Source organism: Lathyrus oleraceus, chromosome 7 (genome assembly GCF_024323335.1).
Source record: "Lathyrus oleraceus cultivar Zhongwan6 chromosome 7, CAAS_Psat_ZW6_1.0, whole genome shotgun sequence".
In the NCBI taxonomy this organism is placed as follows: domain Eukaryota; kingdom Viridiplantae; phylum Streptophyta; class Magnoliopsida; order Fabales; family Fabaceae; genus Lathyrus; species Lathyrus oleraceus.
This window is the reverse complement of record NC_066585.1, coordinates 378,108,528-378,180,616: the sequence shown is the minus strand read 5'-3', so window position 1 is coordinate 378,180,616 and position 72,089 is coordinate 378,108,528. Positions and strand designations below refer to the sequence as shown.

At 37.1% G+C, this 72,089-nt stretch overlaps 1 protein-coding gene, 1 long non-coding RNA gene and 1 other non-coding gene across 3 annotated transcripts; 1 reads left to right on the top strand and 2 right to left on the bottom strand.

Moving 5' to 3' along the window:
• Positions 1 to 2,986: 2,986 nt before the first annotated feature.
• LOC127106011 (uncharacterized) lies at positions 2,987 to 4,428 on the bottom strand. Its single transcript, XR_007795207.1, has 2 exons — positions 3,578 to 4,428; positions 2,987 to 3,430 (listed from the first exon to the last, which is right to left on the bottom strand). It is a non-coding gene; the product is annotated as an uncharacterized LOC127106011 (long non-coding RNA).
• A 44,498-nt stretch (positions 4,429 to 48,926) lies between these two features.
• LOC127109370 (small nucleolar RNA R71) lies at positions 48,927 to 49,033 on the bottom strand. The gene has a single exon (XR_007796676.1). It is a non-coding gene; the product is annotated as a small nucleolar RNA R71 (small nucleolar RNA).
• A 1,213-nt stretch (positions 49,034 to 50,246) lies between these two features.
• LOC127103918 (uncharacterized) lies at positions 50,247 to 50,783 on the top strand. The gene has a single exon (XM_051041152.1). The coding sequence runs from the start codon at positions 50,247 to 50,249 to the stop codon at positions 50,781 to 50,783; it is 537 nt and encodes a 178-aa protein (XP_050897109.1).
• Positions 50,784 to 72,089: the final 21,306 nt, after the last annotated feature.

Sequence of the window (72,089 nt, the reverse complement as noted above, 5' to 3'; positions counted from 1 at the left end):
TGCAAAAATAAACATGTATAACTTCATAAAAGTCTTTCTCGAAAGCGTAAAAGAATCCTCCGTTGAGACAATCTTCCTCCCTAGTTGTGAACAACCTCCTAAAACCCTCGAGTGGTATTCCCCGTATGTTTTTCGAAACTCTCCCTTGGGTTTCCTTTTGCAATTACCTTGGGAATCTTCAACCAGTCACTTACCTTTCGTAAGCAGTTCACGGCCTTTTGCCTAGGTGGTCCCCGTTTCTTTTTCAATACTCGTCCGTGTTGATCCCTAGGGAAGTCGCCACTCTTGACACTCGTTTGTGGTGATCCTTTCTTTTTCAATACACATCTGTATTGATCTTCAATACTCGTCCGTATTGAATTGCAACACTCGTCCGTGTTAACCCATTTTCTGCAATCTTCTCCAACACTCGTTCGCGTTTATCCTTTTTCCAAAACTCGTCCGTGTTGATACTCTGTTTCGATACTCGTCCGTATTAATCTTCAACACTCGTCTGTGTTAACCTTCTTTTTCAATCCCTGTCAGTATTGATCCTTAACACTCGTCTATTTAGATACTTCCTTTCGATACCCGTCCGTATTGATTTTCAACACTCGTCCGTGTTAATCATTTCTTTGTCAATACTCGTCTGTATTGATTTTCAACACTCGTTCGTGTTGTTACCTTTTGTCTCAATACTCATCCGTATTGATCTTCGACGCTCGTCTATGTTAATCATCTCTATTTTGATACTCGTCTGTATTGATCTCCAGCACTCGTCCGTGTTAATCATTTATTTTGCAATACTCGTCCGTATTGATCTTCAACACTCGTCCGTGTTGATACCTATTATTTCAATACTCATCCGTATTGATTTTCAACACTCGTCCGTGTTAATCATTTCTTTGTCAATACTCGTCCGTATTGATTTCCAACACTCGTCCGTGTTAATCATTTCTTTGTCAATACTCGTCCGTATTGATTTTCAACACTCGTCCGTGTTAATCATTTCTTTGTCAATACTCATCCGTATTGATTTTCAACACTCGTCTGTGTTAATCATTTATTTTGCAATACTCGTCTGTATTGATCTTCAACACTCGTCCGTGTTGGTACCTGTTATTTCAATACTCGTCCGTATTGATTTTCAACACTCGTCTGTGTTAATCATTTCTTTGTCAATACTCGTCCGTATTGATTTTCAACACTCTTCCGTGTTAATCATTTCTTTGGCAATACTCATCTGTATTGATTTCCAACACTCGTCCGTGTTAATCATTTCTTTGTCAATACTCGTCCGTATTGATTTCCAACACTCGTCCGTGTTAATCATTTCTTTCGATACTCGTCCGTATTGATCTCCAACACTCGTCCGTGTTGTTAACTTGTTTCACTACTCGTTCGTATTACTCTTCTACACTCGTCCGTGTTAACCTGTTTTGATACTCGTCTGTATTGGTCTTCAACATCCATCTGTGTCAATAATTTCATTTTTTGATACTCGTCTGTATTGACTTCCAACACTCGTTCGTGTTGTTACCTTTCTCGTTTCGATACTCGTCTATATTGACCCAACATTCGTCCATGTTGGTACCTTTCTTTCTCAATGTTCGTCAGTGTTAATCATTATCTTTCAATACTCGTCCGTATTGATCTTTGACACTCGTCCGTGTTGTTACCGTATTTTAATAGTCATCCGTATTGATCTTCGATACTCGTCTGTGTTGGTCCTTTTTCAATACTCGTTTGCATCGATCTTCATTACTCGTCCGTATTGGTCTCCCATACTCGACACTCGTCCGTGTTAATCATTTCATTTCGATACCCGTCCGTATTGATCTTTGACACTCGTTTGTTTTAATCGTTTCATTTTTATATGTTCGACTGTTTTGATCTGCAACACTCGTCAGTGTTGATCATCTCTGTTTCGATACTCGTCTATATTACTCGTCAACACTTGTCCGTGTTGCTTAACCCTTTTTGATACTCGATTATATTGGTATCCATCACTCGTCTATGTGGACCACACCATCCTTCTTAGCCTTTTGTTCGGAAGACCTTTTTCTAGTACAGGGGAGTCGTTGCTACTTGTTGTGCAATAAAAACGTATATCCCCAGCAAGACACCTCATTCGACTTTGCGAAATTCTGCGGGAATACCTCGATCACCTGTTACATGCCAAAACAGAAAATAAAACAAGAAAGAATAAGAGAAAAAGAAAAAGCTCAGAGAAAGACGAAAAATAATCAATCAATTTGCATAAGCATACCGCATACGACATGCATATATAACCACTCATATACCCATTTACCAAATAACGTTCCAATTCCCAGCAGTTGCCCTGCATAAAGACTAGCCTGTTCATCCCACATATCCCAGTGAATAAGACCTCCTTATGACCTATCTTCACATTGATTTCCATTTGTTCATGGTGGGAAATTTCCTGTTATTCTAGTATTTAATCCTCTCCTTCCTTGATTGCCTGAAAGCAGTTTCTATCCATACATTCAGGTCCGAGAAGATTAAAAAGGGGCAGTTGTCATACCCTGAAATTCGCCCCACCCTTCACGTAATCCTATAGGTCGCTGGCCTGACATTTGCATATCATCTTCATACATTTCATTTGAATAAACATGGTTCAATCCAGCTTATGAGTCGCGGCAGGTGAATCCATCAGTTCATGGCCTGTTATCATGACAGTCATCATTTTGTCGTCGTGCCAATAATTGTTTTGATTAATTCTAACGTCGTATTAATTTCAATTTCAAATTAACTTTTGAAGTTTAAGTTGATTTCGTGGTTAATATTGATCTTTGAAGTCAAATTGATTTTGGGAAATTGAATCATTTTTTTGCATGAAGCCCAATCCATTTTCAATAAACCAATTCCATATTTTACCCCATATCCAACCCAATTCAAATTCATTACCCATTTTACAACATTATCCATTTTACAACATAATCCATATCCAAATCCAAATGTCCAATTTCTAGATCCATATGTCCAATTACCACAAAGCCAGGCCATTATCCAAATTTATTAAGCCAATTAAAAGAAAGTGAATACATCAGGCAGAATGTGTTGTTGAAATTGGAAATGCAATTGGAAAAGAAGGCCACCAAGAAGTAAGGCATAAACGGCGAAAGTGCACAAGCGGCAATAAGCCATTCCAAAAAGTTCACATATCCAGAACCATTTCTCTTCAAAAAATTTCTCAACCTTAACCAAAGCTGCTGCACAAAACATACACTGCTACTAAAGCCTCAACCAAAACTAACTTCAACAAGCTGCAAACGACATCAACAATAGCTACCACCAAGCCAAAATGGAACGACAATCCTAAAGCGAAACTTAAAGCCACAAGCTGCATAGCGCATTGACAAAACGACATTGTAAACTAGCTTCACGAACAGCTGCAAAATGACACATCTCCAAACGCGAGCAAACCAAACTGAAAACAAACAAAATGCAGCTTCAAAACACAAGTGCCAAAACGCGAAACGCATAAGCGGCAATGAATTAAACAAAAACGGCATCAAAACGAAATTAAAACGACATTGAAAAATTCTGAAACACAAGCTTCGAATTATATAGGTACTCTGATTCACGGCGATTTTTGGCTCTCGAATCTTCTTCCCTCTCTCCAATTTCTAATAAACTCTTCCATTCTTTTTCTTTCTCCTTGAACTCCACCAAAGCTCAACCAAATTTCCATAACCGTTTCTACCGCACACAAACCGCAACGACCACCGCCCAACAAAGCCTCACCGGAATCCGCATCGAAGCACCGCACTGTGGCAATTCTTGTAGCTGCTGTGTGAATCGAACTGCCGAGAATTCACAAAGCCAAACCATAATCTCCACGGGATACACATCCACGAAGAGCAGTCGCGACGGAAGCAACATGCAACCAAACGGGAGAAGAAGAGCGGAGAATTGGAGTTTTGTGAGTTCCGAATCCTCCACGGAGTTTTGTGACGCCGGTAGGTTCCCTTATTCGCTTCACACCGATCGATTTTGCCTGTTGTAGTTTGAATCGGATTCCGATGTTGTGCCGTGAGTTTCCACCGTGCAATACGTTTCTGTTTCCGACTCGATTTGAATCGAGTTTTAGCTAGATGAATATGACTCGATACGAGTAAACGCCGGTGGTAATGTCGGCGAAGCCAGGTCCGGCGAGACCTTCCTCTTTCCTTACGACATCGTCGCCGCGATTCGTTGAAGGAGAAGAAGCTTGGTTAGCCGTTTCGAACCAATGTATTGGCCTTAGGGAACCAGGTTTGGGCCTTAGGCCCAATGACCTTCATCCACGATACTGCACCCTGCCTTGCCCATGCATCCCCCAACGAATGGGCCTGATTGTCCAGATCGGGGCCTGTTCTGCTTTGCCTTGATCCACTTTCACAAATTTGTTTCTTGAACTCTTATTTTCTACCATTAGCTTAGCTATTAGGATACTTGCATTCTGATTGTTTTTTAGGTAATCATTAGACTAATTAAAAATACTTAGGTAATTAGGATAATTGTTTAGGACTAATTTATTTTTATTTTAGATATTAATAGGAGTATTAATTTTAGATTTTAATTTGTAAATCCTTTAGAATATTAATGAGAAATATTAAATCCTTTAGAATTTTAGAAAGTTGAAACATGAGATTTTAGGTTCTTAATTAGGAATTATCAATTTTAATCATTAGAATTAATTAGATATTAAGAATATAGTTAGAATTTTTAGAAATATTAAGAAGTAAATAATTTGAGAAATTAGTTAGTTTTTGGAGAAATTAGAAAATAATTTTAGAATTCTATAGTTTAATTTGGAATATTAAATTTAGGTTGGTTTAGAACTTTAGAAACTAGAATGGATTAGATTTAATTGCTTTATTTAGAAATTTCATAAAATAGAAATTTAATTCAATGTTAACCATAATGGTGAATTGACGATTTTTCCCTTAGACTTCGAAGTAGGCTAATTTTGCATGCTCCCCTAGTTGTAGGATTTAGAGAATTTTTCAATTACTAGCTATTATCTTGCATGTGCCCTTAGTTTTAAGACTTGGTTAAATTTTAGAATTAATTTCTACTTGAATGATTTTATTTCCGCACTCCCTTGTACTTTACATGTACCCCATTCTCTTTCCGATGTACGCATTTACTTGCTTTTTTTTATTGCTTTATAGTTACTCCTTAGACATTAGGAACGTTCACCCATTCAAAATCGATAATCAAACCCTTGATCCAACGTCAAGCGGTCTCTTTCTCAAATCAAAAACAATAAACAAACCCTTGATCCAACGTCAAGCGGTCTCTTTTCTCAAGTCAAACTCAAAAACATAATAAATGGCGATTAGGATCGTACGTCACGAGCCTTAAGCGATAAAGAAGGGATGAGGATGGAGCTTTCATACACTCATTCTGAATGCTTCGAACACAAGACGTTTGGCTTGCTAGTTTGAGGCATTCACATTTATCCATAGTCTTTAGTGCAATCCGAAATCAATAACACTTTATCAAAAACATAAAAACAACTAAACGCATTCAAACCTTTTGTTTCAGCCTTAGGGAGACACCATAGAAAACCCTTCTTCAAGGTAATAAAATCAACAAAACAAACAAACAATTTAAAACCCACGAACTACGGACGCTCTGATTTCTCACTTCAACAAGTGGGCATACGTAGGAACAAGGATCCATTCCTTGGCGATCACACTAATTTAAAATCTATATCCACTCCGCAAACCTTTGGCAAGCAAACATTCGATAAACAACACACACTTAAGTGCAAACATCCTAGATGGTTCCCATGGAGTACCATGGATGTGAGGGATGCTAATACCTTCCCCTTGCATAACCGACTTCCGAACCTGTTCGTGGTTGCGATGACCACACTTTGGAGTTTTCTCGATATTTTCCCTTTCCTTTGGAATAAATAAAAACCGATGGAGACTCTGTATTTTTCGCGTAGCGTCACATCTACCCTGCATCAGAAACTGAAATTTATGAAGAATGGAAAGCTTGTCATTGTGGGTGGAGAGAAAGCGTTGTTGGTAAGCCATTTGTCATCTTTTTCATATGTTGAAGTTGAAGAGGAGGTTGGAACTCCGCTCCAAGCTCTACCTATTGCTGAAGTGAAGAAAATTGGGGCACCCATGTCTTCTTTCAAAGATGCACAAAAAATTATTGAAGATGGCAGTATTGATCAGTGGGGCCGTATGGTAGAGGTCACCGAGAACAAGAATAGAGCCGGTTTGAGATTCCAGTGAGGGATGTCTAATGTTAAAGCTGAAGATATGTAATCGAGTTTCTGTAGCGGAGGGTTTATCCATGGTAATGAACAACACTCAACTGCTGTGATCGAGGGTGATGAAGATGAGGACTACGCCAATTTTGTGACGCATGGAAAGGCTTGCAACAATTGGGTTGCTGTTGATGTTCCTATTATTGTCCATCACTCTAAGTAATTTGTCTTTTCATTATTTTGAGAAAATCCTTCTCCTATGCCTAAGGGAGAAGTGAACATTGTTGGACATTTTTAAATTTTATCACCAATAAAATGAAATTCTATTCATCCACATCTATGATTTTTTATTTTTTACTTTTTGCTTTTCTGAAAATGGTAATCACATAAAACATGATTAAATAAATAACAAATTGTCCATCTGCATAATATTTGGTCATAATTCACTTCTCTAAAATTAAAATATAAAATCATTATGCAAGTTGGTTTCTAAACCCATTAAATACAATGATCCTACTCCTTCTCCAAATTTTGAATTCCCTATGTTTGAGGCTAAGGAAGAAAGTGATGAAGAAGTGTCTGATGAATTGTCCCGTCTACTTGAGCACGAGGAAAAATCCATTCAGCCATTCGAAGAGAAGATTGAGTTAGTTAACTTGGGTTCCGAAGATAATGTGAAGGAAGTCAAGATTGGGTCTCAACTGTGTCCAGAGGTTAAGAAGGGGTTGATTGATCTTCTTCGAGAATATTTCGATGTGTTTGCTTGGTCCTATCAAGACATGCCTGGTTTGAATTCTGAGATTGTGGAGCATAGATTGCCATTGAAGACAGAATGCTCGCCAGTCAAGCAGAAGTTGAGAAGGACTCGTCCTGATATGGCAGTAAAAGATCAAAGAAGAAGTCAAAAAGCAGATCGATGCCGGTTTCCTTGTTACCGTTGAGTATCCGCAATGGGTGGCCAATATTATGCCTGTTCCGAAGAAGGATGGAAAAGTCCGCATGTGTGTCGATTATATATATTTAAACAAAACTAGTCTGAAAGATGATTTCCCTCTACCACACATTGACATGTTGGTAGACAATACAGCTAAACTCAAATTCTTTTCGTTTATGGACGGATTTTCTGGTTATAATCAGATCAAAATGGCACTCGAAGATATGGAGAAAACCACATTCATTACACCTTGGGGAACACTCTGTAATAGAGTGATGCCTTTCGGTTTAAAGAATGCTGGTGAAACATACCAGAGAGCTATGACTACTCTTTTTCATGACATGATGTATAAAGAGATCGAAGTCTATGTTGATTATATGATTGCTAAATCCAGGGATGAAGAAAAACATGTTAAGCATTTGTTGAAGCTATTCCAGTGTTTGAGGAAGTATAAACTCCGCTTGAATCCCAATAAATGTACTTTTGGTGTTCGTTCTGGTAAGTTGTTGGGCTTTATCGTCAGCGAGAAGGGTATTGAAGTTGATCCTGACAAGGTCAAAGCAATAAAAGAGATGCATGCGCCCAAAACTGAGAAGCAAGTCAGAGGTTTTCTCGGCCGCTTGAATTATATCTCAAGATTCATATCGCATATGACTGCCACATGTGCGCCTATATTCAAGCTTCTTCGGAAGGATCAGTCTTGTGATTGTACCGAAGATTTCCAGAAAGCTTTTGACAATATCAAAGAATATCTGCTTGAGCCTCCAATTTTGTCTTCGCCTGTTGAAGGAAGACCATTGATCATGTATTTGGTTGTGCTTGATGAAAGTATGGATTGCATTCTGGGTCAGCTAGATGAATCTGGAAAGAAAGAATATGCAATTTACTACCTCAGTAAGAAATTCACCGTCTGTGAGACTCGGTATTCTATGCTTGAAAATACTTGTTGCGCATTGGCTTGGGTTGCTAAGCGTCTGCATCAGTATATGTTGAATCATACTACTTGGTTGATATCCAAAATGGATCCAATTAAGTATATTTTCGAGAAGCCTGCTTTAACTGGGAGAATTGCCCGTTGGCAGATGTTGTTATCTGAGTATGATATTAAATACCGATCTCAAAAAGCTATCAAAGGTAGTGTTTTGGCCGACCATTTGGCTCACCAACGATTGAAGACTATCAGTCAGTACAATATGATTTTCCTAACAAAGAGATCTTGTACTTGAAAATGAAAGATTATGATGAACCATTGCTTGAAGAAGGGCCAGAACCTGGTTTCAGTTGGGGCATGGTATTTGATGGAGCCGTTAATCAGTATGGTAATGACATTGGGGCAGTGATTATTACTCCTCAAGGCACTCATTTTCTGTTTACAGCTAGATTAACTTTCAAGTGTACAAATAATATGGCTGAGTATGAAGCTTGCATTATGGGGCTTGAAAAGGCCATTGATATCAGAATCAAATATCTCAACGTCTATGGAGATTCGACTTTGGTTGTGAATCAAATCAAAGGTGAATGGGAGACGAATCAACCCGGTTTGATACCATATAGAGATTATGCGAGTAGGATTTCAACTTTCTTTACAAAGGTTGAATTTCATCATATCCCTCGAGATGAAAATCGGATGGCAGATGCTCTTGCAACGTTGGATTCAATGGTTATGGTAAAATTCTGGAATAAAGTTCCTAATTTGACTGTGATGCGTCTTGATAGGCCAGCTCATGTGTTTTTTGTTGAAGAGATCAAAGATGAGAAGCCATGGTATTTTGATATCAAATGTTTCCTCCAAAGTCATATTTACCCGTCTGGGGCATCTTTGAAAGATAAGAATACCTTGAGGAGATTAGCTGGAAACTTCTACCTGAATGGTGATGTGTTGTACAAGAGAAAATTTGATATGATTCTGCTCAGATGTGTGGATAGACACGAAGTAGACCTATTGATGATTGAAGTCCATGAAGGTTCCTTTGGTACTCATTCCAATGGACATGCTATGACTAAGAAGATGTTGAGAGCAGTTACTATTGGCTGACAATGGAATCTGACTATTGTAAGTTTGTGAAGAAATTCCATAAGTGTCAAATATATGCAGATAAGATTCATGTTCCTCCAACACTGTTGAGTGTCATTTCCTCTCCATGGCCATTCTCCATGTGGGGAATTGATATGATTGGCATGATTGAGCCTAAAGATTTGAATGGACATTATTTCATTCTGGTGGCTATTAACTACTTCACAAAGTGGGTTGAAGCGGCATCGTATGCGAATGTAACCAAGAAAGTCGTTGTGAGGTTTATCAAGAATCATATTATATGCTGATATGGTGTGCCAAGTAAGATCGTTACTGATAATGGATCAAACTTGAATAATAATATGGTGGAAGCTCTTTGCAAAGATTTTAAGATTGCACATCATAATTCTTCTCCCTACAGACCTAAGATGAATGGGGCTATTGAAGTTGCGAATAAGAACATCAAGAAGATCATTCAGAAAATGGTTGTGACGTACAAAGATTGATATGAGATGCTCCCATTTGCTTTGCATGGGTACCGTACATCCATCCGCACTTCAACAGGGGCAACCCCTTTCTCACTTGTTTATGGCATGGAAGTTCTGCTCCCAGTGGAGGTTGAGATCCCATCATTACGTGTCTTGATATAAGCCAAGTTGACAGAAGTTGAATGGTCTCAGACCAATTATGACCAGCTGAATTTAATTGAAGAGAAAATGTTGAATGCCATGTGTCATGGTCAGTTATACCAACAGAGAATGAAGAAAGCTTATGATAAGAAGGTCAGACTGAAGGAGAATTGCCATCCATGGCGCAGCGGAATTTAAAATTTTCTCCATTTAGTGATCCTTTCGAATGGGCATGATCAGTGATAGAATCGTTACCTCTTGTGGTGATTCAAACCTTTGGTGCAGATCTCTTGTAATGATCAAAACCTTGGATACAAATCCACGGAGCGATCACGAACGTTGAACGATGACAACGTCTCTACTCAGTCCACACGAACGGGTTCCTTCAATCTCAGTGCTAGCTGGTACGACTGAAGGCTTTGAGTGAGAGAGAGAGAGAGAGGGAAACGAAATTCCAAGTCTTCACTTGAATCTCAGTCTGAGTGGAGTGACAATGCTTCTACCCAAGGGGTTCTATTTATAGAACCACTTGTGTGGGCTTCAAGCTAAAAAGCCCACTTAAGTGTATTTTGGCCTATATCATATAATATGCCCAAAATCACTTAAGTATTTGGTACCTTACCATATTTCGTATTCCACTTAAGTGCACCGTACCTTACGGTGTTCCTTAGTTACTCTATTTCTCATCAATCCGTCCTTTGTGTGTGACCCTGTAGGTTTTCGCGACGTTGGCAATTATATTAAATCACACATTTAACATAATAAAGAGTGAGCGGTATCTAGCAACACATCACTGCTACCCAAGACACGAAAATGTCATGTGATCTGACAAAACCTCCTGTGGTAATAATTATGTGTATAATTACCCCTTTGCCCTTATGTCTATATTGCACACAAGGTATAGACCGTGTCATCCTTGTCCAGTTCAATATTGAGCCCATAGACATTTATCCTGTTACGCAGGATGGGCAAATTCCATCTAGGACACTCATGTCCCTCAGCATGCTTTGTGGAGTACCCATCAACTGTCTTTATGGTTATCCAGTTACAGACAACGTTGGATCAGCAATAAATCACTCGACTCTACATCTAGGATCCATAGTGGTTTCAGGTCGAAGAGTGGTATACACCATTATCACCATGAGAATAACTTATGACACTTTGCATAACTTTCTATATAGTATTCTCATAGCGGGTCAATCCTGTATAAATATTACTCTTAATATTCATACCTATGTTTAAGACTTGATAACTCTTTATCCATGATCCATGAGATGTGATCATCAGTCTACAAACATAATAGTCTTAATGCTTTTATGTTATCCCACTTCACACTAAAGCTCGACTACGGATACTTTAAGAATAATGTCCTTATGTTTAATGTGCTCGCATGATTAAGTCATACTTAATACATTAAATGGACTATCTATTCCAGGGACTTTATTAATCAACCATAATAAAGAAAAATCCTTTTTATTAATTAATAAATAATTCGATATAAGTACCAAAAGTATTGGCCTCTAGGGCTTACACCAACAATCTCCCACTAGCACTAGAGCCAATCAGGCATACCCCTAATGCCCATTGATCTAGTATGGCCATCATCCTTCTGCTGCACAAGAGGCTTTGTTAGTGGGTCAGCAATATTGTCAAGTGTTGGTACTCTACATATTTTCACATCTCCTCTATCTATTATCTCTCGAATAAGGTGATAGCGCCTGAGTATATGTTTGGATCGTTGGTGAGATCTAGGCTCCTTAGCTTGTGCGATAGCACCATTGTTATCATAATAGAGACCAATGGGATCCACAATGCTAGGGACTATGTCAAGTTCACTAATGAACTTTTTGATCCAAACAGCTTCCTTTGTTGCACTTGAGGCAGCAATATACTCGGCCTCGGTTGTAGAATCAGCAACTGTATCTTGCTTTGAACTTTTCTAGCTCACAGCGCCACCATTTAAGCAAAACACATAACCATTGGAACCATTCATATTAAAGTGTCTCAACACTTTGTCTATGTACTCTGACTTAGGCCAAGCATTTTGTGATCTATCTCTATAGATTCTGATTCCTAATTTATAAGCTGCTTCACCTAGGTCCTTCATAGAAAAGCATTTCCCCAACCAAGACTTTACTTGTTGCAGGATAGGGATATCGTTTCCAATGAGTAATATGTCATCTACATATAATACCAGGAACACGATCATGCTCCCACTAACCTTCTTGTAGAAACAAGGCTCATCTTCGTTTTTGATGAATCCATGTATACATCACCTTGATCAGATATCTATATATCTCAGGTAGGTGACGTATCCTGCCTGACCTACGCTGGTCTTGTTCTACTTGAGCAGATTGCTCTTACACAACTATTTGTGTTTCCTGCTCTTATTCATCCATAGGTGTATCAATGCCCTGTGATTCTTGAATTTCTTCAAGCTCTACTTTCCTCCCACTGATTCCTTCGGAAATAAAATCCTTTTCTAGGAAAACTCCAGTTCGAGCGACAAACACTTTGCCCTCAGAAGGATTGTAGAAGTGATACCCTCTTGTTTCTTTAGGATACCTCACAAATAAGCATTTGTCAGATTTGGGCTCAAGCTTAGTTGAAATTTGTCGTTTCACATAAACTTCGCAACCCCAAATCTTCATGTAAGACATATGTGGTTTCTTACCACTCCATATCTCATATGGTGTCTTTTCAACCTTTTGGATGGAACACGGTTAAGTGTGTAAGCTGATGTCAATAGTGCATGTCCTCAAAAGGAGTTTGGAAGATCGGCGTGACTCATCATGGATCGGACCATGTCCAACAGGGTTTGATTTCTTCTCTCAGATACACCATTCCATTGGGGTGTTCCAGGAGGAGTAAGTTGGGATAGGATCCCACACTCTTTCAGATGGTCATCAAACTCTAGGCTTAAATACTCACCACCTCGATCTGATTGAAGAGTTTTAATATTCTTACCTAGTTGGTTTTGTACTTCATTCTTGAATTCCTTGAACTCTTCAAAGGACTATGATTTGTGTTTCATTAAATACACATAACCATATCTACTGAAATCATCAGTAAATGTGATGAAGTACTGAAAACCTCCTCTGGCTGGCATGTTCAGTGGTCCACATACATCAGTATGTATGAGGGCCAAAAGATCATTATCTCTTTCACCTTTTCCTGTGAATGGAGACTTTGTCATCTTTCCAATTTAAATAAGATCTGCATGTCTCATATGATTCATAATCAAAAGAGTCCAACAATCCATCTTTATGGAGTTTGGAAATGCGTTTCTCATTTATGCGGCCTAATCGACAATGCCAAAGGTAAGTTGGATTGAACTCATTAGGTTTCATCCTTTTAGTATTAATGTTATAAATAGGCATTTTAAGATCAAGGACATATAGTCCATTGTTCATTTGTGCAGAAGCATAGAATATATCATTCAAATAAATTGAGCAACAATTGTTCTTTATTATAAATGAAAAACCAAACTTGTCCAAACAAGAAATGGAAATAATATTCCTGCTAATTGCAGGTACATGATAAAAGTTCTCTAACTGAATTATTAAACCACTAGGTAAAGTCAATACATAAGTTCCTACGGCTAAAGCAGCAATCTTTGCTCCATGGCCAACTCGTAGGTCGACTTCACCTTTTGCCAAATCTCTACTCCTTTTTAGTCCCTGCACATTTATACAAATGTGAGAACCGCATCCAGTATCTAATACCCATGATGCAGAAGTAGATAAATTAATTTCAATAACAAAAATACCTGAAGTTGAAGTCTCTACTCCATTCTTCTTATCTTCCAGTGTCCGGTCTTACCGCAATGGAAGCAAGTGCCTTCTTTTGCTATGCCTCCACTAGGCTTTAAAGCAGCAACGGTGGGTTTGGGTTTGGCAACTTCCTTGCCTTTCCCATTATCACCCTGCTTAGTGGGCCTTTTGTTCTGTCTCTTTCCATTTCCGATCATCAGAATGGACTTCCCTTTTGACTTCAGATTCTGCTCGGCAGTTCTTAACATGGAGAGCAGTTCAGGAAGCGATTTGTCCATATCATTCATATTGAAATTTAGGACAAATTGATTGAACCCATCTGGCAACGATTGCAAGATCAAATCAGTCGCAAGTTCCTTTCCGAGGGGAAAACCCAATCTCTCAAGGTTTTCCACATACCCAATCATCTTGAGTACATGGGGACCTACAGGGGCTCCCTCAGCTAACTTGCCTTGAAAAAGGGCTTTTGAAACTTCAAACCTCTCATGCCTTGCTTGCTCTTGATAGAGCATTTTCAGGTGTTCGATCATATCAAACACTGCCATGTTCTCATGTTGCTTTTGTAATTCTGAGTTCATGGTAGCTAGCATGAGACAAGCAGTTTCATTGGTATCATCGACATGCTTCTTATAAGCATCTCTTTCTGCCTTAGGTGCAGAACTAGGAGGTTCCTCTTCAGGAACATGTTTCTCCAAGACATACAGCTTTTTATCATGTTTGAGGATAATCCTCAGGTTTCGGTGCCAATCCAGAAAATTTGTCCCAAACAATTTTTCCTTATCAAGGATTGATTGCAGGATGTTGTTAGAGGTGTTTGCTGTCATGGTAATCTACATAAGGATTAATGAAAATATAAGTATCATTGACATATTTAATTAGGCCTTCAATCAAATATGCTCCCACTATTTTACTCAAAACAAATGACCCTCATCATTTGAATCGGAAAATCCCGTTGGAAGATTTTCTAGTGGGTCGAGATCCATATTTCACTTCGTTCTAAGTCCGCGTAGGCGGATTACACAAAACTAGGTTATTTAGGTAGGAACTCCTTCCAGTTGTATCTCATACAACTCTCGAAAATTTCAGTTGGGTGAATAACTCCTTATTCCAATCCATCAGATAGATTATTCCCGACTCTTGATTCTAAACATATATAATCTTATTATAATTTGTTTAGTTAAGTTTGACCCATTGTTTTAACAGTTGGATATTACAATTATCCCATCGCACCTTACTAATATAGAACACGCACTTCGCGTAGGCGAAACCTACATTATCCATTACTAGTCTTGATGAGTGTTAAAACTTGGAAAGCATAAACTTAATATTTAATTTGAGGGAATTGCAATTTTTCTGATCTCACCGGCTTGTTTATCATATAAACCGTCTCTCACATGCATCAACATACATTCACATGCATCAAGATACATACATACATAATGAAACAGTTATGGCCCCTAGCGCAATTGTTCTCCCAAGCCAATGAGAGAACCTAAGCTAACCTAACAACGATCTAAGCTTCTCCAAGCAAGATCTTCAAGGTTGTCCTCCTTTGGCATTGACTTCTTTGCTTTCTTTATATCATTACATTATATAAAAGAAACTCGTTTTACATACGAGGGAGTGAGATGAGAAAAGAAGTTACATTTGGGAGATTAAGAGAGAGGTACGACACGCAGGTTGTATTTTAAAAACCCAAAACAAAATAAAGGAAAACTAAGGCCATAACCGATCACCACAAGACAATAATAAACACTTTATTATTATTATTAATTCTTTTAATTAATTAAAACCAAATTAAATTTCGACGATCGATCACACTACGCAGAGTTAGCCGGGGGTCCGCTGCCCGGTCAGCGAGAACGGGTGTTCTGCTGCCCGGTCAGCGGACGGTGGTTCCCGGCCGAAATTTTTAATGAACAATTCATTTAAAATCGACGTCGCTTTTCACATCAACACTTGATACTTTAAAGCACTGAGTTAGTGAATTTTGCCTTGCGTTAACCGGTTAACCATATGCGTTAACCGGTTAACACTGTTTGAAATCTGTTCAAAAAATTGTTTTCTGCCTTGCGTTAACCGGTTAACACTTTTTGAAATCTGTTCAAAAAATTGTTTTCTGCCTTGCGTTAACCAGTTAACACTGTTTGAAAATCTCTTGGAAAACTGTTTTCCGTCTTGCGTTAACCGGTTAACCAAATGCGTTAACCGGTTAACACTGTTTGAAAAGTTTAAAAAAATTTATTTCGTATTGCGTTAACCGGTTAACCATATGCGTTAACCAGTTAACACTATTCCAAAAAGTGTTTAGAAAGCACAACTCTTGTGCAGTCACAACCCCAATCGCATAACTCTCTGACAACACAAACCTTGTGCCGTCACTAACCCTGATGCACCAATTTCAGACCGTCAAACACATCTCGATTGTTGATTCAGTATGATTGATCAACACGTCATTGCTTCACCATACTAATGTCGGATCAAGAAGCAAATGACCATTGATCGCTCAAAGGAAAACAACCATTGATTGTTTGAATGAACGAAACGAGAACACTATATCATATATAATGTATTTTGCATCAGGATTACATATATCATATATATAACTTGATCGATCTCAATTTAATCTTTGATTCATTCTGTCTTTAATCATATTAATACAGAACAAAAACAGTTATCAGATTCATGGTTTCGTAAGTGGCTCTGATACCACTGAAGGATAATTGTCATCCAAGGCGCAGCGGAATTTTAAAATTTCTCCATTTAGTGATCCTTACGAATGGGCATGATCAGTGATAGAATCGTTACCTCTTGTGGCAATTCAAACCTTTGGTGCAGATCTCTTATAACGATCAAAACCTTGGATACAAATCCACGGAGCGATCACGAACGTTGAACGATGACAACGTCTCTACTCAGTCCACACGAACGGGTTCCTTCAATCTCAGTGCTAGCTGGTACGAATGAAGGCTTTGAGTGAGAGAGAGAGGGAAACAAATTCCAAGTCTTCACTTGAATCTCAGTCTGAGTGGAGTGACAATGCTTCTACCCAAGGGGTTCTATTTATAGAACCACTTGTGTGGGCTTCAAGCTAAAAAGCCCACTTAAGTGTATTTTGGCCCATATCATATAATATGCCCAAAATCACTTAAGTATTTGGTACCTTACCATATTTCGTATTCCACTTAAGTGCACCGTACCTTACGGTGTTCCTTAGTTACTCTATTTCTCATCAATTCGTCCTTTGTGTGTGACCCTGTAGGTTTTCGCGATGTTGGCAATTATATTAAATCACGCATTTAACATAATAAACAGTGAGCGGTATCTAGCAACACATCACTGCTACCCAAGACACGAAAATATCATGTGATCTGACAAAACCTCCTGTGATAATAATCATGTGTATAGTTACCCCTTTGCCCTTATGTCTATATTGAACACAAGGTATAGACCGTGTCATCCTTGTCTAGTTCAATATTGGGCCCATAGACATTTATCATGTTACGCAGGATGGACAAATTCCATCTAGGACACTCATGTCCCTCAGCGTGCTTTGTGGAGTACCCATCAATTGTCTTTATGGTTATCCAGTTACAGACAATGTTGGATCAGCAATAAAGCACTCGACTCTACATCTAGGATCCATAGTAGTTTCAGGTCGAAGAGTGGTATACACCATTATCACCATGAGAATAACTTATGACACTTTGCATAACTTTCTATATAGTATTCTCATAGCGGGTCAATCCGGTATAAATATTACTCTTAATATTCATACCTATGTTTAAGACTTGATAACTCTTTATCCATGATCCATGAGATGTGATCATCAGTCTACAAACATAATAGTCTTAATGCTTTAATGTTATCCCACTTCACACTAAAGCTCGACTACGGATACTTTAAGAATAGTGTCCTTGTGTTTAATGTGCTCTTATGATTAAGTCACACTTAATACATTAAATGGACTATCTATTCCAGAGACTTTATTAATCAACCATAATAAAGAAAAATCATTTTTATTAATTAATAAATAATTCGATACAAGTACCAAAAGTATTGGCCTCTAGGGCTTACACCAACACAGGCCTCGTGTGTTTAGAGAAGGTGACCTTGTGCTCAAGAAGATTTTATCTTTCAAACTAGATGCTACGGGCAAATGTACTCCTAATTATGAAGGCCCATATGTTGTTAAGAGAGCGTTTTCAGGTGGTGCTTTGATTCTCACAACTATGGATGATGAAAAGTTCACTCGTTCTGTGAACGCCGATGCAGTCATGAAATACTTCGCCTAAAAAGGAAAAGAGCAGCTCGCTAAGTTGAAAACCCGAAAGGGCAACTTAGGAAAAAATGAGCGTCTCGGTGGATTGAAACCCCGAAAGGGCGATCCAGGCAAAAAGTAGAGACATAAAACAGAAAATCTATCTCGATAAATTGAGTACCCCACCTTGGGGAAATTTATGCAAAAGTTAGGGATTATGGCAAGTAACGGCATCCTGTGGATCTTCAGTTTTGAAGACATTCTTGAGCACGTCATTGGGTTCTGATTCGTCATCTTCAACCGAAGCCAAAAGCATAATGGATATCAAAGTTGGTAGAAGGATTAGTGATCATTATATTCAATGTAGCCCTTTTCCATGTAAATTACCATTTTTCAACTTTTGTAAAAGATCTATGGAGTCCTGTCATTTACAGACTACCATTCTATTAAATAAAGTTGAGCTTTTTATCCAATTATTTCTACTCTTATTTATTTTAGCTAAATATAATACAATTTTATGATGATCATTTTGAAATTGAATTTAAAAATTAAAATCATGTTTTTCTTAAATAATAAAAGCAATTACTTTTTAAGAGCAATCGACTTCATTTAAGGAATATCAACAACAGTCTTAGAACAGGTAAGTCCTAAAAAGCGAAACATGGTTGCTTTTCCCCAAGCAACTAGTTTGGTCATATCTTTTTGAACGGTAACTCAACCTATCCATCCGAGTTTTGTTGGTTTCCCCAACCGAGTTTGTAATTGCCTCCTTCGAGTTGTAGGCGCCTTATCTCAGCGGTTTGCATAGATTCAACGCAGATTGTTTTTTTCCTCAGGTCGTCAACAAAGTTTATGCCTGATCCCTGTTAGCACTGATTCTTGAGAAACATTTCTGGTCCTCTACAAAGTTGTCTCCCATTTGATATGGTGTTGACCTAAAATTCTCCGCAGAGTTAATGATGCAGATCCCCAGCATTTGTCCTCTTTCCCCCAGCCAGGGCCGAGCCTTTGAGAAGAATGATTCACGTTCATCTGATTCATCTCTTTATCCAGTTGTTGCTTCCTTCCTGTTGAGATTGGCAGAGTGTGGTATCGATGATTCATATCAGTAACATTTGTATCCTTCGTGATTGTTTTGTTATTCATCATATATACATATGCATATACATTCATGGATTTCACTATTTGCATTATCATTGCATTTTTGTGATTCATCCTATTTTTGATCCTCTGCTGTGGTGGTATCCTTTTTCCCCGCGCAGATTCGGTGTGTTTATCCTCTTTCAATTGTAGAGTGTCAACCCCTTAAGCAGAAAGAATTTAACCTTTCTCATTCCCCTCCCACCGAGTTATTTCCTCGTGGATGATTATTATTTCAGCTTCCTCCCCAGCTGATTGTCTGGATGGAACCACTTCCCCAGAGTTATATCCTCATTGGGTTGAGTCTTTGATTAACCTTTTCTTTCTAGCTCTTACCTAGATAGACGTTTTTGGTCCCCCGAGAGTCTATTACCCAGTAACTGGCAATATTCTTCTCGATTTGTGAGTAATGTGCTTTTGCCCAATACCTGGTAAAAGTAATCTACTTCCTCTTATTTCTCCCCAGCGGATTCGTTTTCACGTTTCCCCAGGAAGTTTATCCTTGATATGTTCATCCTAACCGATGACAAATATTCTTTCCCTTTTGAGTCTATCCTCGATATGCTCATCTTAATCGATGACGGATATTCTCGTTCTGGTTTTCTACCCAGTAAAAAGGTAGTTATAATCCATATTTCATTCCCCAAAGGGCTAATCCTTGATATGTTCATCCTAACCAATGACGGGTTTCCTCCTCTTTGCAGTTTTCTGCCCAGTAACCGGTAGTCGTAAATCCTATTTCTCCCCTCGGAGTCTATCCTTGATATGTTCATCCTAACCGGTGATGAATATTCTCTTTTTGATATTCTATATAGTAACTGATAGATGAAATTCCTACTTTTTCCCGGTAGTCTATCCTTGATATGTTCATCTCAACTGATGACGGATATTCTTCCCTTTGAGTCTATCCTTGATATGTTCACTTTAACTAGTGACAAATATTCTCCTCTTTGTGGTCTTCTGCCCAGTAACCGGTAGTTGTAAACCCTATTTAGCTTTTCCCCAGTTGGTTGTTCTTACCCAGTAACTGGTAATGAATACACCTCATGTTGCCCTCAGCGAGTTATCCTTGATATGTTTACCCTAACCGGTAACGGATGTCCTCTCTGTCAGATTATGTTATCTCCTTACCCAATAACCGGTAATGGATAATATACTTTTATTACTCCTGTGTCGAAGATCTTTTCTTCCACAATTGAGTTCGAGTGCGTATTTTCTCAGTGAAATCGCCATTTCCTATTTTGTTCAGGCATTTCAGCTTTGTTCTGATTTACCTGTTTCCCCTGCAGATTTTTCCTTTTATCCCCGAGTGAGTCTTTCCATTGATTTAATTTCATGGAATCCCTCGTGTCCCCCCAACAATTTTAAGTTGTGGCCTGGCTTACGCACAACCTTTTATCCCCATATAGTCTCTGTCTCCCCAGTGAGTTTTCCTTATGGAATGCATTATACTCCCATGGGCTTTCAGTTTCTCTAGATTGTTTTCCTTTGTGGCAACATTTTCCCCACAGAGAATATTTTTAGCATTCATATCATATGCATCATGAGGTCTCTTAGGGACCAAAATTTATTTAAATATGTTGTTATTTAAGTCCATTCTACTGAGTCGATAGGAAGATTTTAACCTTCATCTCCTTAGTTAGAATTTCCTTAAATAGGGGCAGTTGTAAGACCCTAATTTTGATCCTAAGACCCCTCATGCTATCTCATCATATGCATTAGCATTGGGATCACACCTTGACATCCTCCTTACCCCTCATTCATTGGGTTTGCATTGAGAGAGATCACCAAGCATATTTGATTGTATCATACTTTTTTTTTCATCATTTACTAACCAAAATATCAAAAATATGTCAATGTATAGTTTGTTGCTTTTGCAAGTGGTGTGTGTGCTCACCTATGCTCTATCAAGCTTATATCTAAGATTTGAGACCCTCAATGTAAGGAGCTCAATCAAGAAATGGTTCACATTGGCTCTAAGTATCATATATGGATCCCCATGATCTTCACATGTTATTTTGATCAATAAATCATCAAGAGTTTGGAGTTTGTTTGCCTTGGAAATCCAATTCATCTGGGTATCTTGTGTGACTTCTTTAACAAGTTTCTTCAACATTTGATCAAGTATTTCAAGGGATACTTCACATTACATCATCCTACACATATATGATCCTCCATGAGTCCCAAAAGTCAAGAGAATGTCAAGCTAGCAAGTTGGTTCATGGTGGTTGATCAGAGAAAGTCAACTGGTCAAAATTGGGGTTGCCTAGACCCTATCTCCTAAAATTTGTGTCATATGAAAATTATTCCTAGAGAAATGTTACTCTAAATGACATTACAAACAACTTTCATGTTGAAGTCTAGATCTAGTTGTGCTTGGAAAGTCATGTTTTATGGTGAAAGATTATAGGTCATTTTGTCTGAACCCTAGTTGGAGGTCAACTTCCCAAGACCATAACTTGCTCAATTTTTATGAGATGAAATACATTAAAATTCCATGATCAAATTCAAGATGTCTAATTAAACTTTTATGTTTGGAGGAAGTGCAAATTCAACTTGCAAATGCATGTTCCAAGAGGAAACATTATAGGTCATTTGGGCCAATACCATTGAACAATTGATTTTCCTCAACTTCTAACATACATAACTCCTTCATACCAAATCCAAATAAGGTCAAATTTATGGCCAAATTGAATAGATTTGAAATATCTACAACTTTTATGAAGGAAACTTTCTCAATTTAAGTCCATAGAAAAAGTTATTCAAGGTGGAAGAAGTGAATATTTGACTTGGGCATGGGTGTAAGTTAAAGGACCATTTGGATAATTCCAACTTCCATTTTTCATACATATTTGCATGGACTTCTAACATGATTTCAGCATGATGTACATTGAATTTTGGATCAGATCACATCATCTCATGGGCCTAGTGCATGCCCATGTGCCCATGCAAGGGAGAATTTCAAGTTTTGCCAAAATTAGAAGTGTGAGAAAATCAATCTCATGGCCTATAAATAAGACCCTCATTGCTCAGAATTGAGGACCTATTGCCCAAGCTTTGAACCTGCAACCATAAACCCTCACCATTGAAGGATAAACTTGAGGATTTTCTTTGAAAATCGAGTTTCAATTCTCCATCTGTTTTGAGATTGAAACTCCAAGAGTCCATCCCTCTCCTTAATTTCACTTCCATCAAGCATCTGAAGCAAGGTCAAACATAATTGAAAGCAAGATTGCGCCAATCTGAAGCTCCATTGAAGGTGATTTTTCAGAATTTTCATCTCTTCGATTCTCCCTAAATTCTCCACCATTATTGTTGATTTTTGGTTGTCTGAAGTCCTATCAATGTAGGCAAGAAGATTGAGTTGCTTTGAGGTTAAATCGAAGAAACTCAATTCATGATCCTTAAAATTCAAATCCCGGTATCTTTTTATATACTTGGAATTGGACAAAATTGAGGCCAAATTCGAGCTCCTGAGAATTCTCTTTTTAAATCCATGTCTTGTTTTTTCATTTTGGTGATGGTTGATGGTGGACCAGTCCGGTGAGATCCACCGGAGAAGAAGGCCAGAGCCCTAGCTCCGGTGATATATTGTCATGCATCTCAGCCATATGATCCAACTGATTTGTTCTAATCTCGTGCGTTGCTTTTGATTACCATGTGTGTGAGATAGTTGACTGAAGCGCATGTGGAACGCATGTTTCCATCCATATGATATGTCACCACAATTAATGAGGGAGATCAGATGGCTCTCCTTTTTTTGAATTTCTGGATATTTCATTTAATTGCTTATATTTAATTAGTTCATATTAATTTCATTTTTAATCCAAAAAATATGGGACTCAAATATTTTCCTCTTTCATTTTCTAAATTAAAATTATTTTTTGGATTAATTTTGATATTTTTCATGAATTAATTGTTTTTGTGCATATTTTTAATTGTTTAAAAATACTTATGACTTTTCAAAAATTATGAATTTTTTTGTCCAAGGTCCTTTGACCTTATTTGACCTATGATAAATCTCTTGTCCATTTATTTGGTGTTTTGAAGAGGTTTTAGGTTTTTGATCAAATATAATATAATTTAAATGTATTTTAATTTGATTTTTAATTGATTAATTGTGTAGAAATTATGTTGAGCCATTTTTATTGACTTGTGAAGTTTGACTATGTGTTTAGACCTTGGTCAAGGTTGATTTGACTTTTGTTGGATTAAAATCATTGGATTTAGGGGATTGATGAAATGTACATTTCATCTCCCAAAATGAATGAATGATTTTAATTTGGTAAAAGCCCTCCCATGAGGAATTTGTGTTTGTATCATTTCCCCTCCCTCTTCATCTTTAATCCCAATCTATCCCATCCCTTCCATTGACCAATTAAGTCTCAATATCCTAAGGCTAGTTGGTTCATCAATAACTTCATGTTAGATGAACCAATACAAGTATGGATGAGATAGGTCCATCCTTTGATCATTTTATTTTTGTTTGTGATATGTTTTAGGAGTATGGTTCATTATACCATATCTCTAACATGCATTAACACCAAAATCTCTATTTCCCAGCCTCAGATAGTTGTGAATTCTACATAAGTCCAATTACGATTACTTAACATAACGCTAAATTTTGACCCAAAAGGCATAGCATTCTAGTAAGTGAGATTGTAAGTATCCCCCTTTCATGGTATTATATAGAAACTTGGCCTTTTTTCCTTCCTTTGGAATATGTCTTGGTTCAAGGATCCATGCTTGTGAATAGAGGGTTGAGTGTTCTCCAAAGAATGACTTAATCAATTGAAAAGCAAAAACTCCACTAACTTATAATCAACTAACATTTGACTAACTTCTATTATTATTGCTTTTAATATCAAGTCATTTACCTTATGCCATTTAAATTCAAGTCATTTACCATTTCATTTGCCATTTACATATCATTTAACTTGTTTATGTTTATGCCATTTTTACTTTGCTCACTTGAGCCATATATTGTGATTGTATGTATTTGTTTGTATATCATGTTTGTGTTTGTGGTTTTAGGACCTTAAAATACCTAATAAACAACAAAAACCCTAAAAAATGTTTGTGTGGACTGTTGGATTTGACCTGAGCCTTGGACTTAGAATTAGGCAACATTCCCTATGCAAAAGGACTTGGCCAATGCCAACATTTCTGAAACCAAGTCATTGAGAATTGAGCTTTTATTTGATGCAAATATTAAGATCCACTTGAGTTCATCTACTACATAATCTTGATGCAAAGGTTACTTTGAACCTGGATCTAATACCTTATTCTGAGCTATTCAAGGAGTATGTCATCTGATACATGGGAAGATTAAAAAGAAGACTACGAAGTTGCTAGCTTGGATGTGTCTATCTTTATTTTATGCCTTGCTCTTCACCTTGCTACTTGTTTATTGATATTGCTTGATTCTAAAGTCCAAAGGAAAAATGAGTTTCTATATGACATTCTTGTCTATTGGATTGCATCCCATTGGTCAGATCTTTTCAACTCTTAACTTTTAAATTTTATGCTTAGGATTAGTCTCTTCATCTCCTTCCATTTCTTAAATTTCAAATCTCTCCCCCCTTTCAAAATCTTCTTTTCTTGTGATTTATAAACTGATACCTTATTAAAAAATAGAAACTTTGGCCTTATGCCATTGCATTTTAAAAATATTTTCTTAAATCAAACTTGTGAATGAATCTAACCATATTGACTTAAAACTTCAAAAGACAAAAAGAACTAACACTCATCCAAACTCTTTTAGGCCCGTTGTGCCTCTTTTTAAATTTAAATTTTGTTAAAAGCAATCCACTCATTTTGAAATTGATACCACGAACTACGAGGTTTTGATCCCTCATTTTTATGTTGGTACGTAGGCACAAGTCCGAAGGTCTTGTCAAATACAAAAATATAATTAATAAATTCTTTTCTCATCCCCACACTCTATTTATTGCAAACATCATTTTATACCAAAAACACATACACACATAAAAAATGGCTCCCTAGGAGTACGTAGGACACTTTAGGTGCTAACACCTTCCCTCTGTTTAACCAACCCCCTTAACTGTAATCTCTGGCATTTTATTAGTTTTGATTTAAAAACTTCTTATCTTTAGGTTTTGTTCGTACCTGTCCCTTTTCCTTTGGAAACAATAAAAGCATGGTGGTGACTCTGGTTTTATTGACGTTAAGCTTATTCATAGCTTAATGGTCATGAATTTACCACAACAGAAATTAAGTGGCGACTCTACTGGGGAGTAGTCCTCAGTGGGTTTAGCCTACTTTTTTTATGTGTATATATTTGTATATTTGATGCTTGTATATTTGTTTGTGTGATATGATCAACTTGTTGTGCTTGGTGATCTCTGAGTGGTGAGATAAGTTCTAACCCGAACTTGAGTGAAAATAAGATAGGAGGATGGTATAGTCATGCTCGACTTGTAAGGAGTAGTTCTTAACAAGTTGGATTGAGACCCATCTACTCAGTGGAGACCCTTTTGGAGTTATTGATGTCACACAAGTTATTTGTGGTTCGATATTACTTTCTCTGATTTGGGGTCCGAGAAGCTAATGACCGTAGAACATTTAACCCAACTTGGCCTATTTAGGACGTAGTGCAAAGACTGTTCAGGTGTAGACTTGATAACAGTTGTTACGTGATACTACACTCAGACGAGTTTCTCTTGAGAATATTATGGGTTGATGAGTCAGTCACCCTAACCTATAATATCTGATGGATGGAATTAAGACTCTGGGAACTTTTTAGAACATGACCTATAGGTTTTATCTTTCATACACTCCTTCGGGATGGTTCTTAACCTGACTCCATGCTCGTGACTCACAACAAACCCTTGATTCTTGGTTGATCCAATCAAGTCTTGTCAATATCAATGGAAGTTGGGTGTTGATAAAGTGAAAACCATAATCCACCAAAATGGATGATTGATCTTGACAATGACTTGATTCATACCTTGACCCTTGTTTGTTTGCCTTGTGTGTGATCCCTTATTTGTGATTGTTGCATTCATGCATTCATGCGCATCATAACATTCATCACACGAAAAGTAACTTCAAGGAACTGAGGTTTTATTTGCAAATATTTCCATACCATGGATTGTGGATGAATGAACACTAAGAAGTACAATTTCAGATGTCCCGACTTGAAAGAGCTAAGGAAGCTATCATCTTTTGTATTAGATCCCTTGGACTTCAAGCAACGTCATGGGAAGCTTTTATTGTGTTATCTACTGATATGGTCGAAGGACTCTTGAGCGTGTTGATTCAGTTTTATGACCCTCTCTATCATTGCTCCACTTTTCCTGATTATCAGCTTATGCCTATGTTAGAGGAGTATGCCCATCTCTTGGGAATACCTATTTCTGACAAGGTGCCTTTTAGTAGATTGGAGGAGATTCCCAGATCTCATATTATAGTTGAAGCTCTTCATCTGAAGAAGTTTGAGATTGAGACTCATTGGGTGAAGAAAGTGAAGGTGAGAAAAACAAGAAAGGGGGGTTTGAATTGTTTGAAAAATAAGCGCTTTTGCAAAATGAAATCACACAATGATTTTATACTGGTTCGCTTATAACACAAAGCTACTCCAGTCCACCCGGCCAAGGTGATTTCGCCTTCAACAAGGACTTAATCCACTAATCTTGAAAGATTACAAACAACCCCTAAGAGAGAAGAAAATCTCTTAGTCCTCTCAAGTCTACAGACTACAAAGAGTCACTTGAGGAAATCAAATAAAAATAAGATACAAGATGTGTAATCTAGAGTGCTTCTAAGAAAGCAAATATTACAAACTTAAGAACAAATTTTTCACTTGATAAGCAAAAGCTTAGTGAAAATCTTTGAAGAACAAAGATGTTTTTCTTGAGTGTGATATGATTTCAGTATAGTTTTGGCTAGTGATTTCTTCGTGTATACTGAATGAGATTTCTTCTCTATTTATAGGAGTTGAAGTAGAGTTGAAGTAGCGTTGAATCTGTTGGATATTGAGATGTAATTACGCCATTCCATTAATAGCTTCTGCAGTAGACTTTTTCACTTAGAAGTGACTACTTACCACAATTAGTATCTTCTCTCTTGGAAGTGGAGATTAACGTCTCTTTCTAATTGAGGAAATCCATTTGCAGAACTTTAACTTGGCTTAAACGTTACTTCATCATGATTAACAATTCTGATTAGAGTCTTTGTGTATCTGGAGAAATTGGCTTCTGATGTTATCTCTTGAAGGTTCAGAAAGCGCTGATAACTTCAGAGTTACAGAAGGCATTTGTTCAGAGTCAGAGCTTCTAGACTTTACTTCATGTTCAGATGCTTCTGATACTTTGCAATTTTGTCCAGAGTCAGAGCTTCTTGAAACGAGATTCCTCTTTAGATGCTTCTGATACTTGATAACTTGTATCTGATCTTGTTGTGCATCTGATGACATCATCAGATTTGTTTCTTCTTTCTTTAGAACCCTGCACACTTAGAAACTTTTCGTTAGGGTACCATTTTTGGTTTCATCCTTTGTTATCATCAAAATCATGGAATCTGTTGTAGAACAATTTTTGTTCTTACAATCTCCCCCTTTTTGATGATGACAAAACAAATAAAATTATCAGATGAAACATGAAAAATATTAGATCAGATAGACAAAAGCTCCCCCTGAGTTAGTACTAGGGAGTTCAGAAGTTCTTACCAGAGCTTTCCAAGCAATAAGATTTCTGAAAACTTTCTGCAATTTCTTAATTTAATGTTAGAATTATTTAATCAGAGCTATTATTTAATCAGAGCTAATTTTATCAGAACTATTTCTACAATTGTTGCAGAATGCTTAAGGTTTTAGACATAGTTTTCATCAGAGCTATTTAATAATTTCTCCCCCTTTTTGGCATAATCAAAAAGGCATAAAACATAAAAAGAATAATAGAGAGAAAAACACTTCATTAAACAAAAGCACAAAGGCAAGCAGCAGTCAAAACATCAGATTCAACAGAAATATCAGAGCTAAAAAAGAAAAGACAGAAGCAAAAACACTAGGCAAACAAAAGAAATCCTAAGTGCCTAAGGGTTTGGAGGAGGAGGAAGTCTCTGTAGTAGCATAGCAAACATATTCTGGAGGTTTTCATTCAGAGCGTCTTGCTTGTCCATCCTTGCCCGGAGCTCACTCTGATCTTGCTTGATCTCTTTCTGATCTTGCTTGATCTCCTTCAGAGTGTTAAGAATCAGAGGGATCGCAGAGGAAGACTCCCCCTGAATCAGAGCCTGCTGAGCTTCAGCTTCAGCAGCAGCTTGGGCTTCTGCATCTGCCTTAGCCTTGGCTTCAGCTTCCTGAATCCTTAGAAGTTCTGCTTCCTTTGCCAGGCGTTCTTCTTCCAACCTCTTAGCTTCTTCTTCAGCTTCCCTAGCCAATCTTTCTTCCTCTAATCTCTTGGCCTCAGCTTCTCTAGCCAGTCTTTCTTGGAGTCTTTCCTCAGAGTCTCTGATGTAGCCATTTCTGACTTGTTCAGAGATACTCTTCAGCCTATAAGACTCAGAGGTCATCCAACTAATAACTCTGTTCCAGTGTGTCCTAACAGATTTAGGATCATCACTGACTTCAGAATTTTTAGCCAGAGACTTAATCTTCTGGACTGAGGATTCTGCAACCTGTATAATGGCCTCCTCAAGGGTAGGTATGATAATTTTAGGTTCAGGTTCAGGTGAATGAGGTGGAGAGTTTTGAGGGCTGAGATTTAGAGGTTGAGGTTCAGTTTGATGAGGTTCAGATTCTGCTTGAAGTTCAGAATCTGCGTCTGGTTGAAGACTAGGAGAAGAAGCATATAATGGATTTAGGTCTAAAGGGTCAGAGTCTGGTCCAGGTACAGCGGGAATAATTGGTGGAGTGATGTAAGGATCAGATGGGCGAATTACAGATGGTTGAGTTTCAGAGGGTGTGGTGGTTGTTTGTGGTGGAAGGGAAGTTTGTTTTTCAGAGGAGATGGTTGTTGTTTGTTGTGGAATAGAAGTTCGGAGGGGAGAGGTTACTTCAGTTTGTGTTTGAGTTTGTGGGGCGAAATTTTTAGCATAAATTTCAGCTATTGTTGGGGAGTTTGGGTCAGAGTGTTCTTGATCAGAGGACTCATGATCAGAGGACTCTTGGTTAGAAGAAGGGGAAAGGTAAGGGGGTGATTCATACTCAGAGGATGAGGAAGAGCTGTGGTGATATAGTTGATTAGGGTCAGAGGTTGTTGTGAAATTTCGAGCAATTTTTAGAACAGGTGGAGGTTGAGAGGTTCTGGTGATTGAGGGTGGTATTTCAGAGGTGGTATATATTGGTTGAGAGGAGAGAGGGTTAGAGGAAGCCATTACAGATTCAGAAGAGACAGGAGGAATGGACTTACCAGAAGAGACATTCAGAGGTGCTGAAGCTTTGGTGCCAGAGGTTTCTCCAAGTCTGGCTTTCTTTGCCTTCCTTGCTTCCTCAGCTATCTTCTTCTCAGAAAGACCTCTTTTGTATCTGACCAGATCTTCTACAGAGTCCAGACAGTCTTCAAGGCGGAAATCAGAGATATCAATGCCTTCATCCAGACGATCCTGAAGGTAGATAGCAATGGCATCTCTGGGTTCATTCTTGAAGAACCTTTCAAGGCCATGAGGCATCTTCCTCTGATCCTTCAGAGCTTCCCAGGTCACATTCATAGTGGGCTTGACTCTGATGTCCTTGATGATTCCCATACTCCTCAGATTTTTGGCATTCAGAGGCTTTCCCACATCAATTGCCAGATCATCCATACATCTGGTCTTCTCCAGAGCATCTACCAGCCCATGCTCAATGAAGATGTCAGAGAGCAATCTACCCAGAGGAATGTAGGATCTGGGCTTCATATTATTCCTCGTTTCTCTGACTGAATCCCTCAGATATCTGAAGAGGAGAACAGGGAGGTTGATTGGAATACCCTTCTGAATACAGTAGAGGATGCATTTCTGATCAGCATTTATATAATCTGAAGAGTTGGAGGCTGGACGATGATGGATTGTTCCCAGGATAATCTTCAGCCATACTCGGAGGTTCTGATGAAGCTCCTTGTTCTTAGAGGGGTTTCCTTCAACATTTGCTTTGAAGATTGTAGGGTTAATGACTTCTGTGATGCGCTTGGACCTTGGAGGAATGTTGTAAATCCTTTTACCTCCAGCTTTTTCCATATTCAGCAAAGAAGCAATAGACGCTTCTGTGATAATGATCTTCACTCCCAGAACAAAAGAAACAATGAACTCGTCATCAGCATCTGCACATCTCCAGAATTCCTTCACCAGTAGAGGATAGATTGGACCATACAATCTGTTGAAGTAGGTTTCCCAACCTTGCTTGCGAAGATCTTCAGTTAAATCAACGCCATTTCTTTTCAAATTCTCAAAATCCACCAGCGATTCACACAGTACATCCAAACCTTCAAAGGGAGTTGAAAGATGAATGTGTTGTTCACGTTCCAAAATGTGAGGTTCTTTGTAAACTGGGGTCGTGGTAACATCTACAACCATGGGTGTTTGAGTGTTTGAGGTTTGGGGGTTAGAAGCGGCTTCCATTTGTTGGGAGAAGTTAAAAACTTCTTGCTCTTGAGGATTCATGATGAAGATTGATGAAGAAGATGAAGAACTGAGAAGGTTGCAGAGAAAACTTCGAGAGAGGGTTTAGGGTTTAAGAGTGAGTGAGAGTGATAAGTGTGTGAAATGTGAGAAAAGTGTTTATATACTAAGGGTAAAAACACATGCAAAACGACACACATACCAGCGTTAGCACAAAAACCAAAATAGCACGTTTGGGGAAAAATGATTACAGCTCATTAATGAATGTCTAATCCCAACGGTAAGCACACTGCTCGAGGAGATTTCAAGCGTTCTGACCTTTGATTTCTCTTGACAGCTGTCTAGAAGTTCTAGGGTTAGACGCATGTTCCCCACGTGTTGATGTTTCTGATCTTCAGGAATACCAAAGGATTTCTGAAGATTTCTAACTCAGATATCTTCTTAACTTGGTAGAAGTATCAGAGTCAGAGGCAGAAGTGTATTTGTTTTTATCAGAGTCTCATTTTACATGTTCAGAGCCAAATTTTACTTAGGGCAATTTTTAATGTTCAGATTTTCTAAGATGAAAAGAAATCTATCTTCAGCTAGAGGCTTAGTAAAGATATCTGCCCATTGATGTTCTGTATCAATGAACTTCAGCGTTACTATCCCTTTCTGAACATAGTCTCTAATAAAATGATGTTTTATTTCTATGTGTTTGGCTCTGGAATGTAGAATGGGATTCTTACTTAAACAAATAGCAGCAGTATTATCACAAAAGATAGGAATGTTACTCTCAAATATCTGGAGATCTTCTAGCTGATGCTTCATCCAGAGCATCTGAGTTGTGCACAGTGACGCTGAGATATATTCTGCTTCTGCAGTTGATAGAGCAATTGTTGACTGTCTTTTGCTAGCCCAGGAGATTAGATTGTTTCCCAGAAGCTGGCAATTTCCAGAAGTACTTTTTCGTTCTATTCTATCTCCTGCATAATCTGCATCACAATAACCAGAAAGCCTATACTCTGATGTTTTCTCATACATCAGGCCCAGGTTAGGAGTTCCTTTCAGATACTTAAGAATTCTCTTAACAGCTGTTAAATGAGATTCTCTAGGATCTGATTGGAATCTGGCACAAAGACAAACGCTAAAGAGAATATCAGGACGAGTAGCAGTCAGATAGAGAAGAGAGCCTATCATACCTCGATAGAGCTTCTGACAAACCTTGTTGCTTACCTCTTCCTTCTCCAGAATGCAAGTTGGGTGCATAGGAGTTTTTGCAGAGTTGCATTCAGACATATCAAACTTCTTCAGAACATCTTTAATGTACTTGCTTTGATGAATGTACGTGACTTCTGGAGTTTGATTAATTTGAATTCCCAGAAAGAACTTTAGTTCTTGCATTAGACTCATTTCAAATTCTGCCTGCATTAGCTTAGAAAATTCTTGGCAAACAGAGATATTAGCAGAACCAAAAATAATGTCATCAACATAAATTTGGCATATCATGAGATCATTTTCATGATTTTTACAGAAGAGTGTAGAATCAACTTTCCCTCTGATAAAATTTTGTTCCAGAAGAAAATTACTTAAGCGTTCATACCAAGCTCTGGGAGCTTGTTTAAGTCCATATAAGGATTTCTTAAGTTTGAAAACATGTTCTGGAAAATTTGAGTTTTCAAAACCAGGAGGTTGATTAACATACACTTCTTCTGAAATATAACCATTTAGAAATGCACTCTTGACATCCATTTGGTATAATTTTATAGAGTGATTAATAGCAAATGATACAAGAAGACGAATAGACTCTAACCTTGCGACTGGAGCAAAAGTTTCATTATAATCAATACCTTCTTGTTGACTATAACCTTGAGCTACCAGTCGTGCTTTGTTTCTGACAACTTCTCCTTTCTCGTTCAGTTTGTTTCTGAAAACCCATCTGGTTCCAATGACATGAGTGCCTCTGGGTTTAGGAACGAGATCCCAGACATCATTCTTGGAGAATTGATCTAACTCTTCTTGCATAGCTGCCACCCAATCATTATCTTGAAGAGCTTCATCACAGGACGTAGGCTCAATCAGAGACACTAGTCCCAGAGGAATATCTTCAGAAGTTCTGAAGGTAGATCTGGTTCTAACAGGTTCATCTTTGTTTCCCAAAATCAAATCTTCAGATACGTTGCTACGACTCTTGACTTTCCTTGGAATTTCTGGAGATTTAATTTCTTCAGAGTCTGGAGTGACAGTTGCTTCTGGAGTTTTCTCAGATTCTACCAGAGTGATCTCTAAATCTGCAAACTTTTCAACTAGCTTTGACTTTTCAGGGTCAAGCTTATCATCAAATCTAACATGAATTGATTCCTCCACAATTTTGGTTTCTGTGTTGTATACTCTGTAGCCTTTAGAGCGTTCTGAGTATCCTAACATAATACCTTTCTGTGCTTTGGAATCAAACTTGTTCAGATGTTCTTTAGTATTTAATATAAAGCAAATGCATCCAAAAGGATGAAAATAAGAAATGTTGGGTTTTCTTCCCTTACACAGTTCATAGGGAGTCTTATCCAGAATAGGTCTAATAGAGATTCTATTCTGAATGTAACACGCTGTATTTACAGCTTCTGCCCAGAAGTGCTTTGCTACATTTGTTTCATTGATCATGGTTCTGGCCATTTCTTGGAGTGTCCTATTCTTCCTCTCTACAACTCCATTTTGTTGTGGAGTTCTAGGGCAGGAGAAATCATGGGATATTCCATTAGAATCAAATAATTCTTCAAAATCTTTATTTTCAAATTCTCCACCATGATCACTTCTGACTCTAATAATTTTAGAGTCAAATTCTTTTTGCACTTTAGAACAGAAACTGGTGAATACAGAGTGAGACTCACTCTTGTGCTTTAGGAATTTTACCCATGTCCAGCGGCTGTAATCATCAACGATTACAAGTCCATACTTCTTTCCATTGACTGATGCTGTTTTCACAGGACCAAATAAGTCAATGTGAAGAAGCTCCAGAGGCTTGGAGGTAGAAACAACATTTTTCTTTTTAAAAGATGTTTTTGAAAACTTTCCTTTCTGACAAGCTTCACACAGAGCATCTGAAGAAAACTTCAGTTTAGGTAAGCCTCTGACTAACTCAAGTTTAGTTAGCTGAGAAAGTTTCCTCATGCTAATGTGGCCTAAGCGTCTATGCCATACCCATTGCTCTTCGTGAACTGACATTAAACATTTAACATTTTGATCTTTTAAATCAGAAAGATTTATTTTATAAATGTTGTTTTTCCTCTTGCCTGTGAAAAGGACAGAGCCATCGTTCTGACTAATGGCTTTACACGTTTTTTGATTAAAGATTACATCATAACCGTTATCACTTAATTGACTTATGGATAACAAGTTATGCATTAATCCTTCTACATAAAGAACATCAGATATAGAGGGAAGAGTACCATTACCAATAGTTCCGGAGCCTCTGATCCTTCCTTTCTGATCTCCTCCGAAGCCTACAAAGCCAGCGTCTTTAAGTTCCAGGCTTTGGAACATAGACTTTCTTCCCGTCATATGTCGCGAGCATCCAGAGTCCAGGTACCATGACTGGTGTCTGAACTTTGCTGCATAGGATATCTGCAACATAGATAATCTTATCTTTCGGTACCCAGAATCTCTTGGGTCCTTTTAGATTAGTTTTCCCAGAGTTTCTTACAACTTTGGGTCTTCTAGCATTCTTAAATTTTTGTTCTTGTGTGTGTGTGTAATGATATGAAAAAGGAGATTTAAGCTGGTTACTGGTAGAAGTTTTATCAGAATCAGAATCATACCCAATTCCCCTTTTATTATTCTGACCTACTCCATAAATCATGGATGCCATAATACTCCTATTTATCCCATTCTTCAGAAATTGTTGAAAGGCTTCTTCATATTTATAAATAATTTCATTTGAAGTTTGTGGTGCTTGAGACAACACTTCTTCTAATTTTAAGCTTTTTGTTTTAGCTCCATCTCTTTCTAACGTTAAAGATTTGATTGTATCTTCATGTGCTAGAATTGTTGTCTCAAGTTCACTACATTCTTCAGATTTTGCTTTAAGAAGGCCTTTAATGCTTTTAACTTTTTGTTTTAATTTCTGAAGAGAGGTAAGAGTTTCTGATAAACATGATTCTAAGTCAGATCTAGAAAGTTCAGAAAATACCTCTTCAGATTCTTCATCTGAGCTGCTGGATGTGGTAGCCATAAGAGCTACGTTGGCCTGTTCATCAGAGTCAGATTCTGATGATTCGGATTCACTATCGTCCCAGGTGGCCATTAATCCCTTCTTTGTTCTGAAGGTATTTTTCTTGAAGCTTTCTTTCTTAGAGTCATCTTTCTTCAGCTTGGGGCATTCATTTCTGTAATGACCTGTTTCTTTACATTCAAAACAGGTAATATCTTTATTAGGTTTACCTTTTGAAGTTGACTCTGATCTATCCCTTCTGGGTCTTGATCTTCTGAAGTTGTTGTTGTTCCTTCTTTTCCAGAGTTGCTTAACTCTTCTGGTTAGTAAGGACAGTTCTTCTTCATCATCAGAGTCTTCAGGTTCAGAGTCGTCAGTATCTGCAGTTTCTGCCTGGAGAGCTTTGGTTCTGTCTGACTTCCGTCTTTCAGATCTGGACTTCAGCGCCACTGACTTGTTTCTTTTCTGAGGCTCATCCTCCTCTAGTTCTATCTCATGACTTCTGAGAGAGCTAACAAGTTCTTCAAGGCTGATGTTGTTCAGATCCTTTGATAACTTCAGAGCAGTAACCATTGGTCTCCATTTCTTTGGCAGACTTCTGACAATCTTCTTAACATGATCTGCAGTCGTATATCCCTTGTCTAGCACTTTAAGACCTGCAATAAGAGTTTGGAATCTGGAAAACATAGCTTCTATAGCTTCGTCATCTTCCATCTTGAAGGCTTCATATTTCTGGATCAACGCCAGAGCCTTCGTCTCCTTGACTTGGGAGTTTCCTTCATGGGTCATCTTCAGAGAGTCAAGTATATCTTTAGCCGTCTCTCTGTTGGTGATCTTTTCGTATTCGTTGTATGATATAGCATTTAGAAGTATTGTTCTGGCCTTGTGATGATTTTTGAACTCACGTTTCTGATCTTCTGACATTTTGCTTCTGGGAACTTCAGCTCCATTTAAGGTTGGAGGTTTGTATCCATCTGTGACAATGTCCCAGAGGTCAGCATCATAACCAAGAAAGAAACTTTCGATTCTATCTTTCCAGTAATCAAACTTTTCTCCATCAAAAACAGGAGGCTTGGCATTGTAAGAATCTTTCTCATTTGAGTGGGCCATTTGTTTTTCTCGCACTGGATCTCTCTACACGGTTAAGTGTTTGATTTGAAAATCAATAACAGAGCCGGAGCTCTGATACCAATTGAAGGTGAGAAAAACAAGAAAGGGGGGTTTGAATTGTTTGAAAAATAAGCGCTTTTGCAAAATGAAATCACACAATGATTTTATACTGGTTCGCTTATAACACAAAGCTACTCCAGTCCACCCGGCCAAGGTGATTTCGCCTTCAACAAGGACTTAATCCACTAATCTTGAAAGATTACAAACAACCCCTAAGAGAGAAGAAAATCTCTTAGTCCTCTCAAGTCTACAGACTACAAAGAGTCACTTGAGGAAATCAAATAAAAATAAGATACAAGATGTGTAATCTAGAGTGCTTCTAAGAAAGCAAATATTACAAACTTAAGAACAAATTTTTCACTTGATAAGCAAAAGCTTAGTGAAAATCTTTGAAGAACAAAGATGTTTTTCTTGAGTGTGATATGATTTCAGTATAGTTTTGGCTAGTGATTTCTTCGTGTATACTGAATGAGATTTCTTCTCTATTTATAGGAGTTGAAGTAGAGTTGAAGTAGCGTTGAATCTGTTGGATATTGAGATGTAATTACGCCATTCCATTAATAGCTTCTGCAGTAGACTTTTTCACTTAGAAGTGACTACTTACCACAATTAGTATCTTCTCTCTTGGAAGTGGAGATTAACGTCTCTTTCTAATTGAGGAAATCCATTTGCAGAACTTTAACTTGGCTTAAACGTTACTTCATCATGATTAACAATTCTGATTAGAGTCTTTGTGTATCTGGAGAAATTGGCTTCTGATGTTATCTCTTGAAGGTTCAGAAAGCGCTGATAACTTCAGAGTTACAGAAGGCATTTGTTCAGAGTCAGAGCTTCTAGACTTTACTTCATGTTCAGATGCTTCTGATACTTTGCAATTTTGTCCAGAGTCAGAGCTTCTTGAAACGAGATTCCTCTTTAGATGCTTCTGATACTTGATAACTTGTATCTGATCTTGTTGTGCATCTGATGACATCATCAGATTTGTTTCTTCTTTCTTTAGAACCCTGCACACTTAGAAACTTTTCGTTAGGGTACCATTTTTGGTTTCATCCTTTGTTATCATCAAAATCATGGAATCTGTTGTAGAACAATTTTTGTTCTTACAGAAAGGAGGAATGTTTGGGTTGACTTCTGAGTTTCTCATTGGAAAAGCTACTGCCTTTGCTCAAGATGGTAATGTGGATACTTTTGAAGTCATCTTTGTGTTTCTCATCTATGGTTTGGCTTTGTTCCCTAACATTGACAGTTTTGTTGATGTTAATGCCATTAGAATCTTCTTGATTGGGAATCATGTACCTACTCTATTGGGTGATATGTACTTCTCTTTGCATTTGAGGAATTCTAAAGGCGGTGGGACTATTGTGTGTTGTGTTCCTCTTCTGTACAAGTGGTTTATTTTGCACTTGCCTCAGACGCCTGCTTTTGTGGAGAATAAACAATGTCTACGGTGGTCTCATAGACTTATGTCCCTCACTGATGATGATATAGTTTGGTATGACTCTGCCTTGAGTGGCTTGGATATTATTGATAGTTGTGGTGAATTCTCTAATGTGCCCCTCATTGGCACACAAAGAGGAATTAACTACAATCCTGCTTTGCCTCATCATCAACTTGGGTTCCCCTTGAGAGACAAACCTAATAACACTTAGTTAGAAGGTCTTTTCTATCAAGAGGGTAAAGATCCCCAACTTTTGAAGCAGAAGATGGTACATGCTTAACATAATATGCATAGGAAAGGAAGATCCGAGCTTGGTACGCACAGTTGTGTAGCTTTGGAAGCTTACACTACTTGGGCGAAGAAGAGATCTTTGGAGTTGAAGATATCGTATGCTTGTGAGAGACCTATGTTTGTGGTTGTGGTTGAGCCATTAATTCTCCCTAACCAAGATGTAGAGGAGTTGGAAGACGCACTTGCCAAGATGAAGTAAGAGAAGGATGTGTGGGAAGAGCGGTTCCATGCTTTGAGCCGAAAGCATGAGGAGTTGCAGCTTGAGTCTAAGGACAAAGATACGCTTATTGAACTTCTTGAAGACCGAGTAGTGAAGAGACAAAGAGAGTCAGAGGGTCCATCTTCCTCTAGTAGTTATTCTTATTTCTATAGATCTGTCTTCACCGTTTTATTTTATTTTATTTTTCCTTTTTCCTTGCTTTGCTTTCAATTGTAACAATTTTTTCCTCTAAAAAATATGCAGAGACGGAGGGAAAGAGACGAAGGATGTGTGTTGTGGTGAAGTTAGGACTTGAAGTTGAAGATATACTCCATTTAAAAATATAATTCATTCTATTTTTAATTTTATCAACCATTTTGTCTTGATTTTTCATGATTTCGACTTTACTTATTTGATCCTGTATTATTTTTTTTAAGTTGAAAATTTTGTGTTTGACATTTTTTTTTTTGAATTTTGATGATTGTCGGTGAAGGATTTCTAGGTTGAAAAGAAGGTTGGTGACATTCTTGAAGATAAGAAGAATGCAATGAAGATTATGGATAAATGAGTTTAAGTTTTTTGTGAAGTTAGGACTTGAAATTGAAGATATACTTCATTTAAAAATATACTCCATTCTATTTTTAATTTTATCAACCATTCTCTTGATTTTTCATGATTTCGACTTTACTTATTTGATCCTGTAATATTATTATTTTTTAGGTTTAAAAATCTGTATTTGACATTTTTTTTGAATTTTGATGATTGTCGATTTCTAGGTCGAAAAGAAGGTTTGTGACGTTCTTGAAGATAAGAAGAATGCAATGAAGATTTTGGATAAATGAGTTTAAGATTTTTGTAAAGTTAGGACTTGAAATTGAAGATATACTCCATTTAAAAATATACTCCATTCTATTTTTAATTTTATCAACCTTTGCCTTAATTTTTTATGATTTCGACTCTACTTATTTGATCTTGTAATATTTTTTTTAAAAGTTGAAGACTATGTGTTTGACATTTTTTTTGAATTTTGATGATTGTCGGTGAACGATTTCTAGGTCGAAAAGAAGGTTGGTGACGTTCTTGACGATAAGAAGAATGCAATAAAGATTTTTGATAAGTTTAGGTTTTTTGAGTGAAGAATAAACGTTGAAACATTGAAGAGAGAGAAAACAAAAAGAATAATAAAGATTTTGTTGTAGTTGCGTATGGATAATATAACGAGATAAGGAAAAATCTGTGACGACGAATATGAAAGAGTCACGTGATGATTTGGTGGCCGATGATAGAATTCTTGATTTTGCAATGAGATATGCTTCTGAACAAAATCTTTCAAAGAGATATACACCTGCAAAAGAAAATTTGAAACAAATAATAATGGATAAATTTTACTTATATCCTAATATTTATCAAAATATTCCAAATCTACCCTTTTTATTTATTAATTAATTTTTTTGAAATTGAAATTTTTTTAACACCTAAATTAGTTTACCAGAACACTTGGTAGTCCATTTTTAAATTTTTTAATATACCGGAACACTTGATAAAAGAATTCTGATAGACAAATATTTAATTTTTAATATACTGGATCACTTGCCAAAGTGTTCCGGTAGTAAAATTTTTTTTATTGTATTGGATAACTTAATTAAAGTGTTCCGATAATTTTCAAAATGTTCATCGGACAACTTAATTGAAGTGTTTTGATAGGGTTCAAACTACTCACCGAACAACTTAATTAAAATGTTCCAGTGTTTTTTTTCCTTTAAAATTATACACTTAGGCAACGTTTTAAAATGTGACAAAAAAATTTAGGCAATGGTTCACTTTAGGAGACGGTTTTATTGTGTTGCCTAAAGTTGAAATGTACTCCATGGATAACTTAATTAAAGGAGTCCGATTAAATTTGTTACTTTAAACAGCGGTTGCTAAAAGACTTTCATATTAGATCATAATTTTCTTGTGTTGCATTAACTCATTTTGTTTTACACTTTCGGGATAACTTATCAAAAGTTATCGGGAATGTAATATTTTTTTAAAACATAAATTATTTATTTAAGGGTATTTTAGTTTAATTGTGTGTATTATATAGATAGGGAAGTAATTATTGGCGTACGCGGTAAAAAAAATTTAATATGGAGATTGCAGCGAAAGGAGCAATAAAAAAAGTTTTTCATTCAGAGACAAAATATATAAAAAAAATTATAATTCAACAATAATAATTAAAATTAAAAAATTATATGCTAATAACAATACAATAAAATAACTAATTCAATATTAAAACAAATTATGTTTAACATCATTATATATATATATATATATATATATATATATATATATATATATATATATATATATATATAGATACTAATTTTAGTTTTTTTAAATAACCATGTTTTTCAAAAATAATACAAAAATAACCAACTTTTCAAATTTTTTTCCAAAACAACCATGTTTCCCCAAAAATATAAGAGGAGGCGCGGCGCACATGCATTGGGCCTCATGAAGAGGAGGCGCCAATACAGCTGGCGCCTGCATGGCATGTGTGTTTTGAAAATAAAATTTATTTCTGCAACAAACAAGAATCAAACACACCTTTGCATCAACAGTGAAAGACACTACCATTGCACCACAGACCCTTCATGTTAATTTGTTTCATCATATATTTAATGAGCATTGTCCAATTGTATTAAAATAAAACACAAAATAATTTTATTAATAAAACACAAACTATATATATATATATAAAACTATATAAAACTATATATATATATTTATAAAACTATATATATATATATATATATATATATATATATATATATATAAAACTATATATATATATATATATATATATATATATATATATATAAAACTATATATATATATATATATATATATATATATATATATATATATATATATATATATATATATATATATATATTAAATATTTAAGTATTATTTTATATAACTTAACATGTATTAATATATTATATTATTTATAAAAAGTAATATAATATTTAAAAATATATTATATTTAAAATAATATAATTTTTCAATTGTATTTTTCAATTATATTTAAAAATATTATGAAGTTTTTATATTAATTTTTACACAAAAATTCAAATAAAACTTCATAATATTTATTATAAATACAATTGAAATATTAATACATGATAATATATAATATAAAACACAAAATATATGATGAAACAATTGAACAATGGCTCATTAAATATAAAATAATATACTAATATATAATATTTTTCAAAATTAAAGAATAGAGATAAAATTTAATAAAATGAAAAAAGAACAATATATTTTTTATATTAATACAAAATAATTGTTGACTGCAGGCGCCAAAATATGTTACTCCTATTTTATAATGTATTCAAAATACATTATTAATATATAATGTAGTTTGTGTTTTATTAATAAAATTATTTTGTGTTTTATTTTAATACAATTTAAAAAATACAATTGAAAAATGGCTCATTAATTATATGATGAAACAAATTAACATGAAGTGTCTGTGGTGCAATGGTAATGTCTTTCACTATTGATTCAAAGGTTGTGTGTTCGATTCTTGTTTGTTGTAGAAATAAATTTTATTTTCGAAACACACATGCCATGCAGGCGCCTCTCTTCATGAGGCCCAATGCATATATATATATATATATATATATATATATATATATATTGATGATCAATTTATTCCCTGAGGCAATCATAGCGTCAATTGAAAGATTATGATTTCTATGTAAGTTAATATATTGTTAATCCAAATATTTTTATATAAGGTATTATTTTATAAACAAAAATTTTATATTTTATTATTTCTTTAATTTGTATATAAATGTGCGTAAAGAAAATATACTTAAAATAATGTATGAATTCAAAAATAGGCAAAATATATTTATTTATGTTACTAATATTTATTTATATAATTAAAATAATATTTACAAATACTATGTTATTAGTTGATATTTATAAAAGTAAATGATTGCATACATATTTTTATAAATAATGTCAAAACAAAATTAATATTTACATAAGAGAAAATATATAGTTGATTCAAATATTTGTATATATAAAAAAACTATATTTATACTTCAAATATAAATAAAAATATGTTTTTCTATTGAAAAATAATAAACTTTTTTGGTTAATTAATTTTGTGTTTTCTGTTTTTTCGTTCTTATTACATTTTAGAAACAAATGTGTATAACATACCGCAAGGGTATCCGGACCAGAATCCCTGCGAACACAAGGGTTATTACAATTTTTTTACAATTAAAAAAAATAAAAGTAAATATATTTAAATTAATGTATGAATCCAAATACGGGTAAAATGTATTTATTTATATTACTAATATTTATTTATACAATTAAAATAATATTTAGAAATAATTATTAGTTGATAAAACTAAATAATTATAAATAGTTTTATAAATAATGTCAAAACAAAATTAATAGCTACATATGGAAAAATATGCAGTTGATCCAAATATTTGTATATATGAAAAAAATTATATTTATGCACTAAATATGAATAATGTCAAAAAAAAATATTACATATTGAAAAATATATAGTTCATTCAAATATTTTTTTATATGACAAAAATATGATTATAATCTGTATATAAATTAAAATATGTCTTTTATATTAAAAAATAATAAGATCTTTTGGTAAAGTATTTTTTTTTAATTTTTATTATATTTTAAAAATAAATACGTGTAATACATCAATACTAGTGTGAATGCACGGGTTTCCCACTAATTTATTAGGGAGGTAGATGTTTAGTTGGTGTCGATTTAATTTTTAAGATAAGAGTAATATAGAAAGTGTTTTTTCTTACCGTTGTTTTATTATAAAGTGAAAAGATTGTATTGGAAGGGTGGAAAAAAATACGTTTGGTTTGATTCTGGAAAACATTTTCTGTTTTAATTTTAAAAAAAATTTATGTTCATTTTAAATATAAAGAGCATAAATTTAATTTAAAGAGCATAAATTTATGTTCATTTTAAATATAAAGAGCATAAATTTATGTTCTTACCGTTGTTTTCACTACGGAACATTGAACATTATGTGACTTCTTTTAGAGCAAGACCTTTGTGAGAGTCACACCACATATTTACCCATAACCTTAAGGTGATTTGTGAGAGTCACACCACATATTCACCCATAACCTTAAGGTGATACGTGAGTGAATTCTCTCACTTATAAATGTTCAACTCTCCATATTTCCAACCAATGTGGGACTATTACCCACACTACTCACACTTAATATATTCTCAACAAAAATGGGGTGAGTTAAAATTGAAAAACATGTTTTACTTATGAATATTATTTATTTGAACAAGGACTATTGTATTTGTTTGTAAGGTTCCTGATTTCATTGACAAGCTTGCCCAAGCATGAATTAGGATTTGAGTTTTTATTAAGTCTGCTACTAATTAGCTACATATTAGATCCAGATTAACTACATATAAGCTTTCATTTTTGGGTTTAAATATGAAGTACATACTTAATTAATATTAAAAATATAAAATGGTAAAAATGTTACATGTGACGTGCCATGTCAGTATTTTTGCCACACTGCATTACAACGTGTACGCCCAATCATCAAAACTTTTCACATGGCATGTCACACCAACTTCCTTAAAGAAAGTTGACGGGAGGAACCAAAAGTATGGATGACAAATATTAGGAAGAACATTATTTGAAGGATTTTGTTTGGAAACTAAAATTGAATTATGGTATATTTATAGGGACTACAAACATATTTAACCCTTTTATAAATAATTAAAATTAAAATTAAACAAAAAAAAACTATTTTTATTTTCAAGTGTTTGCACATTGAAAAAAAGAAAACAGATAGGCATGAGGGTACCCTTATGGATGCTAGTCACAATCAATGTACAAGTAACGTGGTCACCAACTTGAAAAGACACCATATAGTGTAGGATATTATTTACGAAGGAAGTTCCATATGAATAAAGTGTAACAACCAGTATAATATATATCTAGAATAATATCATACAAGTGTTAAATTTTGGTACTGTCACAACATAAGTGCCTAATGACATCAATATATATATATACATGTCCAAACTAAAAACATCAATGGAACATGTTATACAATAATGCCTAAACAATAAAATCTAAGAACTATGTACAATATCTTCATTGCACACAACTCCACAGCGGAAGATTATGCTAAACAGCAACCCTTGAAACATCCATAACAGTTTCTCTTAGATTCAACCTGTAAAGAATACCTGAAAAATAACAACAATAATGGGATGAGATAATAATCTCAGTGAGTTCTCCTATCCTATGGGTCCACTCGGCTCTTCAGGATATTTTAATCGATATTCAACTCATATTCAACTCAAGTCAACAAGGGAATGAAGACTTGAGCGATGGGGAAACTATCTCGCAATTGTATGGCAACATGCATCTGAGTTCTCATAACTCAACCACGATCATTATTCAGATTCACGCAACATCGATCCCCAACCGGACCTACGTCTAGGCCAAGGCTTGGTTCACGCATGTCCGTATGATTCGACTTTCACGGTGGATATCCGGTTCCCCTATGGGACTTAAACCCACTATTGAGAACCATCACTCGTATGGGACTTTACCCACTTTGAGTCTCTTTCACCGTATGGGCCTTATCCCACTTTGGTGTCCACCTTTCCCCCATGTCCGCCATGGTTGGGGCTCAAACCCAATTGAGGCTCGAATCATTGGTCCCACATCCCAATGCTTACTCATCTAAGCATACCAATAGAGATGTGTACCACCACAGAAAAACACACATTCTGAATACATGATCGGTTCCACAAAACATTGGTTCCACGAACCATAACAAATTCATCAATCATAGGTGACTTCATTCACCATAATACACAAATAATAATAATACACAAATAATAATATGACATGTTCCATACAATGCGTCTCATTCTCAATCATGGTAACAATTCGTCCACGACCTCACATAAGCGTCGTACGAATGAATACCGTATTCTCATACATGTATCTCACATGTTCCATAACCTAGATCATATTTCTAAGTTATTAATCACGTCATTCTCCTAGGTTTCCTCACTCATCTTTGTAGAGTTTTAATCATGTTACTTCCCCTTTCACATAACAACAATAATTAATTTCATCATGATAAAATTCATGGCATTTATAAATCACATACTATTTTATAACATGGAACAATAATAATAGTCCTTTACGTTATCTCTAATCATGTTATTTCACAATCAACCATATTTAACACCCATCATAAATATAATTCATTTAATTTGTAAGATACATAATATACTATAATATGATATCATAATAATAGCCTTTTTCATTATCTTACTAATGCATCCGTCCGCATCCAAAACGGAGTTATAACGCTCAATTAATTCATTAATCTATCTTAATCAAGATTTAGATTAATATTTATTCATTGCATAAGCATTCAACAACAACCTTTCTAGCCTAGTGGTAAGGCATGTACAATTTCAAGGAGGTCTTGGGTTCAAACCCCACTGGTGACAAATTATTCACAAATAGAAGATTTAATTCTGTTTTAGTGTTAACCGGTTAACCTATAAAAAAAGGAAAAATTCTAATTTCCATTAATTCTCAATAACCTATTTCCTCAAATAACTCCACTTCTTTTCCTTAAATAACTCCTCTTTTATTTTCCTTTCCATATACCATTTTTACCTACTATTTTCACATAACGTGATTTTTCAACAACAACCAACATAATCTCATCACATAGCATGGATAGGGCACGATTCACATAAACCCTAACCCCACAAATATAGATTATTTTCCCCAATGCTAAAACTATCTAAGAACTCACCTAGTAGAAGAAGAAGATGAAGTTGGTGGTGATGAAGATGACATGATGGTGTTGATGAACATGCTCTTCATGAGCTTCCATCTTCTTCCTTCCTCTTCTTCTCCTCTTCTTCCTCTTTCTTCTTTCCTTCTCTTCCTTTCTTCTCTTTTCCTCTACTCTTCCCTTCCTTCTTTTCTTTCTGATAACTCTTTCTCTCTCACCTACTTCCTCTTATCCTTTTCTTCTTCTTTCTCTTATAACCACACAAATACTATATACTATATAATATACATAATATTAAGTAGTAATCAAAATATCCCAATTGATATTTTATCTTCCAGCACCAATTGACCAATTATTAATGTTACCAAAAATATCCTCTCTTGTACTTATTAATATTGGTCTGTCTCTTTATTAATAATTAATCCCTTCAGAGTTCATTGGTTACTCTATTGGTCCCAATTGACAACATTTAGAGCACATAGGAGCTTCAATTGTTACAACTAACAAACGATATAATACATAGGAATTCAATTGGTCTCAACTGACAACTAATTGAGCATTTAAGGGAATATGGGATATTACATAAAGTGTTATGAGACACTAAAAAGGAATTGGAGTATGCTACAAGGATGACTGTTAAGTAGTATGATAAGTGTTTATTTACATGAAGCCACATGAAAACTGTAGATAAAGAGACTCCAAACACATGGGAGAGAATGGGTGAATTGCGTTGGTTGAAAATCAAAAATAATTTATAAACATTTTGTTATTTAAACGATTATTTTAGTTTCGATAATCACACATAGATAAGGCAACATAAATGAAGAAAGAAGATTGAGTTGAACAGAGATGCACAACGTAAATAACATAAACACTAGAAATTAAAGAGAAAAAATAAAGAGAATGAATTAGAGATTTATACAGGTTCAACCTAACCACTTGACCTACTCTTATTCCCAAGAGTTTAGACCTAACCTCTTGAGAGTTACCCTAAAATCACACTTGAACTTTTCACAGGATTAGCCCACGAACCTTCAACAACTAACATATGGAGCTTTTACACTAACTAAGCTCAAAGTCAATACATAGAGCTTTTACATGGGCTTAGTTCAAGAACATTCAAACAGAGCTTTTTGATAACGTGAAAACGTATCGTATATTTGGCTTCATATGCATTTCTATTTACTTGATTAATACTTATTATTACGCAGTATTTTATGTTTATTGCAGGTATTTATCGAATAAAAGATGTATAAGCAAGCAAAGTGGAAAATAGCAAAAAGGAAATAAAAAGAGACGAAAATGGAGAAAAATAGAGAGCACGGGGCCCACCACAACAAATGGGCATGTGGCGCCCACAACTTGGATGTGTGGCGCCCGTCACATGACCTAAATGGAGTGGTCGCGCCCGCCACAAAGTAAGGAAGTGGTCGCGCCCATCCCTCAAAAGGTGGCGCTCGCCACGGAGATCAAACTAGGGTTGTGGAAACCGCCACAACCCAATCTCCCCTATTTTCTCTCCACCTTTTTAGCCATGACTTCCACTTACCTTTTCATCCAACGAATGCTACAATCTAGGGAAGTGGAAAGTATATAAAGGAGGGTCGGTTTTCTTTTCGCGATGGGCATTTTTTCAGTCAGATTCTTTTGGTTAGTTTTCTTAGGCAGTTTTTTACTTTGTAAAAGCAATAAATTCTCCACAACGGGGACTATTGCAACTTATTGTTTATGCATTTGATTTCGATTGTAACGGTGTACTCGATTGCCAAAGCTTGCCAGCATTGTTTAATTTGAAGAATCAAGATTTACTTCAAGTTCTTGATTTATATTCCAAGTTTTATTTTAATTGCAATTTTAATTATTTATGCCTTATTGTATGCCTGATTGTCTGAATACCATGTCTGTTACCGGATCCATGTTCGGCTAAACCTTTAGGTATCGATATGTAAATACCGTCGAAACGACGGGATTCGTAAATAATTAGTGTTGGCTTTTATAAAACTTATTTTTCCGGTTTTAGTTTCTTGTTTTATTCAAAATTATTTTTCGTACGAGAGTACAAAACAAACAAAGGTTACAGTCAATAAGAACGAGAGTTTGAGATTTTAACCAGATAGCTGAAACTAGGCATTAATCCTAAACACAGCAAGAGCGCTTTAGGATTAATTAGACTTTATTCATATTCAAAAATTACTTTTAAATTCAAAATGAGACCGCGAGAGCCAAACATTCTAGTTTAAGAGTATGGTCAGAGTCAATAAAACGAGAGTGTGAGACTAAGTCACTTTTATAAATAATTTCTACTAAAGAATATTTTAACCAATAAGATTACACCAACTATCTATCGAATTCCCGAAGTTTGATGTGTTACATACCGATATCCCTTTATCAAATATCTTTATTAATCTTATATTTACGTTATAGTTATTTCTCTTCATCCCTCCAGTCTTAGAACGATCATCAGCCTTAGATTTACATAGTAACATTAGCTAACGATACGTTCGATTATTAGTCCTTGTGGGTTTGATAATCTTTAAAAATACGCGATAAGACTGTGCACTTGCAGTCACAATTCCCATAGACTTACTAAGTCGCGATCAAGTTTTTGGCGTCGTTGCCGGGGATTAATTTAGTCGATATCGTAACTCCAGTGTTACCCAATATAGACTAAGGCAAACAATTCTATTTCCCTTTCTAATTTGTCGAGTGTATGCCAAGTACTCGCTCTCAATGAGAGAAATTAAAGCTACCGTTCGACGAACCTGAGCGTTATCTAAGATTAGAATGCCAGATACGAGACCTGATACGAGAACATCGTATCAAGCTAAATACTCCCGATCCTAATATCCCTATTCCTGAACCAGTTATTCGACCAGAGATGGCCGAAGGACCGCAGAACCGTCCTCTTAAGTACTATGCAATCCCTTTGCAGGATGAACCATATAACAACATCGCTGCCCCTGCCATCGAGGCCAATAATTTCGAGCTAAAACCTTCGTTGTTGTCAGTTGTACAGCAAAACCAATTTTCAGGTAGTCCCACGGAGGACCCGAACCTACATTTGTCAGTGTTTTTGCAATACGCAGACACAGTGAAAGCAAATGGTGTCAGCCCTGAAGCTATAAGACTACGCCTTTTCCCATTCTCATTAAGAGATAGAGCTAGAGCTTGGCTTTAGTCTCTACCATCCAACTATGTCACTACGCAGAACGAGTTGAAGAAAGTTTTCTTAGCACGATATTTCCCACCTAGTAAGACGGCTATGCTAAGAGCCCAAATAAGCGGGTTTAAACAAAAAGATAATGAATCACTTTTTGAAGCTTGGGAAAGATACAAAGACATGATGAGGCTTTGTCCATATCACGGTCTAGAAGAATGGTAGATCATCCATACCTTTTACAATGGTCTCTTGTACAACACAAGATTAACAATAGATGCCGCCGCAGGTGGCACACTGATGGATAAACCCTACAATGAGGCCTATCAACTTATTGAAAGTATGACCCATAATCATTACCAGTGGGGAAGCGAAAGAACCTCCATAGAGAAACCTCAAACGAAAGGAGGTATGTACGAATTAAGCAGTTTTGACCATGTCAATGCCAAGGTAGACACTCTTACTCAAAAGATAGACAACTTGACCATAACACCCGCAGCCACCGTGGCTGTCGTAGCACCAAACTGCGAGATATACGGAGTTCTAGGGCATGTTGCCCCAGAATGTCAACTCTTGATAGGAACCTCCACAGACCAGGTGAACTATGCTCAAGGAAACCCTTACTCAAACACCTATAACCCAGGTTGGAATAACCATCTTAACTTTTCGTACAAAAACAATAATGCATTGTATGCACCTAACCAAGCACTTGCTGTACCACCAGGATATCATAAAGCTGCCACAAATACTCAAAATGCTCCTAGGAAGTCAAACCTAGAAATAATGATGGAAAACTTCATAGCTACCCAAGCCCAAACAAATAAGTATTTCCTACATCAAAACATACACACTAGTGAGCAAATCAAGCAGTTAGCAAACAAGGTAGACGCGTTAGCCACCCATAACAAAATGTTGGAAACACAAATCTCGCAAGTGGCTCAACAACAAGCACCTACTGCTGCTCCTGCAGGCACATTTCCTGGACAACCGCAACCAAACCCGAAGGGTCATGCAAATGCTATTATACTACAAAGTGGGACAAAACTAGACATACCGATCGACCCTAGAATTCAAAACCCATCTATGCACCAATACCCTAGTAAGGTAACTGAGAAGGAAGACGAACAGGAGGAAGATAAAAACGAAGAGGTCGTAGAGAAAGAAGAACCTTATGTGCCTCCACCACCGTATAAACCCCCTATCCCTTATCCTCAAAGACCTGTTAAATCTAAAAGTGTAGGGAAATTTAAAAAATTCATAAAACTTCTAAAACAATTGAATATCACAATACCCTTTACAGAAGTCATCACTCAAATGCCCTCATATGCTAAGTTTCTCAAAGAAATCTTATCTAATAAGAATAAGATAGAGGATAATGAAACCGTTACACTTACTACTGAGTGTAGCGCCATAATACAAAATAATATGCCTCATAAGCTGAAAGACCCAGGTAGTGTCTCCATACCTTGTGTAATCGGAATGTTTGTCATAGACAAAGCACTATGCGACTTAGGAGCTAGTATTAGCTTAATGCCATTGTCCATATGCGAAAGGATTAAAATGGGAGAACTAAGACCTATGAGGATGTCCGTACAACTTGCAGATCGTTCTGTTAAATTTCCCGTAGGTATGTTAGAAAATGTTTCGGTACGCATAGGACGATTCTATATTCCTACTGATTTTATAATCATGGATATAAAAGAGGATTCCAACATCCCTATCATATTAGGAAGACCATTCCTAGCTACTGTCGGAGCCATTATAGATGTTAAGAAAGGCAAGCTAACCTTTGAAGTTGGTGAGGAAAAATTCGAATTCATTTTAACGCAATTCTTAAAGGCACCAGCTATAGACGATGCCTGTTGTCTGCTAGATGTCATCGACGAATGTATAAGAGAAATGGAGAATGAAAAAACATCATACTCCGAAATACTGAAAAATTCCAAGGCCTCATACTTTTGAAGATGAAAATTGGAGTGAGGAATACCAAGATGACAGCCTAAGCGAATGCCTAGCACTAACGCCCGATCATATGCCTTGCCCAAAGAAACCAGCCCAAGAACTTAAGACGCTACCCAAAAATCTAAGGTATGAATTCCTAGACACTGAACTCGAGCTACCCGTGATAGTCAATGCAGACTTAGGGCAGATAGAAACCGAAAAACTTCTACACATTTTAAGAAAATATCCAACTGTTTTAGACTAGAACATCTCAGATCTAAAAGGAATAAGCCCTTCCATATGCATGCATCGCATAATGCTAGAGGAAGACAGTAAGACCTCTAGAGAACATCAAAGAAGGATAAATCCCATTCTGAGTTATGTAGTGAAGAAAGAAGTGCAAAAACTGTTAGAAACATGTATTATCTACCCAATATCAGATAGTCAATGGGTCAGCCCAATACATGTCGTACCGAAGAAGGGAGGCGTCACAGTTGTTAATAATGAAAAAGGAAAATCTATAGCACAAAGAGTGGTTATTGGAAGTAGAATGTGCATTGATTATAGAAAATTGAACAAAGCCACTCGGAAGGATCATTTTCCTTTACCGTTTATCGATCGAATGCTTGAACGATTGTCTAAGCATTCTCACTTCTGCTACTTAGACGGTTATTCGGGATTTTTCCAAATTCCTATTCATCCTGATGACCAAGAGAAAACGACCTTCACATGTCCCTATGGTACACTCGCCTACCGACGAATGTCGTTCGGACTGTGTAACGCTCCCGCAACATTCCAAAGATGCATGATGCCAATTTTCGCTGATTTTATAGATGACATCATGGAAGTCTTCATGGACGATTTCTCTGTATACGGACAAAGCTTTGAAGGATGTTTATCGAATCTTGAAATGATACTTAAAAGATGCGTAAAAGTGAACCTCGTGCTAAACTGGGAAAAATGCCATTTCATGGTCCGACAAGGGATCGTACTCAGACACATAGTATCCGATAAGGGGATTGAAGTCGACAAGGCTAAAATAAAAGTTATAGAAAACCTTCATACTCCGAAAACCGTAAGAGAAATACGAAGCTTCTTAGGACACGCCGGTTTCTACCGGCGATTCATTAAAGATTTCTCAAAAATCACCAAAGCACTGACTGGCTTATTGATGAAAGACGCCAAATTCATCTTTGATGACAAATGCCTAGAGGCGTTTAAACAACTTAAAACAGCTCTTATCACCGCACCTATCATGCAACCGACCGATTGAAGATTACCCTTTGAAATCATGTGTGATGCTAGTGACTATGTTATAGGCGCAGTCTTAGGACAAAGAAGGGATAAGAAACTTCATACAATATACTATGCAAGTAGAACCCTAGACCCTGCACAAATGAACTACACCACCACGGAAAAGGAACTTTTAGCCGTAGTGTTTGCTCTGGATAAATTATGTTCCTACCTAGTAGGAGCAAAGATAATTATCTATACCAACCATGCTGCAATTAGGTACCTGTTAAATAAAAAGGACGCCAAACCAAGACTCCTAAGGTGGATCTTACTATTACAAGAGTTTGACCTAGAAATCAAGGATAAGAGGGACACTAAAAACGTCGTGGCATACCACTTGTCAAGAATAAAAGGTATTGAACCTGAACGAGTGCCTATAAACGATGATTTCCCTTATGAAAGACTCATAGCCCAACTGGAAAGCAATACAGCTAAATATGCATTAACCTATAAGGATACCAAAACAAACGAGGTAGTAGAAGCAATTTACACTAAAACCACACTACCATGGTATGCTGACTTCGTCAACTACTTAGCAGCTCGGGTGCTTCCACCAGACTTGACTTACCAACAAAAGAAAAAATTCTTCCACGATCTTAAACATTACTATTGGGACGAGCCTCTGCTTTTCAAGAGAGGTGCCGACAAAATTTTCCGTCGATGTGTCCCCGAAGATGAGGTAGAATACGTAATCTCCCACTGTCATTCTGCTTCCTATGAAGGACATGCAAGCACCTCGAAGACTTGCGCTAAGATCTTGCAAGCCAACCTCTTTTGGCCCACTCTGTGGAAAGATGACCACATCGCGATCATCAATTGCGACCGGTGTCAACGCACTGGCAACATATGTAGACGCGACGAAATGTCGCTTAAAGGCATTTTAGAAGTAGAAGTCTTCGATGTTTGAGGAATCGATTTTATGGGACCATCTTCTTTTGGTAACAAGTATATCCTTGTTGCGGTTGATTACGTATCAAAATGGATATAGGCCATAGCCTCTCCAACGAATGATACACGAGTGGTAATTAGACTCTTTAAACGCACAATCTTCCCTAGATTCGGCGTGCCAAGACTTGTCATCAGTGATGGTGGCTCCCATTTCATTTCAAAGATTTTTGAAAAGCTACTACTAAAATATGGAGTTCGACACCGCGTAGTAACACCCTATCACCCACAAATGAGTGGGAAATAGAGGTCTCGAACCGAGAAATCAAACAAATCTTAGAAAAGACGGCGGCCACCTCTAGGAAAGATTGCTCCTCAAAATTACAAGAAGCCATGTGGGCATATAAGACAGCTTATAAGACCCCAATAGGAACCACACCTTTTAAACTAGTCTATGGAAAATCATGTCATTTTCCGGTAGAATTAGAACATAAAGCATATTAGGACATTAAGACCCTTAATCTCAATTATATTTCCGCAGGAGAAAAAAGAATATTAGATATCCTTGAACTAGAAGAACTTAGGCTATATGCGTATGAGAATGCCCGAATCTATAAAGAAAGAACTAAGAAATGGCACGACAATCGCATATCAAGGAAATAGTTTAAGGAAGGTGACAAAGTACTTCTGTTTAACTCCCGCCTCAGAATCTTTCCCGGAAAACTTCGTTCTAGGTGGTCAGGTCCCTTCGAAATTACCAACGTCTTTCCAAATGGAGCGATAGAGATAAAGGGAAAAGAGAGCGAACCATTTACAGTAAACGGGCAACGTTAGAAACATTACCACAACATTAATAACAATGATTTCATCGCAAATCTAAAGCTTGCAGAGCCGCCCGCTCATTTACCAGATTAACATCTATTTTATTTCTATCGAGCTTACGACAATAAACAAAGCGCTTGGTGGGAGACAACCCACACTCTATTTTTAACTATTAATTCTGAAATTCTGGTATCAGATATAAGATGTCGAAGGTAATGTTACGACACTAATATCTGAGAACACAAACAGGATAAAGATACAGAATGGTAAAACAAATGACACAAGCAATTGTTAACCCAGTTCGGTGCAACTCACCTACGTCTGGGGGCTACCAAGCCAGGAAGGAAATTCACTAAAATAGAATCAGTTCAAAGACTCTCCGTACACTTCAACAAGTTACAGTCTTTCTCACCTAATCTCTACCCGTGCAATTTCTACCTAAGCACTCTTAGATATGAGAACCCGCTTACTTCCCTACAATTACACCTGTGATCTTAAACAACAATCCCTTAAGAAAAGAAAACACTTTTCAATCACACACTCTTGATTTTACTTCACAGTTTCATTCAAGAAGACACACACTTGATCTTGCTTGACAACTTTGATCAAGTAGACACACACTTGATCTTGCTTCACAGCTTTGATTAAGTAGATACACACTCTTGCTTAACAGCTTTAGAGTGACAAATTACAACCACAAATCAGTCCAATTCAATCATCAAAAGATGACTTGAATGGATTACAAGTCTTACGACTAAACAAGACACAAACCCTAGCTCTCTTTCTCTATTTCGCTCTGTATTGGTTGTGTCGTTAAACAGGTTTTCCAAGTCCCTTTTTATAGAAGCTTTCAGTTGGGCTTGGACATCTTGAAAACCCTAAATCTATTTTCCAATTAAATCTTTTCATAACAACTGGTTAGATCTCCTTGGAAAATAAGTAAATCAGGTTGTAATCCATGATTGAATGCGCCTGCAAATCAGATCTTCAATCATACATAGATTGCCATTAATTGTGTAATCACAAAACACCAGACATTCACACTGAATGTTCTGTGTACAAGATGTCATGACATCGGGTCTGACATCCTGGAAAAATCCTACATAGTTCCATAATTCCTTTTATAACTTCCAGCAGGTACACAAACATCAGATGTCATGACATCGTGTATGACATCCTGATACAATCCTGCATAATTATGTTTTTCCATTTCAACTCCAGCAGGAACACATTATCAGAAGCCATGACATTGTGTATGACATTCTGAAACAATCCTACATGATCATGTTCTTGAACTCCAGCAGGTACATATGATATCTTATGTTAAGACATCACACGTAACATCTTGTGAACTTTCTTTGTTTTACCAAAATTGCTGCCAACACTTAGAACCAACAAACTCTCCCTTTGGCAAATTTTGGCTAAAACATATATTTGTCCTTTTTGTTCACAAGAAAACTATCAACAGTTAAACAACAATTTAAACAGCAGCAGAAGCAACACAATTACTAGCTATAGCTACTAGTAATACACACATGCACAAGGGTACTTCTCCTCCCCCTAAATTTGTGCAACAGAAACAGAATTACTAGTTATGGATGCAACTAGTAAGACACACAAATGCACAAGGGTACTCCTTCTCCCCCTAAATCTGTGCATACACCAAACATCTTCTTTGATAATAACAGCACTTGTAACCACATCACCTGTAACAATCAGACTGTCATTCTGACATCTGCTTCAACATCAACACTTGTGCACCACATCAGACATCCCCTTTGACATTTGTAAATAGAATAACATTCTGTTTTACAACAAGCACATCTCCTTCAATAATAGATGTCCATCTGCTCAGCTACATACATCTCCTCACAGCTTCACAACTTTAATTGCTTCCACATCAACACTTCTCCCCCTTTTTAGTCAAAATTGACCAAAGGTAACCAATTAGACAAAATAAATATCAATTAGCCTAGCAGAGAATGTCAGATCAGATGTTATAACATTAAAAATGTGAAAACATAATTGTTCAAGAGATACAAACCATCATCATACACAACTGTGATAGCTGAGATAATGAACAAAACCATGGAACTCATTAAGAGCCCAAAATATTACAAACAAGCATCAATAAGGACTGCCACAAATTACACATTTAAACAAAAAATAATAAAAACTCCAGCTTCCAAACATCAGGGGGAATAGCTTCCATAACATCAGCCGCACATCACCAGCCACACTAGAACAGTCTTCACCACAACACACCTCACACAGTCTTCAACACAAGGGGGGAAACATCAATCAGAGGAAGAAGTATCACCTTCACCTTCAGAGCCTTCAGAGCTTTCAGAGTTGCCACTGAATTGAGCTTTTGACCTCTCTCTTGAGGTATTGGCATCTGAATCTTCACCAGCCTTCTCCATTTCTTCCTTTTCTAGGCTCCTAATAAGAACTTCCAAAGCTTCTTTTCTTACCTTGGCTACCCTTATACCATTTTCCGGTTCCTTGCAGGTATCTTTTAATTGATCAATTAAACTCCCTTGAGATGCAGGCTCCCTTCTGGCAGATGTCATGACAACATCATTGACATGACTTCCCTCAAACAGTTTATAATGAATGGATAGAGGGGGTTTTCTTCTGCTTGGAATGTCACTTGTATTGAGTATGCCTGGTTGTTGACTCAAGATAATACCACAAATAATGGATGGGAAGGCAATGGGCAGCTTCACTGCATTTGTGGAGGCATGTCTGATAGTTTGATCAAACATAAACTTTCCAAAGTCAAAGTCTATCCTGGTTCCAATAGCATGAATGATTCTTCCAAGACCATTGGAGATGGTAGAGATATGATTAGTAGGCACCCAGTTGGCTGAACCAATCTTGTGTAAGATGGCATACTTGACAGTTAGCTTGCCAGCTGATAGGTGATTCCTACTAGGCCATTCCTTAACTTGGCCAGCTGTAATAGTCCTACTGACCTCATTGTCTGTAGTCTCTAAATCCATTCCTCCATCAGTTCCTCTCCCTAGGAACTTGTTGATAATGGTTGGTGAGAATCTCACACATCTACCCCTTACAAACACCTTACAGAATTCCCTGCTGCTTCTTTCAGAAATATCCCCAGGGATATTCACAACAAATTCTTTTACCAACCCCTCATAACATTGGGGCAGAGCAACCACAATCTTCATCAATCCAACATTCTTGATCAAATCCATGACTTCCTTCACCTCAACAACCTCTTTTCCCAGCTCTCTTTCAACAGATACCCTCCTCTGAATGACAAATTTCTATTTTGCAGCACCATCTTCTAAGTGAAAAGAGATGTTATCTAAGTGCACAGCTGCAGCTTTGCCTGGAGACTTCTTAACAGCCTGCCTTTTTGCAAGGGAGATGTCTGGGACATCGTCTTCGATATCCTCATCAGAGTCAGAACTCTCTCTTTCTTTCCTCTTCTTAACCTCAACCTTGCTCCATGATTTGGAGGGTCCTACACCAGCAGTCTTCTTCCTAGTTCTGGCTGTCATCATTTCAGCCACAGTTTTCCCTTTTCTAGTCTTCAATTTCCTAGCAGCACTTGGTTTTACATGGTGAACCAAAGTGTCATCCTCTTCCTCTGAACTCTCTTCCTCCAGATTAACAATATCCTCAGCAGTTTCATGAGACATACTTGTTGGTTTCTTGCTAGGTAAGTTTTTACCTAGAGAACATAACCCTTATGCAGCCACTTCCTTTTCTGATCGAGATGAGTCATCATCTTTCTCAGCTTGGGGTTCTACCTCAGGAGAGGGATCCCTTCTAGACAGAGGGGTAAAAATATCCTTGACTGCATGCTCTTCATTCAGAATCCTAGTTGTCGCAACGCGAAAAACAACCGGCGGGGAAAATACAGAGCCGCCACCGACGCTATTCATCCTATGACGGAAAGGGAGCGCATGACTAACCTAAGAAAGGGAAAGGAACGGTCTTATGACCAGAGATTACAAGGTACGGGAGTCGGTTACGCAAGGGGAAGGTGTTAGCACCCCTCACGTCCGCCGTACTCGACGGGATCCACGCTCAAAAGATAGCTCAAAGGAAAGGAAAAGGTTGCTAATAAACTGCTCAAAGATACTGCACAAACTGGAACGATAAACAGGTAGGGGAGAGAAAGAAGACGGAGGAAGTGGACTCGGCAGGATGTTGCATCCTGGGCCTACGTAGTTTGTCAGAAACAAACATCAGAGTCGACGTAGTTCGGGAAAGGGAGACATGCTTGCTAAGACATCGCGTCCTATGCCTACGTATCTTCTCTATCCAGAGGAGAATCAGAGCACTCGTAGCTCGGCTAACGCACGCTGAAACAAGACACCAAAAAGGGACGCTAAGACGTCAAAAGAAACACCCAAAAGGAAACAGAATGCCAATACATGGACTTACACCCGACTCCCAATAATAACAAAAAGGAAACAGAATGCCAATACATGGACTTACACCCGACTCCCAATAGTAACAAACGCTAACCAGCGAACACCAAAGAAAAAGGTTATGAAAACGGACCCCAAAAAAGTAACCAAATCCTGAATAAACTCCCGATATGTATAACCAGTCACCACGAACGACCCCCAAAGATGAACCCCAATATGAATAACAATCGTCACAAATGAACCCCGAAGATGAACCCCAATATGAAGAACAATCGTCACAAATGAACCCCGAAGATGAACCCCAATATGAACCCCAAGTCAATATCAATCGTCACAAATGAACCCCGAAGATGAACCCCAAATGAATAACAATCGCCATAAATGAACCCCCAATATGAACCCCAAGTAATAACAGAAGAAATCCCCCAAATCAATATAGGTGAACCCCGAATGGATAACAGGTAACCAAAGTGAACCCCAACTAGTGAACCCCGAATGATAACAGAAGAAATCCCAAGGTATGAACATGCCACACACACACACGCTGAACAAACGGGTACTCACACCAAGGAAAACAAATGCCAGAAACAAAGACATGAAGCGGTAAACACCAGTCAGAAATAAGGGTGAACACACGCAAAAACAAAGAAAAGGGTGCCCGGAGAGATTGCTCTCAACCTCCTGCCTACGTATCTCATCTGGTATGAGAATCAGGGCGACGTAGTTCCCCTTACCAGGGGTAAAACACTCTCCTAACCAGAGACCGGGGAAATAACAAACTAATAGGGAGACTAATACTCGAGCCTAATAGTTGTCATGCAATCAAATATCCCCAAGCTGAGGTCTCTAACAAGAATTTGACTCAACCTGGACGCGAGTCAACTCAAGTCTAAACTCTACATACGTTCAACTTCCTCAGAAGTTAATCGTACGACTCCTGCAGAAATGGAGATGAGAAGAGGAAAGCAAATAAACACACCGACACAAGTAAACAAACATCACACACTATATCCATACAAGAGTCTCAAACAATGGGTGGGCTTTAGTCAAGAGGGGTCATATCAACCTCGACAAACAAGCCAAACTGTAAGGGGTAATCTGTAGCTCTTAACCACTAACTTGAATGTCAGGGTGAAGCTGATCAAAGTCTAAATGAGGATGAGACCTCATGCTCTTAACCCTAGCCAGGGTGAGCTCATGACACAGAAAGCGTGGGGATCCAGAAAGTGGGACCCTTTTCCACTTGACAGACTGTGGACAAAAGATTTGGGGCACATGTTCAAAAGCATCAGCACGTAGTGCGAGCATAAAGAACGACACACTGAATAACGGGGAATCGGTTACAGATCCCTACCTTCCGTCAATTTCCTCTTCTCTTGGAGGTCTTATCAAATAACACATGCCTCTTCTTGGAGGTCTTTGGGCATAATTTTAAACAAACACAAATAGAGCCTCTGAAGGAGGACTTGCCAGCAAAATGCCTGCCAAAAAGGTGATAGGACTCCAGACTACATGAAATAAGAAGCTAACTACCTGAGTGGTGTGTCAACCATAATCCAATGCTCAAGCAAGAGCTAAAGCAAGTAAGCAACTAAGGTACCTGTACAAAGACTAAACAGTTAGTACTTCAGTCATAAAACCAGAAGACAAGCAGTGAAACCCTTTAACAGTTACACAATTCAATGCATAAGTGCTATAGCACTCAAACAAGCTCATGAGCTCACCACATCAATTAAAACCCTACAAAACAAAAATAGGTCAGAACTCAATGCATTTTGTATCTCACAAGGTGAGAACAAACCCAATCATCAATGATGAGTATCCACCCGAAACAAGCGACAAAGTTAGTTTATGTATATCCAATCAAACCAACAAAGCATAAACAAACAATGGCATGAGATGAATTGAATCACAAATCAGGGATCAAACCAATGTAAAAGAGGCAAAGGCTCACACCACAAAGAAGTCCCCAGACCAAGTCAAATAATGGACCAAGAACAAACCCTAAAATTGGGTCAAAACTCTAGTACAAAGACAAGACTCAAAACCTAACCAAATGACCAATCCAAGACCCATCCTTTTGCACATCACACATTCAAACACTCCCTCCAATGTCCTCAAAAGGACCAGCATCAAATCAATAATCAAGTATCTCAACTTGTTTATGTAATGTAATGACCAAAAATATGCACAAAATGAACTTCCAACTTAGAAACTTCATATCAAATCAGAAATGCATGCAATGACTTTGGGAGTTTTTGTACAAGTTCCTTATGCCATGAATGTTCAATATGAAAAAGATCAAGTCAAAAATGATGCAAATGCTATGTGAACAAAAATGCACCAATTCAATGTCAAAAATGTGACACAAATTGTCACATTTTTCTCTATGTGTCAAAAATGATGATAACAGGTGAGAAAAAATCCAAACCAGTGACCAATAATTCATGTCATGTATGAATGTCATGTATGAAAAAGAATGGATCAAAAGGTTCAAAATTAAGGATTTCACAATGCATTGAATGCACTAGATCAATTTGGCACAACATTGCTTCAAAAATTCCCACATACAAATCCAGACATCAAAAATTCTTGAATTTAACACCATAAAAAAGTAGACACAAATACAAAACTATGAAAAAAAATTGGGACTCAATTGGACTATTTTTGGATTTTTTATGAATTAAACAAAATGACCAAAGTAATTGAAATAAAAAATAGAAAATTGAGGGAAATGAAATATTTGAATTAATTAGAAAAATCACAAGCCATTGGATCTGGCGCGCTTTTGAAATCAACGGTTCCTATTCAAACTAATGAAACGCACCATTTCATTAATCCAGTCACTCACCCAGTCAGCGTTCAACGCACGCGTGGCCTTGGTCATAGGAATATCATCCAATCACTCTGCCACACACTGCGCCACATGGCGCACACTTAGCAAACCCTAACATCAACACAGACGCCAGAGCTCCGCTCCGGTCGTCTTCTCCGACGAGTCCCCGGTGGCTCCCACGGCGGCGCCACCATAAAAATTCCCAGAAATTCACCAGACCACCACCATTCCACTCATTTTTCCACACTGATTCCAAATATCACCTTAGATTCTCCTAATTCTTCCTAGGTTTTGCAATTCGAAGAGAATAAATTTCTAGATCCAAACTTTCAGTCGCCATGAAACTCTTAATACTCACTCAATCTCAATTCTAATCATATATTCATGACCTACACAACAAGATCTTCAATCCTATAACCTAAAATCAGCAAAAGGAGAGAGTGAAAATGGAGTCACCTGGAAATGGAGATCTCTGAAATCGCGATCTCACGAGCTCAGTTGCTCCAGATCAACTCCTTTGAACTTCCTTTGAAGCTTTATGCAAAAAGAAATGGATGAAACCTCTTGAATGTGCCTCAATTTCCAAATTCGTTCATCATGATAATGCACTTGAACTGCTCGATTTCTTGAAGAATTGCACCAAACGATGGACGATTCTTGATCAGTGAAGCATGAGGATCAAGAATATGAAATAATCTTTGAGGTTTGTGTGAAGGAAATGCAAATTCGAAGAGACAGATTTTGAGAGAGTTTCTTGAATTCTAGATCTGAAAATGCAGTTATTGGCAGTTATGATTAGGGTTTCACTACTTATACTCCTTGCTAATGACACTGATAATCATTTTAGCCATTTACTAATCATGATTAGTGAGTTATTATGCAAATTGCAAAAACGCAAATTGGATTCCCATGTCCATAATGCACGTGTTCAGCCCCATGCTAGGATTTTAATCCACTCAAGAGCAACCAAGGGTCAGGATTTGAAGATTGTTTAGCTTGCATCTTAAGCCAAGAATGAATGGTGAAGATTTGCTTCATTTTGGACATGTGTGAAACAAGGAATGTACACGCCTATTTCATGCATGGCAAGGGCTCATTTTCATTCAAATATGGTCTATGAAGAAGGCTGAAGTGAAGCCTTGCCTTGGTTCTTTGTGAATCTTGATTTGTAGCATGATATCATCCTTAGAACAAATGTGAAATAATGTGACTTTTGACCATAATACCTTGAGGCTTAGCTTGCACAATTGAGTCAAATGATGTCATTTTGGGATGCCTTGAACATGAGAAGCACTTTGCAAAAAGAATGAACCAATTTGAAGCATTATATCAAAAGTTATGCCATTTTGAATTTCCATGCACACTTTGTGATCAAATGACCATAACTCCTTAACCATTCATCATATGGACATGAATTAGTACTTTTTGGAAAGGGGAGACAAATATATACAACTTTCATGTTCACCAAAAATCCATTTGGAACTTCCTTGATATTGAAAAGTCAAGTTGAAAGTGGACCAAAAACTTGCCAAATTTGGAAACTTTGAATTATAGGTCATTTTCCATTTTTAGTAACTTTTGCCATGACCTTTGAATCTTCAAGATGGATGTTTAGAATGATTAATAGACCCCATTTGAACATGATTTAGGTGTCTCAACTCATTTCCCCACCTCATAGCCCTCAGTTGACTACACAATTGACTTTTGGTCCTTAGATGACCTTGAGATGTCTTGATCAACTTGAGCCTTTACCACTTGGTGAAATTGCTTCAAAATGAAACCCTAGCTCATGTAAGATCCTTATAATAATCATATGATCCTCAGCCCAAGAAAATACCTCATCTCTTTGAGAAACCCTAGTTGGAAGAACTACATTGATTAGGGTTGACCAGAGGTCACAACCCTAATCCAGAGGAACTAGAGGATGAACTCTGAAACCCTTGATGATGATAGAACCATGATGATGGTGATATGTCCTTGTAGATAAGATGATGCTCAAGACCTTTGAAGAATCAAGAAACCCTAATTGGAACCCATACCCTCAGATGGTTGATGATCAATTCACAGAGACCTTCAGGCTTGAATCACCTAACTTCTCCATCTTTTGAAAAGACTTTGGAGGATGACCTTCTTATTTTCATATGAGATGCAAAATGCAATGCCTAATGCCCTAAAACATGAAATGCAATGCCCCAAACTAGTCTCAAGAAGAGGAGGGCAAATTTTGAGGTGTTACACTAGTAACTAGGTTTCTTATGGTACGATCAGTAAAGTGCATGTCCTCTTTATTAGGAGATTTTTCAGGAGTGTTACCTTGCTTAGTTCCAGCCATGGAAGAGGGGCCTGGGGCATCACCTGGTATCATACAAAGAGGAGTAACGTCTAGCACGTCTTCATCTAGAAACTCCATGGAGGGAGTTCTTGTATGATGAGAGGGTTTTGAACCAGATGATGATGGATGTTGAGACATGTTGTTAAACTTTTGAAAGAATTTTTTTTGCCCTAGCAGAGTTTCTTTGAGAAGTTGGATGGAGATGAAGATGGTTGTGTTTAGGTAGCGTGTGCAAGTGACATAGATACTATTTCCAATGCCAGGGAATGATTTATCATTAATGTGGCTCTTTATTTTAAGTGGGCAGACACTATTTTTATTTTCTTTTCCTTTCCACTTTAATTGCCATAATTTCACAAGAGTCCAAATCCCTAATTTCCCTCTTACATATTCAAATTGAATATCACCAAAATTCCTTGCAACCTTGTCAGCTAGTTCCATTTCATGCTTTAGACCTATGAATTTGTCTTCCACGAATTTTCTAATGGAGTGATGACAGCAAAAACTGTACTTGGTCCACCTGTGCTATGTATGATTTTTGGACCTAGTTGCAGCATTCAGGTTGTCATAATACAATGTCATGACATCGTGTGTGACATTGTATGCAATCATCAGTAGTTTCATCCAACCCAGTTGAGAACAACTGCTTCCATCTGATATATTTGAAGGAGAATTGCCATCCAAGGCGCAGCGGAATTTAAAAATTTCTCCATTTAGTGATCCTTACGAATGTGCATGATCAGTGATAGAATCGTTACCTCTTGTGGCGATTCAAACCTTTGGTGCAGATCTCTTGTAACGATTAAAACCTTGGATACAAATCCACAGAGCGATCACGAACGTTGAACGATGACAACGTCTCTACTCAGTCCACACGAACGGATTCCTTCAATCACAGTGCTAGCTGTTATGAATGAAGGCTTTGAGTGAGAGAAAGAGAGATACGAAATTCCAACTCTTCAGTTGTGTTGTATTCCCATACAATGCTTCTGCACAAGAGTTCTATTTATAGAACCACTTGTGTGGGCTTCAAGCCAAAAAGCCCACTTAAGTGTATTTTGCCCATATCTCATAATATGCCAAAATCACTTAAGTATTTGGTACCTTACCATATTTCGTATTCTACTTAAGGGCACCATACATTACGGTATTCCTTAATTATTTTATCTCTCATCAATCCGTCCTTTGTGTGTGACCCTGTAGGTTTTCGCGACGTTGGCAATTATATTAAATCACGCATTTAACATAATAAACAGTGAGCGGTATCTAGCAACACATCACTGCTACCAAAGACACGAAAATGTCATGTGATCTGACAAAACCTCTTGTGATAATGATTATGTGTATAATTACCCTTTTTCCCTTATGTCTATATTGAACACAAGGTATATACCTTGTCATCCTTGTCTAGTTCAATATTGGGCCCATAGACATTTATCCTGTTACGCATGATGGGCAAATTCCATCTAGGTTACTCATGTCCCTCAGCATGCTTCATGGAGTACCCATCAACTGTCTTTATGGGTATCCAGTTACGGACAATGTTGGATCAGCAATAAAGCACTCGACTCTACATCTAGGATCCATAGTGGTTTCAGGTCGAAGAGTGGTATACACCATTCTCACCATGAGAATAACTTATGACACTTTGCATAACTTTCTATATAGTATTCTCATAGCGGGTCAATCCGGTATAAATATTACTCTTAATATTCATACCTATGTTTAAGACTTGATAACTCTTTATCCATGATCCATGAGATGTGATCATCAGTCTACAAACATAATAGTCTTAATGCTTTAATGTTATCCCACTTCACAATAAAGCTCGACTACGGATACTTTAAGAATAATGTCCTTATGTTTAATGTGTTCTCATGATCAAGTCACACTTGATACATTAAACGGACTATCTATTCCAGGGACTTTATTAAACAACCGTAATAAAGAAAAAGCCTTTTATTATTAATAAATAATTCGATACAAGTACCAAAAGTATTGGCCTCTAGGGCTTACACCAACAATCTCCCACTAGCACTAGAGCCAATCAGGCATTCCCCTAATGCCCATTGATCTAGTATGGCCATCATGCTTCGGCTGCGCAAGAGGCTTTGTTAGTGGGCCAACAATATTGTCAAGTGTAGGTACTCCACATATTTTCACATATCCTCTATCTATCATCTCTCGAATGAGGTGATAATGCCTAAGTATCTGTTTGGATCGTTGGTGAGATCTAGGCTCCTTAGCTTGTGCGATAGCATCATTGTTATCATAATAGAGACCAATGGGATCCACAATGCTAGGGACTATGCCAAGTTCACTAATGAACTTATTGATCCAAACAGCTTCCTTTGCTGCACTTAAGGCAGCAATATACTCGGCCTCGGTTGTAGAATCAGCAACTGTATCTTGCTTTGAACTTTTCTAGCTCACAGCGCCACCATTCAAGCAAAAGACATAACCATTGGAATCATTCATATTAAAGCGTCTCAACACTTTGTCTATGTACTCTGACTTAGGCCAAGCATTTTGTGATCTATCTCTATAGATTCTGATTCCTAATATATAGGTTGCTTCACCTACGTCCTTCATAGAAAAGCATTTCCCCAACCAAGACTTTACTTGTTGCAAGGTATGGATATCGTTTCCAATGAGTAATATGTCATCTACATATAATACCAGGAAAACGATCATGCTCCCACTAACCTTCTTGTAGACACAAGGCTCATCTTCGTTCTTGTTTTACTGTTTCATCAAAACGAAGATTCCATGAGTAGGTCACAGGCTCATCTTGATCCATGAGTAATATATCACCTTTATGAGATATCCATATCTCTCAGGCAGGTGACGTATCCTGCTTGACCTACGTTGGTCTTGTTCTACTTGAGCAGGTTGCTCTTACACAACTCTTTGTGTTTCCTGCTCTAATTCCTCCATAGGTGTATAAATGCTTTGTGATTCTTAAATTTTTTCAAGCTTTACTTTCTTCCCACTGATTCGTTTGGAAATAAAATCCTTTTCTAAGAAAACTCCAGTTCGAGCGACAAACACTTTGCCCTCAGAAGGATTGTAGAAGTGATACCCTCTTGTTTCTTTAGGATACCCCACAAATAAGCATTTGTCAGATTTGGGCTCAAGCTTATTTGAAATTTGTCATTTCACATAAACTTCGCAACCCCAAATCTTCATGTAAGACATATGTGGTTTCTTACCACTCCATATCTCATATGGTATCTTCTTAACCTTTTGGATGGAACACAGTTAAGTGTGTAAGCTGATGTCAATAGTGTATGTCCTCAAAAGGAGTTTGGAAGATCGGTGTGACTCATCATGGATCGGACCATGTCCAACAGGTTTCGATTTCTTCTCTCAGATACACCATTCCATTGGGGTGTTCCAGGAGGAGTGAGTTGGGATAGGATCCCACACTCTTTCAGATGGTTATCAAACTCTAGGCTTATATACTCACCACCTCGATCTGATCGAAGAGTTTTGATATTCTTACCTAGTTGGTTTTGTACTTCATTCTTGAATTCCTTGAACTTTTCAAAGGACTATGATTTGTGTTTCATTAAATACACATAACCATATCTATTGAATCATCAGTAAATGTGATGAAGTACTGAAAACCTCCTCTGGATGGCATGTTCAGTGGTCCACATACATCAGTATGTATGAGGGCCAAAAGATCATTATCTCTTTCACCTTTTCCTGTGAATGGTGACTTTGTCATCTTTCCAATCAAACAAGATCTGCGTGTCTCATATGATTCATAATCAAAAGAGTCCAACAGTCCATCTTTATGGAGTTTGGAAATGTGTCTCTCATTTATGTGACCTAATCGACAATGCCAAAGGTAAGTTGGATTTAACTCATTAGGTTTCATCCTTTTAGTATTAATGTTATAAATAGGCATTTTTAAGATCAAGGACATATAGCCCATTGTTCATTTGTGCAGAAGCATAGAATATGTCATTCAAATAAATTGAGCAACAATTGTTCTTTATTATAAATGAAAAACCAAACTTGTCCAAACAAGAAATGGAAATAATATTCCTGCTAATTGCAGGTACATAATAACAGTTCTCTAACTGAATTATTAAACCACTAGGTAAAGTCAATACATAAGTTCCTACGGCTAAAGCAACAACCTTTGCTCCATAGCCAACTCGTAGATTGTTGGTGTAAGCCCTAGAGGCCAATACTTTTGGTACTTGTATCGAATAATAAAAGGCTTTTCTTTATTACGTTTGTTTAATAAAGTCCCTACAATAGCTAGTCCGTTTAATGTATTAAGTGTGACTTAATCATGAGAACACATTAAACATAAGGACACTATTCTTAAAGTATCCGTAGTCGAGCTTTAGTGTGAAGTGGGATAACATTAAAACATTAAGACTATTATGTTTGTAGACTGATGATCACATCTCATGGATCATGGATAAAGAGTTATCAAGTCTTAAACATAGGTATGAATATTAGGAGTAATATTTATACCGGATTGACCCGCTATGAGAATACTATATAGAAAGTTATGCAAAGTGTCATAAGTTATTCTCATGGTGATAATAGTGTATTCCACTCTTCGACCTGAAACCACTATGGATCCTAGATGTAGAGTCGAGTGCTTTATTGCTGATCCAACGTTGTCCGTAACTGGATAACCATAAAGACAGTTGATGGGTACTCCACGAAGCATGCTGAGGGACATGAGTGACCTAGATGGAATTTGCCCATCCTGCATAACAGGATAAATGTCTATGGGGCCAATATTGAACTGGACAAGGATGACACGGTCTATGCCTTGTGTTCAATATAGACATAAGGGCAAAAGGGTAATTATACATATAAGTATTATCACAGAAGGAATTGTCAGATCACTTGACATTTTCGTGTCTTGGGTAGCAGTGATGTGTTGCTAGATACCGCTCACTGTTTATTATGTTAAATACATGATTTAATATAATTGCCAATGCCGCGAAAACCTACAGGGTCACACACAAAGGACGGATTGATGAGAGATAGAGTAACTAAGGAATACCGTAAGGTACGGTGCTCTTAAGTGAATTATAGAACATCGTAAGGTACGGTGTACTTGAGTAGAATATGAAATATGGTAACGTACCATGGGCTTAAGTGATTTTGGGCATATTATAAGATATGGGCCAAAATACACTTAAGTGGGCCTTTTAGCTTGAAGCCCACACAAGTGGTTCTATAAATAGAACCCTTGTGCATAAGCATTCATTGCGGTTGCATTATTTTCGTTTTCTCTCTCTCTCTCTCTCTCTCACTCAAAGCCTTCATTCGTACCAGCTAGCACTGAGACTGAAGGAATCCGTTCGTGTGGACTGAGTAGAGACGTTGTCATCGTTCAACGTTCGTGATCGCTCCGTGGATCTGCATCAAAGGTTTTGATCGTCACAAGAGATTTGCACCAAAGGTTTCAATCGTCACAAGAGGTAAATATTCTATCACTGATCATGACCATTCGTAAGTATCTCTAAAGGAGAAAAATTTTAATTTCCGCTGCGTTTTGGACCGCAATTCTCCTTCAGTGGTATCAGAGCCACTTACGAAACCATGAATCGGATAGCTGTTTAATTTCTGTATTAATATGATTAAAAGACAGAATGAATCAATTAATTAAACGGGTAATTAAATTTGGCATCATGAGTGTATGAGTTGGATGATTGATGTTGACTATGCTTCGGAACCGACGTTAGTATGGTGAAGCAGCGATACATCGATCGTTCATAGGTTACGCAATTGAGACCGATCAACTTATATATGATATAAGTAATCCTAATGCAAAGTACGATATATGTGATATACTGTTTCTATTTCGTTCATTCAAACACTAAATGGTTGTTTTCCTTTGAGCGATCAATGGTCATTTGCTTCGGAATCCGACATTAGTATGGTGAAGCAATGACCTGTTGATCAATCATACTGAATCAACAATCGAGGTGTGTTTGACGGTCTGAAATTGGTGCATTAGGGTTAGTGACGGCGCAAGGGTTGTGCCGTCAAGGAGTTGCGAATTTAGGGCTTTTTGGAAGAGGTCTGTAGACTGTTTCAAAGTTCTGTTATTTTGGCCGCGTGAAGCTCGTGACGAGCGTAACAAGCTGGATGCGTGACGGTCGTAACAAGCCTGTGACGGTCGTCACATGCTTTGTGACGGTCGTCACACTCACAGATCCAAAATTGCCTGTGACGATCGTCACACTCACAGAGTCAAAATTTTGGGGTTTCTGTTTTGTGACCGGGCAGCGGAACCCCCGGCTAACTCTGCGTAGTGTGATCGGTCGCCGAAATTTAATTTGGTTTTAATTAATTAAAGGAATTAAAAATTAATTATAATAATGTGTTTGTTATTGTTGCCTTGTTGTGATCAGTTATGGGCTTAGTCTTCCTTCATTTTGTTTTTTGGTTTTTAAATACGACCTGCGTGTCGTGCCTCTCCTTTTAATCTCTTAGTGTAACTTCTTTTCTCATCTCAATCCCTCGTATGTAAAAACAAGTTTCTTCTGTAATGTAATGATATGAAGAAAGAGAAGAATTCAATATCAAAGGAGAATAATGATATGAAGAAAGAGAAGAATTCAATATCAAAGGAGGACAACCTTGGAGATCTTGCTTGGAGAAGTTTAGATCGTTATTAGGTTAGCTTAGGTTCTCTCATTGGCTTGGGAGAACAATTGCGCTAGGGGCCATAACTGTTTCATTATGTATGTTGATGCATGTGTATGTATGTTGATGCATGTGAATATATGTTGATGCATGTGAGAGACGATTTATATGATAAATAAGCCGGTGAGATCAGAACAATTGCAATTCCCTCAAATTAAATATTAAGTTTATGCTTTCCAAGTTTTAACACTCATCAAGACTAATATCAGATAATGTAGGTTTCGCCTACGCGAGCTGCATGATCTATATATTAGTAAGGTGCGATGGGATAATTGTAATATCCAACTGTTAAAACAGTGGGTCAAACTTAACTAAACAAATTATGAGAATATTATATATGTTTGCTTTCCAAGTTTTAGCACTCATCAAGACTGGTATCGAATAATGTAGGTTCGCCTACGCGAGGTGCATGTTTTATATTAGTTAAGGTGCGATGGGATAATTGTAATATCCAACTGCTAAAACGATGAGTCAAACTTAATTATAATTTTATTATATATGTTTAGAAGCAAGAGTTGGGAATAATCCATATGATGGATTGGAATAAGGAGTTATTCACCCAACTGAAATTTTCGAGAGTTGTATGAGATACAACTGGAAGGAGTTCCTACCTAAATAACCTAGTTTTGTGTAATCCGCCTACGCGGACTTAGAACGAAGTGAAATATGGATCTCGACCCACTAGAAAATCTTCCAACGGGATTTTCCGAATCAAATGATGAGGGTCATTTGTTTTGAGTAAAACAGTGGGAGCATATTTGATTAAAGGCCTAATTAAATATGTTAATGATACTTATATTTTCTTAATCCTTATGTAGATAACCATGACAGCAAACACCTCTAACAACATCTTGCGATCAATCCTTGATAAAGAAAAATTGTCTGGGACAAATTTTCTGGATTGGCACCGAAACCTGAGGATTGTCCTCAAACATGATAAAAAGATGTATGTCTTGGAGACACCTGTTCCTGAAGAGGAACCTCCTAGTTCTGCACCTAAGGCAGAAAGAGATGCTTATAAGAAGCATGTCGATGATGCCAATGAAACTGCTTGTCTCATGCTAGCTACCATGAACTCAGAATTGCAAAAGCAACATGAGAACATGGCAGCGTTCGATATGATCGAACACTTGAAGATGCTCTATCAAGAGCAAGCAAGGCATGAGAGGTTTGAAGTTTCAAAAGCCCTTTTTCAAAGCAAGTTAGCTGAGGGAGCCCCTATAGGTCCCCATGTACTCAAGATGATTGGGTATGTGGAAAACCTTGAGAGATTGGGTTTTCCCCTCGAAAGGGAACTTGCGACTTATTTGATCTTGCAATTGTTGCCAGATAGTTTCAGTCAATTTGTCCTAAATTTCAATATGATTGATATGGACAAATCTCTTCATGAACTGCTCGCCATGTTAAGAACAGTTGAGCAGAATCTGAAGACAAAAGGGAAGTCCATTCTGATGATCGAAAATGGAAAGAGACAGAACAAAAGGCCCACCAAGCAGGGTGATAAAGGGAAAGGCAAGGAAGTTGCCAAACCCAGACCCACTGTTGCTGCTTTGAAGCCTAGTGGAGGCATAGCAAAGGCATGCACCTGCTTCCATTGCGGTAAGACCGGTCACTGGAAGAGAAACTACCTAAAGTACCTGGAAGATACGAAGAATGAAGTAGAGACTTCAACTTCAGGTATTTTTGTTATTAAAATAAATTTTTCTACTCCTGCATCATGGGTATTAGATACTGGATGCGGTTCTCACATTTGTACAAATGTGCAGGGGCTGAAAAGGAGTAGAGATTTGGCAAAAGGTGAAGTTGACCTACGAGTTGGCAATGGAGCAAAGGTTGCTACTTTAGCCGTAGGATCTTATGTATTAACTTTACCTAGTGATTTTATAATTCAGTTAGAGAACTGTTATTATGTACCTGCAATTAGCAAGAATATTATTTCCATTTCTTGTTTGGACAAGTTTGGTTTTTTCATTTATAATAAAGAACAATTGTTGCTCAATTTATTTGAATGATATATTCTATGCTTCTGCACAAATGAACAATGGACTATATGTCCTTGA

Bases quoted from the DNA above. Each gene is read 5' to 3' on its own strand.
- LOC127103918 (XM_051041152.1), top strand. From the start codon at position 50,247: ATGCCTCATAAGCTGAAAGACCCAGGTAGTGTCTCCATACCTTGTGTA.